Source organism: Phoenix dactylifera, chromosome 3, assembly GCF_051530095.1.
Source record: "Phoenix dactylifera cultivar Ajwa chromosome 3, Ajwa_hap1_PhDact_Kaust_v1.1, whole genome shotgun sequence".
In the NCBI taxonomy this organism is placed as follows: Eukaryota; Viridiplantae; Streptophyta; class Magnoliopsida; order Arecales; family Arecaceae; genus Phoenix; species Phoenix dactylifera.
This window is the reverse complement of record NC_143192.1, coordinates 10,481,731-10,544,570: the sequence shown is the minus strand read 5'-3', so window position 1 is coordinate 10,544,570 and position 62,840 is coordinate 10,481,731. Positions and strand designations below refer to the sequence as shown.

The following is a 62,840-nucleotide window of genomic DNA, read 5'->3' as shown; positions in this document are numbered from 1 at the left end:
GGTCTCCAAGCTCCCAATTCAATGTGATTTAGTTGGAATTTTTTTTCCTTTCTAAAATCGAAAAGCTAATACAGGATGCTTTAAGAAGGCACAAGTCTAATCATATTTAAAGTGAAACCAAGTCCATGCTCCATTCTCATCGTCTGAACTTTATGCGCTAATATCAATTATTTAGCAAGATTGGGAAGTTGAGGGAAATAAATAGGCAAGATATGGGAGCTGAAAGAATTTAAGAGGCATCACAACTTATCCTAGTTACACCACAGAGAGTATACAAGCTTCAGGGGAGCGCAACTTATCCTAGCACCCCAATCACTGTCAGATATAATGGATCGACAAACTAGTCATCGTCCAAAGCCTACAATCGCCCTTTTGGTGAAAAATTCTAGTTCTAGTTGATCTAGTAATTTATTTTTGCATCTCCTTCCTATCATTGTAAGGGACTCTGGAGCATATAAATAACCTCATAAAATAAATGGAACCTTCTTTGCTACATCTACTAGCTGTTGAGAGTGCATCCAGTCTCAGAAATAATTTACATAAAAAACTTTCATGCACTGCCTCACCATGCATGGAGAGAAGCTTTTCCTTTTTGCTTTTCTAATGAACCGTAAGTTGGATTGTTTCGCTTTCTACGTACCTCTCATTAAGTAATAGAACGTTTCCCGTCCTTGATGCTATCATCACTCATGGTTTCTTCTTAGGAACTACGACTCTAAACTCATAGAAGTAATGAGAGTCTATCACCAGATCGTTGTTTAATAATGCACCGATATCAGATGACATTCACACATCAATGAGGCTGTGCATTTCACAAACATTGGTTCCTTTGGTAATATTTAATGACAAAATTTAACTTACGTACGACTGTTATTTCATAGAGAAGTTGCAGGCTTTGAACTGTGGTTACAGCACTTTCAAGTTATTCTGCTTCAGATAATTCTACCTTTAGTAAACCTTTTCAGGTAAGAAGTGATCAAATTGTAGCTTTCAGTTCACTTCTTGCAGGTTTCTCCATTTCATACAGTTGCCATAAGCTCAGTTTTAGAATTCTTTATCACCATCATCAAGATATACAATCAGCAAACACCTCCCTCAGGTGCAACATTTATCCTTCCCAACCTCCTTTCCTCTTCAATGAAAAGAGGTTTCCATGTACAAAAGAAAACAATACCTATATTCTTCAATAAATGGACGTCCAACAGCAGATTCAACACTAACAAGCTAGGCTGCCGATCAAGACCACATTAGATTCACAGATAAAAAAGTTAATGCCACTTTTGATTTAAGAAAAGAAGGCTGGAACTGGATGAAAATTCTGGTATTTGGTTTAGGCTAAAAGCAACATAATCACGCGATCACTATTTTCTGGAATAAAGAAACTTATGATTCCACTATTGAATAAAAAAATTGGGCATTCCATTTGAATGGAAATGGATTTTATTTTTGTTGGGAACTATATAACATTTTTATAGTATAAAATAGTTCAAAACAGTATTTTTGATATGAGACAATTAACAATACTTTATATTGAATTTCAGAAGTAATTATATTATTAGAATATAACTACGAAATAAATATAAGACTAAATAATAAAAAAATTAACTAATACAACATAAAAATAAAAAATAAAAATAAAATTGTAGTAGAAAATATAAGAAAGAAACAAAAGATAATAATACACAAAAAATAAATTAAATATGTAAAATATGAACTAATAAACAAAATAGAGACTAAGAGTATTCACCAAAAATATAAATATATAATCTTCAAATATAAAATTGAAATAAAAATAAAAACTTAAAATACCAAAATAAATAAAATACAATACAAATGAAAAAATAAATTACAAACAACAAAATAAAAACAGAAAACAGAAAATTAAGAATATAGGGAAAATATGACAGTAATGATAATTGGGAAAAAATCTAGAAATTTTTACATTAACTAAACAAAAAATATGAAAAAAAAGTAAACCATAAATTGTATATATATAGATATATACATATACATACAAATAAAATAATGCACACATAACGATAAGCAATAAAAATGTAAAATAATAACCAAAACAACCTTATAACAATTATTACTTAAAAGTTAGTTGTGTAGGCATACCATATCAAGCAAATTCCCCAAATTAATTATAATAATCATTGTTCTAAAATTTGGCTCTATTCCTTAATTAATGCTATATAGAAGATTAATATAAAACCCATTCCATTCTAATACATAATTAACTTAATTAATTATTAGAATGAAATTGGCATTATTTCCATTTGAACTCCTTCATCTTTGCACCCAGAAATAGAATAGGAATAACAATTTTGATTCCTTTCTTCCGTTCCCTTTCCATTTTGATTTCTATTGCAATTCTTTTCCATTCTTATTAACCAAACAAAGCGTTACTGGATGCTTCCATGCATGGACATTATCTGCAAAGATATCCATATTCTGTTTAGTTTTTTGTTAGTTTTTATGAATAGGTGGTGAAAGAACTGAGACTAAAAGAAAGGCTATACTTTTGTAGGTTTTTTTGTAATTTTAAATTAATTTAATAGGTCGCATTATTTTGTTATAAAGATTGTAGTTGATACATAGCAAACTCTTGGAATATTTGCTTGTTGTTTCTTTAAAAAAAGGGGTCAGTGACAATTACATTATTCACAATTTGCTGCATTAAGACTCCATTAAGACTCCATAATACTGTTTTCAAACATCAAACATTTAAAATGAAATCAGTCAGCAAAACTGCACACACATAAAGATGATAGGATAGGTACGATCTTTAAAAATGATTTGGGCAATGATAAAATAATTTTCATGTTATAAAGTTTTAATATCAATTCTGATACCTAATGGTAATGATCAGCCAATCAGCTTTTCACAAATATATTAAAATTTTTGTAATACATGATTCTTAGTTTTTATTGCATAATATGCAGCTCTCCACAGATAATATTACATTTTTTGTGATACGAACCAGAAATTTAGCAATTGTAATAAATTATTATCCAGCACCATTTTACTATTATCACAACTTGCCAGACACTTCCAAGTCATTGCTCTATATTGACATATTGTGTATAACAAGGCAGCATCCCAGGCCTCACCAAGACATGGAACTTACACCACTCAAGTGTAGCATGGATCAACCTTGACAATGCAAAACCTATTGTCAAAGCCATCAACAGGTAAACGAAGGTATGTAGAAATGTAGGAGGGATGAGCAAGCATCTATTAGTTTTAGACAGAGATGCTGGAAAAACGAGTCAATGAAAGATCTTAAAGAAAGAAGTACAATTAATTCATGATTCAGTAACAACAAGACAGCAATTGGTGGCACTTCATTTTCATAGTAAAACATTCAGAAAAGAAATGGCACATACCCTTCACAACAGCACCATGCTATTAAGCAAGAAAAGCATTTAGCAGTGAGAAAGGCACATTTCATCTCATGGAAACCCTAATAGACCATTCATCAAGGGTACCATGGATGAGATTTACATTTTCTTCCAAAAGTTAATAAACCCTTCTGTTAAAGATTTCAGATTCTCCCAAAAGTTTGCTGTCTTTGGAGATGTTTCTCCATGTGCTGAACTTCTTGGCTGTTCGCTAAACAAAGAAAATCAGCAAAGATGTGTTAAACATCTCATTGTATAAACATGGAGAAATAATTTAAAGACTGGAAAATAAAATAAAAAATAAATTACTATTCTACATTTCATTTAGATAAGTCTATACTATATAGCCATGTATTTATAGAAATTTGAAGCAAATGCTACTACCATAACTTGTGTTTCGAGCAACCCAAAGTGACATCCAGGTTAGTAAAAATACAGTAATGCAATAGAAGAAACAAATCCAGGAAAAGCATGGAATAAGTAATGAATAGCAAGTGAACCTGAGTCTGAGAGACAAGTATACATAATTTCAATAAGGGTAAATTTATAACAGGCTTACCGATGCAGTTCCTCTGTTTTAGGAGCTTCATGATTTCCCATCTGCTCAACTCCCTTTAAGCTGTCCATGTCCTGAGAAAATTTAGTAGTGCTTATATCTGTACTACTGCCTTCTATTTGTCCTGAAGCAGACCGTGAGACGTCTATTTCAGTTTCCAACTTTAAAGACACTGAAGATTTATGCTGCATAAATTGCATAATTATCAGCAATGACTGTACATATTTATTGGTAAACAAAATATCTATGACATCATGATACTCACAGAATGAACTTTTTTGTCAGAGGGTCTTGAAGATCTGACAACTTGTTGTTCACTAGCAATGCTGCTGGTGGAAGCATTGGACTTTTGATCCCTGTTGGAAACCTGAGCACTATCTTGCAATCTCTCCTTAGAAACTCTGAAAGGGATATCTTTCCTCCGTACTTCTTTATCTATCCAAGCACTGCTGACTCTAGGAAGTCTAGAAACATCAATAACCTTCTCATTGGAAGGATCAACTACCATCACTACAGGGCTTACAGGTTCTTCAACGGAAGGCTTCTCAATGGCTTTATCTATACTTGCTTCCAAATGCATGTTTGCTTCATCATTTTTCAGGAGTGGGCATTCATCTACCGCAATTTGGTCAATGCTTTTCATACTGGATTTTACCTTTGGTGGTGTACTAGAGGTTGAGATTTTTTCTTCATTGGACAAGAACCGTCCCTTTGCAACAGAACTTGGGTCAATGACCTTTTCTGCTTTTCCCAATTGAACTTCCTCAATCTTGTTTGAAAGGGACATTTTATGGTTGTATCTCAATTCCTGAATGATCTCTCTTACAACATAATAAGACCCACCAATCTCTTGGCGGATATGAGAAGCAGTGGGGAACTTTCCTGCATTTGAGGATTTGTACCTGCACCAAAACAAGGCACCATATATCCAACATAAGTTTCATGATCATAACAACTGATCCAGCAATTTTGAGACAATTGTTATGCAGGTTTTGCAACAGAAAAAGAAACTACAGGCTTCCGCAATGTACTTAATGTCATCAGAAAATGGACTGAGTTCAGAGAAAAATATATGAAAGTACTGGAATCCTGATCAGCTACTAGAGAATGTATCTGATCTTTTCAAAATTCCCAATGCCGTGCTAGTTTTGGGATTCAAGTTTTTTGAAGAACGAATCCCGAGGAACAAACATCATATGCTTCTATTGTTGTTGAAATTTTAAAAAATAAATTAAATAATATCTTGAGTTGGAGAACACTAACATACTATTTCCAAATAAACTATTTTATTTTGTAAATTAAAAATAAAAATCATAAAAATAGCTAAGCAAGTCTTTGCAAGTTCTACCAACTTCTCTGATCACTTTCCCTACCCTCTAATCCCTTCTAGCGGTAGCAATAGTAGAGTGGAGCAAAGTCCCTTCTAGCGGTAGCAATAGTAGAGTGGACATATGACTGTTTGTATTGCAACGTTAAAATAACAAACTAGTTTTTCAAGCTTCCATATCTACGAAATTAATGTATTTTCTATTAATAAAGATGGTAAGCTGTGAAAAAGCAGCATAGTCCTCGTAGGCTCCCAAGCATTAAAATGAACCCTAGCAATTTTAGATGTTACACATCCTACAGATTTCAATTCATTTTTTTGAGAGTAAGGGAGGGACCCACCTGTACTCAAATTACCCAGGTTCAAATACCTGGGATGCACCATCCAAGACTCTGAACCTAGAACTAAGCATAGGGTTGTGAAACTGTGAATTGGGATAACCCCCAATTCACCAGCAGATTTCAACTCATATTCCTTCAACTCATTCTAGATTCATAAATCAAGATTAAAATCTCAAATTGTAACCCTTTTGATAATTCAATGTTAAACAGATGAAATGATGTTAAAAGTAATAAAGTTATCGCATATGATATGAGAATAGTAAATATGAAGAAAGTAAATATGAAATTGCTTTAAAAAACTAATCATTTTGTGTGCCTCTAAATATAAAATATTCATTGCTAATGATGTTGTTGTCATCCCAAGCCCATATAAGAAAGGTCGACGGTTGATGTTAGGTTGACAGCCAGTATCAAAAATATGACAAAAACTATGAAATGGATCATCCATAAAGCCGATTTCAAATTGTTGGGAAAAGGCTAGATGATTATGATAATGATAAACAAAGGTAGTAGTGATATTGATTATGACCGAACTCTTTGGTAATTGCAAGGTCTCATATATGTTTATTAAAGAAAAGAGAAGGAAAAAACAAAGTTTATAGTTTAAGATCCACCTTTAAAGGCAATTGATTTAATTGCAGCAATGAACTGAGTTCGATGCAAAAATGGATTTAAATGCAGAAGTGTTGCTTTCTGGAAGCAAGAATCTAATCAAATGTTTGTCTAAAGCAATGCAAATACAAGTGATGGATTTTCAGGCATGCATCATACTGATATTCAAAAAAGACCACAATTTATGTTTTGTTTTCTTCTCTTTTTTTTGTTTTCTTTTCACTAAGATTAGCTTTCACAGAATATAGTATTTAAAATAATATTTTAATCAAAAAGATAGGTGGCAGTATGAGGACAACTGCATGAAGGTAAAAGTATCACAACTGCATCAAACCTGGTTTAAAGATCAGCATGGCCAAGCAGCCAATTCATGCTGTGGCAAATTCTTACCCGTTATAGACAGAGTTGGACTAAGGATGCTAGTTCTCCATTTGTTCTATGTTCAATTAAATCATTGGAGCAAACAAGAACTTAGGTGGGGGCATAATTGTATATGAATATGGGTAATGTAAGTCATTAACATTGGCAGAGATGTAAACCTGAACAAGCTATTTATCAAAATCTTTAATCATTTATGTTTATACTAAGAAATATATGTAGCCTTTATAAAAAATAAAAAATTGAAAGTGGGAATAAGGATTTAACTTACAGATGACACTGGCGCCTTTTGGTAAAACTGAGCCAAATCCAACACCTATTCTTAGATTTGGTCAAATTCATCGGTTTTGTCAAAACAAACTCAGTTTTGGACCAAACTTGGTGGTTTAAGCCATATTCCTACATTCATCAGTTTTGGTAAAATGAATCCATGTTCGGACCAAAGTTGGTGATTTCAGCCATATTGAGGCAAAACTAAACAAAAAATGAGCCATCAATCTATAAATTTATGCGCCGTCTGGCTTTGCAGGTTCATGCGAAATCATGGCTACATCTTCATATTTAGTTAGTAATTTTTGTTGGCTCTTGGTTACTTATCATATTTTGAATTGAAAGAAGGTATTTTGAATTTTGACTAGCATTGTAGCATTCCTCATCTATGTTAATTAGCAATTCCAACAGTAGGTCAAAAATTCCGAGCACTGTCAATCATGCACCAGTATCATTTAATTTTGCAATTAATCAAAAATCATAGAATAACAAGAAAAAGACAGAAAAAACATAATTTTCCACATATACTTTTTTCACAGTTTTAAGTATGGGATAGAAATGAATTATCTTTTATCCAGGATTTGGCTAGCCCTCAATAAGCATTCTTATGATTAAATATAACTTTTTTTTTGCAACTTTTGAACAAAAGCGATTGCAAGTTGACTTTCAAGAAACTCAAGAGAAGGGTAACCTATTTCAGAAGAACTGTACAAAATAGATCTAGTCCACCAACTTACTCCAGCATAGAGGGTTCGCAAGTGTTAAGCTTGAATCTGCACAATCTAAGCCAAAATCTTGCAAATGTTAGATGAGACTTATCTAATATATTAGTCCTCTTTTCTAAACTTTATTGAAAGATGAGGGAGAGAAAGGAGGGTGATTCATAGGGAAGAGGAGGAAGAGAGACAAAAGGAGGAAAGATAAAGTGAGTAGTTTTGCCAAAGGGACAAAAAGGCCAAAGGGGAAGGAAGGAGGTGCTATGAGAAAGAGGAGGAGAGGAAAAAGATTCAAGCATGCAAGGGTGTTTTAGGTTTCTTTTTCTGCCCAACGGTCTAAGACAGGTCAAATTGGTTAGGTACAAACTAATACAGATTTGACCCATACATCAGAGTCTTGATTACTGCAAAAGTAAATATATAATCGGAAAGCAGAATTTTCCAAAATGTGTAGATGTAACTAAAAAATACCTCTCATAAAAGCTCCACAACAGGGCAAGGTTGGGGCAAAACTGTACAAGGTTGTCACCTAGAATGGAGCTATGCTTTTTGAAGTAGATGATTCTCAAGTTGAACCTAACCCAGAATGCTAAAAAAAACATGTTGATCATCTAACCATGAATAACCTGGTTAGGGTGGATTGACTCAAACTCATCAAGTAGCTATTTTGGGGCTCAGCTTTGTAAGTCAGCCCCCAATAATTTTGATTAAAGGCAACTCTGTATATTATTGCGAGATGTTTTAAATCTTTTCTTGCAAATTCTAATTTTTGTACATCAGGTCAGGATAAATTTTAGCAAAGAGTTGTCCAGAGACATTTTAAGTCCAGGCTGATTAAAGAACCATCATCTTCCATTCTGAAAGTCACTCCTTAGAAGAGTATATTTTCAAGTTACTCATTCTTTGTGCTGTTGTCAACAACTATATGGGGTTGCTAGCATCGAAATCCAAACTAAAACTAATCATTAGTTTTGGTTTCAATCAGTTTTGGCTGAAAACGACTAGTTCTGGTCCACTATCCATGGCTCCAAGCCAAAACTAATGAATATAGACATGGATGTCTTTTCTAAAATTTTGTTTTTGTGTTTACTATCATAATTTGGTCATATTTCTTCATCTCTAAATACATAGGTTATAAAGTGTCAATATTCAGTAAATTTTCTCTTAATTGTCACGTTAAAAGAGGGTATAGATGACAAGCCTTACCTCTAATGGGTCAAGGCCTCCAAAAAGGCCTTTAACACAATATTTATAAAAAGCAAAGTCTGATGCATACTAAATGGAAGACACTATCGATCATAGTAACATTATTTTTCTAGATATAAGTCACATACAATATTAATAACTACAAGTATTCAAATCACATATAATATTAAATAACTACATGTATTAAGTTAAATAGTTGTTACCTTCAAAATATTAAAAAGAAAGCACACATTAAATATGTTGAGAATTCTAAGTAAAAGTCATGAAATATTTGAATACGCTAGGCACTAAAATGCTTAGGAATTGCTAAAGGTCAAGAAGCAAATAATATATATATATATATACAGATTTGATAAATACTGATAACTCTCAGATAGAGTATTAGAACGGAAAGATCCATTAGATAATGAACTATTGGTTCTAAGCCATCTCTGGCGATGAATCAACAATTCGAAGTGCTTTTCTTGCGTATTCTTGATGAACCAGCGTTTATATATAGATGTAGGAGGATTATATATATATATATATATATATATATATATATATATATATATTACATGTTCATGGTAAAAATTTACGGAAAAATTTATGAATGGCTGCAATATGCATTATAAACTTCAAAACTTCAACTTAGAGCCGTCAAAAGTACACAAAGAACCTACATATCACAATCACAAGATACTCTTTGTAAATTGGGTGATCCCTCAATGGCGACACTTCTTCTCCCTCTAGGGGAGGGGGTTTCAATCTTGGATGACGCATCTCAAGTATTTAGACCTAGGTAATTTGCCTTGGTGGGTCTTTTACTCCTTCAAAAAACAAAATACTCCAAATTTTTAGTAATAACTTCTCATGACTTCTTTTGCCTTTCTTTCTTTTCAACATTTTTGAATTTTTCCCGATTCTTGTCATCAACACTCTAAAACTTCGAGAGGAATTGGCGAAATTGTTGAAACAGAAACTCTATAAGCATGATAGAATCAACAACTAAAACCAAGTTTTCAAATCTTACCTTCATTTAACACTATTTTGGCGTAAGAATAGCTTTCGTTGTTTGACATGAATTAAAAAAAGTTGAATTAAAAGATCACTTGGCAATTTGTTTCCTCTTTTTCATGTTCTTGCACCTATATCTCATTTTTCGATTCTTTTTCTTGCCACTTCAAATTTCTCCATTAAGGAACTAGTCCCAGAAAAACTGTACTAGACCAATCAACTAGTTGCTAAGACTAGTTTATGGCAACATTGCTACTTAATTTCTCATGTTTGTGAGAATTATCATTAAAGTTCTACTTTCAGGTTTATGTCAAATTTGAGCTTCAAAAAGCAAAGGGCAGAGTATCTCATTGATCCCTAGTTAGCCGATAGTTTAAAATCTAATTTAGATGAGGTTTTCCTATGATCAATCTAGCCTTTAGTTCATGTCCAGGAAAACTTAATACCTTTAATTCGTGTTACGGAAACTAACCTTTATTAAGGTTTACCTTTGGTGAATCTAAAGCCTGGATTTGATTCAAATATTCAAATCTTGTTAAGATTGGTTCATTGTCATCCTTAGCCTTAGTTTTCTTTTTTGAAATGAAATTTGATTGTTGTTTGTCCAAAGTCCTTCTAAGCCCTAAGTTCCCTTTATCAAAACATAATTTGGTTGACTATTTCCTTGTTGTCGATTCATAATACCAAAATCATATTTGGTTTAGATTTTTGCTGAGTAACATGAAGCCTTATGTTCTCTTGTCCAAAATGAACTTGGTCAAAGTTTGCCTCCATCAGTCTAGACCACCAACAATGTAATTGTAATTAAGATCTAGGTAGTCCAGAAAAAGGAAAATCTATAAACAAGAATATAAACTTAAATGGTTGATTCTTAATATGCATATATTGTTGATGCAATGGAGATGAGGTTCAAGAAACATATATCCATATCTGTATTAAGAAAAAACAGATGTGTATATAGACACCATAAATTTCCTATTTGTATTCAAATATCCAAATCCATTTTCCATCATGTTTAGTCTCATATAGCTCCCGTAAACTCCAATGGGAAATAAATGACAACATCAACATGTTTTCAATCTGCTGCTCTGCATCCTTACCGGTCAACCATTACCCAAACTGTATAATTTAGCAGAATTATTACGATCCACTAACTGAGCCATGTGATTGAAGGTTCAAGCTAACCAAGTTGGTAAAGCCTCTATCCAAGAGACCTGGGTTCAAATCGCAAGTTAATTAGGTTTTGATTTGGGGGATAAGGGATTTTTAGGAGAGGGCTAACCCTTGTTTTGTAGCCTATAAACCTGTGGACCTCTCCTTCCTGGAAAAAAATAATAGTAAAAGAAAAGTCATGGGATCAAGTGGATGCAGTTATTTTGTTGTTTTATATACGATCATTTGTTTGATAATAGAAAAAACTGCTGGGCTTGAGTTAATAAAACAGAGTGGAAAAATATATTGTATACATACTTCCATAGTCATATACATATCTGCCAAAAAAAGAATGGATAAAAATATGGATGGACTAATATATGTTCTGTGTCCTATCCATTTTCAGCCCCAATAAGCAGAGATGCATGTACACCAACTGAAAATTAGAAGTCTATTTTGTATTTATGATTCAGAATCTTTTGATTGGACGAGGTAAAGCTGCAACTCTAACCTAAAAATACAAGTTATACATCGTAAACATACAAAAGATAAGGACATGCCTTGGTAAAGTTTATGTCTTAGCCAGAGACCTCAATCAACAACAATGCAACATCCACTTTGTACCATCTCTTGCCTATGCCCAACTCTGGAAAATCAATGCCGTGATTCCAATAGGCCAAGCTTAGATCAATTTTCCAAAATTTATTGTTTTGCCATTAACTAAACAGATACATCATATATATCATCAGAAAATAGCCACTTAATATGTTCAAGTCAGTTATAAGCTTTTGCTAAATGTTTCCTAACTTCCATACACCTCTTGTCCAAATCATTCCTAACAATCCATTACAACTTAAATGGCTAAGATGACCTAAATTGACCCATAATCACCAATTGTGAGTGTAGGTACAAAAGCAAGTACCATAGATTACGAGACTTCTATGCACCAATTTTACAAAAATAGAAGAGAATCTTCTATTTTGTTTGCTCTTTTTCTGCACTAGTCAGTGTTTTAAAAGGTAGTTATGATGCGCAGGCCAAGGTTCGCAATCTCAATACCAAACCCTATACTGATACCATATTGGTACAGTGTCGGTATGCCTGGTAAAAGATCCAATTCGGTATACCAGGACCCGATACATCTTCTATACCAAGTCTTAGTTTGGTACCAGTACAATGTGTTATGCATCGATACGTCAAACCTTGATGCAAGCAGTCAATTATATAGGCCAAACCTTGATGCACGAATTATATAGGCCACATATTGTATTTAACAAATAGTAGCAATTTTAATATTTAACCATCTCCAAAGAGTATAAATATATGGGAACACCAAAGAAAAACAAGAGTTCAAGTATTACAAAAACAAATCCACTAGAGCAAGAAAAAGAAAGCAGAAAGAAAGAGCTTCAAAGAAAATATCATTCAAGTGCTTTCATTGCGAGCTGCAAGATCACATCTTCAACATTTGCGAGTTGGTGAAGTGCCTTTAAGAGCAATCAAAGCAATCCAACAGAGTCAAGCTCCATTTATTGTTTTGTATTCATTGTTTAAGAGCACTTTATTGTGCTTAAATTCTTTCAGGGACTGAAACTTGGGGAAAAGGTCCATCCAAACCTAAAATTGGATTGTGAATGTGAAAGTTTTGGTGATTTTTTGAGAGAATCAATTGGATTGGTTGTGAGCCCGAATAAAACAATCGGTTGAAGGTTTTGGTTGATTGCCTGAAAAAATCAACTGGGTTTAATTGTAAACCTGGAAAACAACTGTGTTGTAATCTGGATTATAGATTATAGTGAAATTTTCAAGAAGGCAGTCTTGGAGAGTGGACATAGATGCAGGGTTGACATCGAGCTACTATAAATCTCTTGTGTTTGCATTGCTTAATCTGTTTGCTTTTATCTTCAGCTTATTTACTTATTATCTTACTGCTAAAATCTATATTCTTCTATCAAGTTTTAATTCCGCTACATTTCATAAAAGTTTTCGAAAAATCTAATTCACTCCTCCCCCTCTTGGGCTGCATAGCTGGGCAACATCTCTTACTGGTGGCTTAGGTAATAAAAAGAAAAGGTTGTATGTATACATGTACATTTAACTTCCAGCGGCACAATAGTGAAGAGAAATAGAACTATTGGTGGATAAGCTCCCCACTGAAAAAGAAAAGACGAGAAGAAAAAAAAGTAGAACACCACGAGCAAATACTATTCCAAAAAAAAGGCTTTAATGGGTAAGAGTTGAGGTGCCTGGCATCAGAGGTAAGGAGGATACCATGGGCGACGGACTCGAGGGTGCCACTGGTGATGGAGCCAACATAGATAAGGAAGCGGAAGAGGTGGAAGAGGGACTCGTAATTGCTGGACTTGCAATAGGAGGTAATTAGTAGGGCGAACGCGGCAACAAAGAAGGGCGTAGTGGCCCCGATGGCCTGATTAAAAAAGATTAGCAAATGCTGAAGCAAAGTATTGTCGTAGATGACAAAGAAGCAGAAGATGTCACTGAGGGCAACGATCTTGAGCAGTTGACATTGAGAGGAGACAAGCTAGAGTGGGACGAGGCAAAACCACTAGAGGACGGTGGCAGTATAGGCTTACAAGGTGAGCATGTGGGGAGTGGTGAGTAATAGGACACTAATATTGGAGAGGTACCAAGCATCGGCATCCCTCTCTTCGATCCAATCCTCAACAAACACCTCGTCTTCACCCTTGTCTCCCTCTTTTCCTTCCCCATCCCCTCAGTCGTAGCCATCTTCTCCCACATCCACCTTCCAGGCATCTTCACCTACAACACCATGATCCACACCTATGCCAAGAGTGATCGCCCCGGCCTCACCCTCCTCATCTATTGCCAGATGCTTCATTCTTGTCGTCATTCCTCAAGGATTGCACCAAGCTCATGGCTCTCCAAGCAAGCGAGAAGGCCCACTTCCTCTCTTTCAAGAATGGCCTCACGACCTTTTCAAGAGCGTCTACAAGGTGTTCGAGGGAATGGATGAAACCTCATCACCTAGAATTCTACCATTAATGAGTTCGCTATCAATGGAAGGCCTAATGAAGTGCTCATGCTCTCCAAAGAGATGAGTTTGGGGGACACTTCAAGCCGAATGGCTTTTCTATGCTTAGCTTGCTCTGTGCTTGCGCTAAGCTTGATGCCTTGGAGCTCGATCAAAGGGCACCTATATACTTGGTTAAGGTGGAGCAACAGTGACAATGAAGGAGGCAGTGGGCAATTTGATCTTAGTTGAAATTTTAGAGACTAGAATTTCTGAGAGAGAAGGAAAAATAAGGGGAAGGGTAATTTGGTCATTCTATAAGCACCTTTAATGGTGTTACAGGGTAGACTAGAGGAAGGGTGACATTGACTAAAATTGGAAGTTGAAGGGTCTAACTGAAACTTTTTTTAAGGAGATGGGGTGTATAGCAAAGCAGTTTAAATATATTGAACTTGAAAAACAAGCATAATTTTCCCTTTTCTTCAAAGTGGCACCTTCCTTTTCACACAAGATCAACTCATCATATCTGACTCAGCATCAGATTGCAAAAAATTAAATTGATATCATTGATGCATGTCATTTGCTCTCAATTACATAGAAATTTTAACAACTAGTTCTATGTATAAAGAGCCTTGAATGCATTGCCAACACCTACAAGCATAGGCTCATCAAAATAAAGCAGAATCAGATATTCCTAATGACACAGCATAAAAGCCTCTAAAAAGGATCTCCTTAAGTTCAAGTGTAAATAATTCATGGAGTAATATTTGTAATAATGAACTGTTGCAATTTAATTCATATCTAAGCTGCTTCTGTTCTTGAGGGAAAATGATTAAATCCATTAAATGTTAGGCATTTTGTCTGCTGCAATGGATACCTAAATCTCATTTCTAGACACAAAATTAAACTTTTTAACTTGCTGTTTACGAGAGCTTTCAAGATGTATCAAAGTAGTGGAAATAACTGGCAACGAAGAATGTGATCTTACTTGTCAACAAAGGCCTCTACCATAGCACGTCTTTCTTCCTTTGATTTTTTCTGGCCTTTTTGTGGTTTATATGAACCAGAGGGAACTGAAGCAGCAAATGATTTCCATCGCCCTTTGACATTTGACTTGAGAAATGCACTATATGTCCCAATAAATGCTGTCAAATATACAGAAAAAAAACATTATTTTTGCTCAATAACAAAGCAAGTAAGTTGTACATAATTAAGTAGCAAACTCCTCTGTTCAAAGAATAATACTTTTTGTTTCACTCTGCAAACACTGTATAAGTCTAGAGTGGAAAATTTGGTGGGGTGGTACATCTGCATGTCAAAAGTGATGCTTATTCAAGACAGTTATAGTTATTGTCCCTTAAGTCAATTGTGAAAAATGTACAACATAGAGACTAAGCCTCAATATTAATTGATCTGAAAGGAGCCGAAAGATTCATATGGAGAAACAAAAGATGGAACTTAGGTAACCTATCAATTCAGTAGTGAGATGAAGTAGCTGCAATAACAGGAATATTATGCATTTAATCCAAGCTCATGGGAAAAGTCAAAAAACTTCAATTTATAATGAAAGATACATATGATTAGAACAAAATCGTTTCACGAAGCAAAAAAAGGACAGAACTGATAAAGAAATGATGACTGGGTGGATGCAACAATGCATATGAAGGGAAAAATCTTCAGTATATAACACTACAAATAAAAAGAACAAAATAAGGAAGCCAAAAAAAAAAAAGCCAAACCGAAGACTGATAAAAGGATGTATAAAAAAAGAGAGAGAATAAGAAGTATGTCCTTTAAAATCCATACATCTTATCTTCTATCTTATTATCCTGAGAGTAAATCTTATTCGATCATTTTTTTGGAAAAACCGAATAGCCATATTTTGCCATTAAATATCGCAAGACTCCTTCCTCCTATCTCCCATAATTAAAGCTCACTTTATCACTAAAACATTATAAAGAGCAGAGACTAAATTTGCAGACACTCTTCATCTATCCGATAAAAATAAATTTGCAGGGCAGAAGAGCATCATAAAAGATTCCCCACATGTCCAACCGTACATCAGCAGGACAACTTCCAGAATTACTTCCATGTTTGATAGGTTTCAGTTTTGTTATAGAACCTAGGTTACAAAGCCCATTTTGCGACTGTTTAGGAGAGTCAAGAGACACCTTTAAAACTTCATTTCGATGCGAATTTTTCAGCAATAAAACAGAACATCTAACTCTTTGGGGGATCACAGAGGGCCTTTAAAACTCCCAATAGGATCTTCATTTGCCGAAGTTTTTGTCAACAAAAACTGCACCATTACCACTTCAAGCATGGACATAGAGAGAAGAAAAGGAAAATGGAGAAGGAAAGGTTACCCCTTCGGGGAACTCCTCTCACGGCGGCTGGCATCAGGGCTGGATGGGGATCATAAGCTCCAGGGCGATTCGAATGGCGTTCAAAACCGAAAGAGAGATGGAGAAAGAGGCAACGAGAGGGAGAAGAGGGTGGAATCGCTTCGATTCTCTCTCCAGTTGTTCGATTAAGGGAAAAGAATACAAGAGGAGGGCGTCCGAGGCTTTAGGTTTGACGAACAGCGAGGGAGGAGGGGTTTTAGGTTTCCTTCCGGGGGAGGCGACGTATTCGGGGTTCGGACCGCAACCGCAGGCCGCACACAGCTCCGTGTGTGTAATGATGGGCTTCAATTCTTGGCCACCTACCAACCAAAAATTAAATTAAGCTGCGCCTTCTGGGCCAGGCCCAAAAGTGGCTCCACTCATCCCTGGTATGGGAATAATTTAAGCTGGACATTAGGGCATTGTCACAGCATAACCAACTATATGTATACATACAAACTATACTTCATGTATCCATAGGATGTATTTGTCTAACAAAAACTGGTGAAGCATTGAAGAGGAAGAAATAGGATAATTTGAATAACTGTGGTTGGATTTTTTTTTCGAAGAGAAAAAGTCAAATTGCATAGACACCCCCGAGCTTTCTTAAAACATGACCTCCCTCTTGCTTCAACTAATTGGCTAGACATCCTATGCTACATCTCTATCATCGGCTAGCATAATTTTTATAATCATAAAATACCTATTTAATAGGTAATATAAATAAGGCTATGAAAATAAATAGAAAAATGCATGCAGGAAAGATTCCACTACTATGGAGCTACATTTGATTGCAAGGATTATAAGGCAAGACTACTCTGAAAAAGAAAAGTAATGGTATTGTAAAGATTCTAGTAAAATTAGGATAAATTAAATTAAATAAAAACTGATAAATGGTTGCTTTTTGGATTACTTGAAGGATAAACTTTGCTCTTGGAAAAGTAGTAACATAAAACAAACAAAACATCTAGAGTTTTAAATTTTGCTGAGCATATTAGCAAAGCAAATTGTACCACAATGATCCAAGCAAATTATTTGATATTAGAAAATAATATATGCTATGGAGGGCATGTGTGTGTGAGAGAGGGGGAATATATATGTGCAGAGAGAGAGTGTGTGTGTGCTGAAATTAGAGCAATAATATCAGTTGAGCGCACTGTTATTTTGTATAAGATTATGAAGAAAAATCAACTTGTTAGTAAGATAAACTTTTAAAATTTCTATAGATGTATTTTTTGTTGCCTTGAGGAGGATTATCGCTGGACCTTCGTTTTCTAATTGACATACAATTGTAATGTATTGCTTAATTTTATAAAATTTCTCGATTTATCCAAACACAAGTAGTAAAATACTATAATATGAAAAACATGGACTACGATGAAATCTTTAATATAGTGGATTAATAAATTAAGAATATACACAATATATAAGTAGATTAGTTTTTGCATATTTGGGTATATTTTCTTATATACTTTTCTTGTAGAACCGATTTTAGAAATAGTTAACTACTAAATTGCGACCCCTATGTTCTTTTAGAAATGTCATTGTGTTACTTTATTTTGGAGCACTATAACAATCATCAATAACCAAATAACCTCCATATGATCTTAAGCTAATTTTTTTCACATAGTTTAAGCTTTCATGATCTGTTTACTTCTAGCATTATTGTAAGCTTTTAACAAAGCATCAATTGGGATTAATTCGTAACGACAATTGTTTTATGCTATTATTTCCATATAATTTTGGAGATTTTCACTATTATTATTACTCTTAATGGCTATATAGAGTCCTATAGGTGGAGTGCTTGCAATGCAAATTGGAGGTACAAGCCATCCCACTTTCTTGGATGCCCACAACTCAAGTTGCACAATAAGATGAGTTGCTCATTCGGTTGAGAGCATCTGCTTGAGTATGTATCATGATAAAAAAAAAAATTCTTTCTTTCTGTCTCTCCCCCACCTAGCCTCCTCTTCTATCACTACCCACCCCCATTATCTTTAGCCACTACCTTCCCTTCTTCTTCACCTTCTTTGCTCTCTTCAAGACTTGCATGGCTACCCATCCCCTCCATAAGGGTGATGAAGTTTATGCCCAGGCCCTCTCCATCAATGGTTTCGATATTGATTTCTTCGTCTATAATACCTTTATCTCAATATACATCGAGTGCTCTGACCTAGTGTCAACTTACAAAATGTTCAATAAAATGCCTATCAAAGATACCTCTCTTTTTTCCAAACTCTCTTCCAAATACAAGAAGTGAGCTTTTTTGTAAGATAAATATTGCAACTTAAATTTTACTTCGATATGAGTTGCAATACAACTTCAACTACAAGGCTCCAAATAGCCTCTTAGGGAGTTTTTTTCTTATTTAAGGATAGGTAATCAATTATATATCTATTTAAAGGATATATGCTCTCATATGCCATAAAATTACTTGATTTGCATATTTATCTTTAAAATATTAAAGTTACATACATGCACCTCCATAAATTTGCATTTCGAATTTATATCCTCATTCATGGTGCATTGAATTTGTTATTTTAACCTAATTCTAGTTGGCTTAAAGTAGGTTCAATTTTGCCAGTTGATGGCAACTACCCTTATTTCTTGATATGCTTGCTAAGCATCTTAGGTAATTCCAACTAAGAGATTCATCGATGGGAGAAGCATATTTTAGATTTCATACCAATTAATATACATGTTTCTCCCTTTTAGAAGAGTTATGATGCAGTTTGGAAAGTGCATACAACAATAGAATAAAATTATAAAATTAACAGCTTGTTTTCTTTTGCTTTTGCTCTCTATTGCTGCTTTCAAAATATTCAAAAAAAAAAAATGAGCTAGACCGAACACCTTGTGTCATGAAACCTTCTATTTCTTTAAATTTATTGTAAAATAAATTTTTAGAGGTTTTGGTCTCAAAAATTCACTGCTTTAGGGAAAAAAGCGAACCAAAGTAAATAATAGCAAAAGTTTTGTACAAATACTATTTTCGACATCGATCAATGTTATATTTCACTTGTTTGTATATAAAAATCGTGCCAAACAAGCTTTAATATAGCAACACTTTTTTTTATTAAGAGGAAACCATTCAATAGTAAGCATGCTGAAGTCATATTTCTAAAATAGAATATATATATATAATGGTATTTTTGAGAATACTGAGTTCCACATGCTTTCTATCTAAAATCAATAAAGAACTTGTCAAAATGATAATCAATACCACTGACCTTGATTGACAACATAAATTTTTAGATTATTTATACATCAACTAAATTTTTTTAAAAAAGACTATTGCTATTGCAACTATATATTATCATATTTTTTTGTTGTTTTTACTGAACCCAATCAGCCCCCTCTGTGCCTAGCACACCTAGATAGCAACCAAAACCCCAAACATGTCATGTGTTCCAAACCCAAATGGACCCAAAACGGAAACCCACCAACCCAACGGGTCCGGTTCATGACGGCATCCAAGATCCAGAACCAATTTAATTCATAATCATATGCCCTCACCTAGCTTCCAGATATCTCTTCACCTAGCTTCCAGATATCATCCCTCTTTGCCCGAGCCGATCGCTATGAAATGGAACAAGACAAGATTCCAGACAAGCGGTTCTGTCCACCTTTCAACACACTCCCCCTACGTGCCACTCCTCCCAACCTCCCTCCTCCCACGTGTCCACACTTTTCTACCACCTTTCTTATTATAACCTCCTCTCTTCCCCATGCCACCGCCTCCATTCGCCTCTCCTCCCCCCATTCTTGTTTGCAGAGTTCTCATACCAAGCTATATATAGATATAGGACTCCCAAGGAGGAAGAAGAACAGGCTGAGGAACAAGTAGAAGAAGAGAGGATCCAATACTCCATCCAACCATGCCGGCTCGCCCTCGTTTCACCTTCGGCCGGACCGAGGATGCCGTCCACCCCGACACCATGCGCGCCGCCCTCTCTGAGTTCATCGGCACGGCCCTCTTTGTATTCGCCGGCGAAGGCTCCGTCCTTTCCCTCGGTACACCAAATTTTGTGACTAAACTGCACGCACCGTCTCTTTACTCCTTAAACAGTGTCTGCATGCATGCATGCATGTCTACTAATTTTAGGTATACCTGGTTGCAGAGAAGCTGTACAGGGACACCTCCACCGCTGGCGGCCTTGTGATGGTTGCCATAGCCCATGCCTTGGCCTTCTTTGTTGCAGTCTCCATCGCCTTCAATACCTCCGGTGGGCACATCAACCCGGCTGTCACCTTCGGTGCCCTTGTCGGCGGCCGGATCTCCGTCATCCGTGCCATCTACTACTGGGTGGCCCAGCTCCTTGGAGCAATCGTAGCTTCACTCCTTCTATGGCTCACAACAGGAGGCATGGTAATATATAATGGACTTCTAGCTTCCAATCCTAAGTTGGTGCTCGAGCTTAAAATGATACCTTGTGTATTTTGGGACCATGCAGAGGCCGCTGGGGTTCTCACTGGGATCAGGCATTGGAGAGTGGCATGCAGTAGTGCTCGAGATCGTGCTGACGTTCGGGCTGGTCTACACCGTCTACGCCACGGCGATCGACCCGAAGAGAGGACATCTCGGCACCATTGCACCGCTTGCCATAGGCTTCATCGTCGGAGCAAACATCCTCGCCGGCGGTCCATTCGATGGTGCTTCGATGAACCCGGCACGGGCTTTTGGACCGGCGCTCGTCGGCTGGCGGTGGAGGAGCCACTGGGTGTACTGGCTTGGGCCTTTTGTGGGTGCCGGACTTGCAGGGCTTATCTATGAGTTCCTTGTGATCCCCACGGAGGCTCCCCATGCTCACCAGCCCTTAGCTCCTGAAGATTACTAGATAGATCGATCCGAAGTGTGCGAGTTCGCCTGATCCGTTGTTTTGTTTCTGCTTCAGTTGTTTGATCGTGTGTAGTGGTTTGTAGAACGGTATTTCTGGGAACGCCAACCTCCTTCCAATGTCCATGGTTATCATCACTAATGTACTCGCTTTTGTGTGTGAGAGAGCGTGTTCTGTATCGGATGAAGAGCAATGTCATTTTAGAGTTCTGGCCGCTGAGATTAAGCTGGTGCATAGATGAATCGGGTGAGGAGGACTAAACATACTTTCTTCATTTAAGTCCAAGTCCTACGTACTCGTCAGACTAAATATTTAAGTCTATTTAAATTTAATTACAAGCACAATAATCAATCTGTATTCAGCCTCAATAAATTCGCCCGGCATATTCTCTAATTCATATGGGTTATGGACTAATAAATATAGCGTCTTAAGGATTCAAATTCATTCAAATTTAATTACAATGATCATTCTATGTTCTGAATTTGTGCTGCAGTATTTTTTAATCTATATTGATTATGGATCGAGTTTGATTATTTAGATTTTTTAATTCTATATAAATATTTAAGATGGGACTAAACACTGTATGAGTCTTTACATAAGATGGGAGAGTTTATATATCGCTGCCTTGAACCCATAAAACAAGAGACCCCTGGGCCAACTTCTCTAACCCAAAGACTGGAACTCCCTCGAAAACTCTTTATGGACAACAATCCGCTCTTTAAAGAAGCTCAAGCCCTTATTCAGGAAAATAAATTTTCTTCATTTCTTTGCAAATCAACCAATAGATCACCATTGTCACCAGGCCCCATGAAGCTCTGACATACCTCATTTCCTTCTCCAAAAGATTCAAAAGGAAGACACCATCACTGGTTGATCTTTAGATTCTAAGAGTTTTCCAAATACTTCGAGCAAATGTACAATTAGAAAATAAATAGTCCAAGGACTTTGACCACCTCCCTTTTCGTGTTAAGATAATCTCTAATATGTTGAGTGTTTCTTCAATAGAAGCCATATAGGAAGGTGATTTATCAAGTACCTTCGTCCACCATACCATCATGAGATCCTTGCTCTGTTGAGACTTTCCAGCATTGCGGACGTGCTTCTGTGGAAATTAACCACTAACGGCACCTTCTCAATTGCTTCTTACTACGGACTCTCAAACAATGGTGGCCTGCGATGTCCCTATTACAAGATCGTGTGGAGGGCTGATATTCCGAAGAAAGTAAGAGTCTTTGTTAGGTTCTCACTCAGAAACAAGATTCAAATGGAGAAGTTCTTGAAACTTGAATATTGTCCGCTCCTTCTGTGGCGGCAATTAAGGTACAGGTACAATGTACTAGCCTAAATCGGATGGTACGAAACATATCCGGTTCGATACCGGTATCCAATATCGATGACATACCGATATTCAGTATACCAAAGAACTCCACGCCGATACTATGCTAGTGTAGCACCGATACGAAGTTCGATATCAAAATAGCAAACTTTGGTGGTAATAACTCTAAATCAGTGAACTATCTCTCTACAAGGCAACCTTTTGTTAGAAGGTTCACAAACTTCAGCTAAGATGGAGATACCAGCCATTGAATTTTCATGATCTCTGGGATACATTGGAGAGCAACAAATCGTAAGCAGTTGTGTAAGCGTGCAGGGAATCAGCTTCCTGCTGCCATTTGTTGGGGAGTCTAATGGGAGAGAAATAAAAGAATTTGTGTTAGAAAGAGTCATTCAATCCTCTACACTTTGATAAGAGCAATCCGCACTTTTCAGTCATGGGGATGCTTAAGTAGAAGGAACTCAGAGGAGCGATTATCTTTTATCTTTGTTTTCTTCCTTCCATCATTGTAAATAGTTTTGCACTCTTTTAATAAATGCTGGTGGAAGCCCAGGCTTCCTCCGTTTCCATCAAAAAGGAAGTCTAGAATGGGATAAAAAAACTAATTATAGGTGAATTAACCAAGATCAAACTCCTACCAGTGGAAAACAATACAATATCCCCGTCCAGATAGCAAGGTCGTGATTAGCTCTGCCAATCTGAGGTTTTAGTTTCTGCACAGGTTTTTTTTTTCTTTTCCTTTTTCTTTTGTCATTGAAGTAAATCAAGATGTATACATGTTGAAATTGTCAAATCTACAATTGATAGCTTTTCCAAAACCTTCGCATTAGGTTACTTCACTTCCCAACAGACCAATAAACTCATGAAAATTAACTTTTAAGGCTTGAGAACTATCCAACTGATCTCTACATGCTTCACAAAACAATAAATTCCACACCTTTTTGATAATCAATTTTTTTTTCTGAAAAATGGCTCCCTTCTTGTTCTTCGTCTTATAGCCAGCAATTGCCTCATAGGTGTAAAGAATACTAAGACCAACCTCCCTTTCATAAAAGCCAGTTGAGCATCCTATCCACTAGTTCAAAAAAATATTGGACCAACTGAGTGGCAAAGACCTTGGAAATAAATTGAAGCCACCATGTAGGAGACCAAATTGGTCTGAAATCTTTTGGAGAAGGCATACCTTCTTTCCTCAATATGAGCACAATAAATGCGTAACTAAATCTCAAAACTTCTAGCTCTTTTCTCTGCCAAGATTCAAACAATGACAAAAGTCATCCTACCATAAGTCCTCTAAAAAGAAAATAGAAGAAAACCATCTAATCTGGATGCTTTATCTAAATCAAGAGCAAAAACCACCTCTTTAATGTCCTCCAAGGAAAATAGGGATATCAATTTATCAAATTCAAAGAATGTTTACTATAAAGTGCCTCCCAATTTAGGTATAAAAACTGGCTTGCATCTTGCCGAAGAAAGCTTGGAAGAACAAAAGTTGCTTTTGAGATATAACATCAATTCAGAAGAAAGTAATGAGATTATGCCTTTTATGAGTGCTAGTTCTCTATGGAAGAAGACTCAGTTCTGACCCAGCTCTTGCAACCAAGAGATTCTAGATTTCTGTTTCCAATATACCTTTTTATAAATTTTCAATACTTCCTCTTTGCACACTTTCCTTTTCTCACTTTCCGAAGGAGCCATGGAAGATCTATCCTATTTGTCCAACAAATCTATGTCCAACAACCTTTTCTTTGATTCAGCTAACAGGAGCTTCGCCTTGCTGCTCACCCTTTAAGTTTATGCTGGATTCTTCAAGGATTCTCAATCCAAGCACCTCCCACATCCTTTTAAGCTCTCACCAAAGTTTAGGACCTCAGGTACTTAGCACCACCTTCCAAACCATCCTCCTGTGTCCACATTTTCTCAAACTAAAATGATTGAACCTCCTCAGGAAGCTTCTAATCTCTAAACCTGTTGATACATGGTCTAAGCAAGGATTCCAGAAAACTTTCTGAACAACCAGGTGGTAGAGAGCTTCCCCAATCTAAAGAAATCGGAAACAGTCCAGAAAAACCAATGAAAAATTCTGTCCCATGTTGCTTCACATAAAAACCCTTCACATCGAAATCAATAAGATCTAGAGTTCTAATGAGGTCTGAGAATTCCCTAGAGTCTGCAAAAGATCTGCTTGTTCACCTTTTTCTCTGACATACCTGTGTGATATAAAAGATTCCTCCAACAATCCAAGGTCCTTGGAAGCTAACATGTGCTTCAAACAACTCAGTCCAAAACTCCTGTCTAGCAGTTGTCTTTAGGACCAAACACCACAATGAAAGACAGGACTCCCTCGAGAGATCAACCATGCTGAGTAAAGCCTGCTCAAGTATTTTTTTAGAGATAAAATCCTTAAGTTCTGGCTCACTAACTTGCCTTCGCTTGAGCCCTTTTCTTTTAGAAATCTCGAACAAACAATCCTAGCACAACCAATCAATTATAGGTGATAAGGTGTAACACATGCCACATCCATTAAGTAGCCTACATATGGAGCAAGCCAAGTAGTTGACGCTTGAATCCCATCTTTGATGAGCTTATCTCCTTCCCTAGTCAAGCTAAATTCAGATAGTAGGTTATGGAATGCATAGATTTCTTAGAGAAGCTTATCATCCTATTCACCCTTCTCGCACCCAGCAATCAGAAAAGGAAACAGTGGCCTTTCTAGTTGCATTTTTGGACTTTAGAAAAAGTTCATCCAAAATCTACACAAATTTGTGGAATAGATTTTCCAATAGATTTGACCAGTCAATAACACATCCATCGTCTTCCTTTCTTATATTGTGTTTTAAATATGAATTGACTAATTGATGTTGCCTTTCTTGGGCAGTTATGACTAGCTATTCTTAGTTGATCTATAGGTTCGTTAATCTATTTTTGAATCAATCATTTAGTTGAGAGAAGAAAGAAGAAAGAAAGGAAGGAAGGAAAGAATAAAAATGGGAAAGGAAAAAGGAATGAAAGGAGAAGGAAATGGGAAAAAAGAAAGGCAGGAAGGAAGAGAAAAAGAAAAAAAAGGAAAGAAAGGAAGGGAAAGAAAAGAAAGGAAGGAAGAAAGGAAAAAAGAAAGAAGAAGAAAAAGGAAAGAAAGAAGGGAAAGAAGGAAAAAGGAAAAAGGAAAATAAGGAAAGAAGGAAGAAAGGAAAGAATGAAGACAAGGAAACAAACACAAGGAAATAAAGAAAAGAAAGAAGAAGGGGAGAGAGACTGAGGGTACCTACAAGGATGCTCAACCGGGATAGCTGTTGGGATGGGGTGGGATAGCAGGACGTCCTATTCCATGAAGAAATTGGAACACCTCCATCCTATAGGATCTAAATCTTGCTATTGAGAAGGCCTTAAATAGTATAATCATATCTAACTGTACTCCATTTGCCACTTGACTTTCACATTTTATACCCAAGCAACTATTAAATTCTCAACAAGACTTCAATCCATTGGTTGGCACTCTCTCTCCTCAGAGCTTGCACTTAGGAGAGTTGGACTCGGAATGTCCAAATACTGGACCATATTATCATGTGAATAATGACTCATGCGAAATCTGATGAAAAAATGAGTTTTTCATCACGATAAGATAAGTTACAAAACAAAAGATCACTATATGATAGACCAGACTAGAAGCATATGAAATTACAGGTTGATAGTAACAGAGATATCTGCCATATCATACTAGCAACTACCCTTGACTATTAGTGCAACTTTGCATGTTTTGAAGGAACTCTATTGCATTTCCTTTAAAAACTAAGTCTAGATGAAATTGGCAACTAATTAACTGGTAGTTTGTTAAACAAAGACATTATGGACTAGACACTCCTATTGTTAGAAAAAGACCAAATAATGACCATGACAATCATATCAAATAATCTACGGTGTGCAAAGGGTTTGTACTTGCCTTCAAACCTCACAAATGGTTTCCTTATTAAACAAGTTGTCTGAATCAAGATCAATAGAACATTGGTATTGAGAACCAATGATTAAGTTATTTCATAGTATAACCCACTAAGGGGATATAACCAGTTTCAACAGAGAAAAACGGTCGCAAGGATTGAACCATTAAGGACTGATTACTGATCTTGGTGAAATCTGCCTTGTACTCCATCAGAGAATGATCATTCTATGGTGTGAGCTTCATTATCCAATTGCAGCAGTTGCAAAAGATAATATTTAGAAATATTAAAACTAAAATCCTTTTTCCTTTTCCAATAGTTATTTTGGTTGTTCATAGAACTAATAAACAATGTTAGGAGCGGTAACATTTAATTCACAATTTGGTAGTTTTAAAGGTGGCTTTGCTATAGAGTGACAACTTCTGATAGGAGAAATAGATTTTTTAACTACTAAGAAATCATAGGTTTTCCAGATTTATATATCATTTTGGAATAGTTGAGTATCTTCTTGAGTCTTGACTATCTGGCTAGTTTATTAGACTCATTCTTCATACCAAAAATTTATGTATCGTTTATTGTGTTGCTAACAGGAGATATATGACCTAAGGTTAACATACATGGAGGAGACAATGTGAAAATGAGGATAAAAAAGGTAAGAGGCTGCAAAACCAAAAAGCAAAAAAGAAAAAAAAAAAGAAGAAGTACTTTATTTCAAGTTTCATTCCTTCAGAATCACCATTATTAATTGTATGGAGGAAACAATCTGCTTCCATACATTACAAAGTAATGACAAGATATTCAGAAGAAACAATGAGAAAAATGAATGTAGCTTTCTTAATATATTTAATAGCGTTGGGTTTGCCACCCTCAATTGTCATTTGCTAAATCTTATTTTACATTTGCAGGTTACATAATTGTACAACACAAAGAATGAATAATGAGAGAAAAAGGGGTTTGGGCTACCTTGTATAAAATCTGGCAACCCACGGTGCAAGATCAGTATTATCGGGTTCTCTTTTGTTTTTGGAGTAGTACTCAGACCAGTAGGAAGGTGATACTTTATTCGTGAATCCTTTATGATAGATGCAAAATGGCAACCATTTTTCACCACCATTCATCCTCCTTTTCCTTTCTCTAGGATAAGCCAAAGGAGCTTGGACATACCTATATGTCAAAAAATGAGTTTTTGCATATTTTATTTTCTGAAATATGGCAACAAATTAAGGTGAATCAGCGATACCTAATACCATCAAGCACAGCATCCCAACAGAAGTGTGTATGGCCGAAGACATGACAAGCTGATCTGTTTCCATTTTTACTGTGTATAGACCTCAATCTCGCCTCCAGAAAGTCCGAGCCTATTATCTTTGGAAGGTTTGGGTAAAAAAGCATTCTTTTCTCTGGACATAAGTCTTGCCTGCATCAGCCAATAATGAGCTTGAATTCTGTACAGAAGTTTTTAAAAAATGGGAGAATGCGACGTTCAATATCAACATTAGACCAAATAAGGATGCTGTATAAAATTCATTCTTATTTTCTGAGTGCGCTTTGCATTAAGAAAGTAATATGGAGTAATCTTCATCATCTCACATCACTCCAATGTTCACTGCTTGTACTTATTATGGTTCCTTTCCATGCCATGTTAGTTCGCCCGTTGACGTGCCTCGTCACCAGCATTGCATATCCATCACTTTGACTCATTATCAGTGCAACCATGTATTCAACTCTTTCATGCTCATGCAAATTCAAGAATTCTCACAACTCATACCTTGGATTTGGACTCAGCAGCTTGGCCAATCACTATAGAAATTTGCTGATAGTTTGTCTGTTATGCCACATTATCCACATACAACTCTCTTATTTATCACATATGGCAAAGTCCGAGTTTATAGCCATCATAACTATAAGAAGGAAGTTAGTGATAAGTAGCATTGTATACCATGTTATTGTATGTACATACTAAGACATAATTGTTCAGTTTTTTGTTTTCTAATGCATTTCCCACCACATGTTTTTTCTTGTCTTATTTCAGCATATCTATGCACATGCACATGCACATGTGAGCGTGCACACACGCTCACAGAGAGAGAGAGAGAGAGAGAGAGAGAGAGAGAGAGAGAGAGTTGATATATGGTTGCAGCGGTAGTGTGGTCTCATTTTAATTATACACCATGCAAGGCTTGTTTCCAATCAAATACCTGATCTTCACTTTTTACAACCTAGATCACTCCATATACTGCTTCCATGAACAATATATGCATTATGTAGAAATGCTTAAGATGTCTTTTATAATTATTCAGCATTAAATGGTCCCACTTGGCTTCATTTTTAACCAAGAAAGTCCCCTCACTGTAATTCAGAGTCTGAACTTGATAAGAATTTTTTTTTCTTTATTTTTTTCTTCTTGCAGTCCCTTTAAAGGTGATGTTCAGATGTAAACCTAAGAGTCCTCAAGGTGAACTTAGGTTCTAGTGGAAAGGAGTGTGCCTATGAATATTGACATGAGCTTTAGGCAAGTCTAACAGAGGAGAAGAAAGGTCAAACAAGTGTGACACAGGCTTGAAGATAGGAAAATGCCAGTTCGTGACAGTCAATTTAAAATGACGTTGCTCGAAGGAATGGATAGATTTATGTCAATATCCAAAGAAAAGGTTGGTATGAAGCCAAATGAACGAAGGTTTTGAAATAAAAAAACACATTCCAAGGAGCAAATAAAGGATGACAAGATGGAGCTTAGTATTTTATAGAGAGAATAGGATGAAAGAGATTGCAGAATAAAGAGGAGCATAGTTGATGACTTAAAGAGCACAATGGCATCCAGCAAACAGGAATGCAAGGAATCGTGAGAGAGTTCGAGCAATGGTAGATTAGCTCTCAGCTCACTCAAAGATGCCAAGAGTTATATTTAGTCTTAGATTATTAAGGTCAGTTGTTAGAGAGTGCTTTGAAAGTCAGATTCCCAAACCCAGGACCTCCATGTTTTAAGTGGAGGGGTATGAGACCACTGAGGTAACACGCAGTTCATCGCACACCACATATATCTCAAGGTGCCAATAGTCAGAGAACTTGTGGGGAGGTGGACTAGTGAATCAAGGCAATCTTCCATGAGAATGGACGAGACAGCAATCATGTAATTGGCAGATAATGCAGTTCCGTCATGAAGGCAAAGATGGACAATTATAAAGAAGCTTTGGTACAATCAAGAGAGGAAGATGCTCAACAAATTATAAATTGTGATTCCTTCTTGAGAATGTGGAATACCTAGCTGGGAAAGAAGCTCAAGAGGATGAAGTACACAAGCTAAAGGATTTTGCAGACAGGTTTCCAAGACTCATGCTTAACATTAGGAGTTAGAGGAAGACAAAAGTCCTACCAAGGGTCAGTTTAGATATTCTTATAGGAGTTGGCTGAAATCCTGTAGGGATCGGGCCTGTTGGCCCATCTAGCTTGCATTTTTTAAGAGCTTGTCCAAACCCATCCCAGATCTTAGCCTTTGAGCTGCAAGAAGAGAAAAAAGACCCATGGAAGTCTTTTTCTTCTTCCCACAGGATTTGAGTCAGGTGGTGTTTGGTTGATACAAGGCAATGCTTAAATGGATAACCTAATCCACAAATTTTACATTTTCATCCCAATCCTATAGGAATACCCAAACATACCCTAAGTAGGCACTCCAACTATAATTGGAGCAACAGAAGCAAGATGGCGTAAAAAATCAAACAATGTGGAAGAATGAAATCTAGCAGCTTTGAGTTTATTACTAAGGAAAGGTAAGATGCACCTTGCAAATAAAAGTAGTTACAAATAATACCAGATCAACTACATCCAAACAGAGTTGCATGCTTTCTTCCCAATCATGCTTAATAATGAGATAGTTTGCAGGATCTTGTCAACGGACACATAAAAGAAATACCTTACTATCTAACCTGTCAAACTTTCTAATAAGTCCTTTTGCATGGTAAGATTACATCAATATGACATAAAATTGGTTGAACTCCTAAATATTTTCATTATTTCTGGTTCTCATCAAATTCATTAGTTAGGCACTCTCTTTCATATGACGGTACTCTCTGGCTTCATACCTAGTTTACCAAGAATTTGACAATATGGCTATTTATCTTTCTTCTCTAAACTATATTGAGAGATCTTTTACTAATCCAGCATGTATAATAGCACTTATTTGAGAATTTACCTTGGAAGAAAGTGTGAGAATGTTATCATATGGAAATTGGCCTTATGGACTTCTTTGACGGCATTATTGTTCTTCTCATTCATCATATCAAAGTGATGAGCAAGAGCTACATCACTGTTTGATAATTCCGGGGGCCATGTGCATGCATGAAAATCCTTGCAAGCCTACTCAAATAATAAAAAGTCAGAATTGTTATTATTTAAGAGATCATGATAATAAAGAAGTCTTAATCGTCTCCAACATAAGCCAGCAAAAGGTTGAATGGTTGCAGACAAGGTTGAATGGTTTGAAGTTTGAACAATGTCGGAAAATTTATAAGCCAGCAATTTTGTACATAATAATGTCAAATTACGCTATTAAAGAATTCCAGTAAACCATGTAAAGTTGTCAGAGCTCATTAGCTTTTCAGTTCAAGAAGATTTTACAAGAGGTAATGGCGGATTCTCTGTGTGGGTTTAACTGCATGACTACGACAAATTATATTCTTCTAAATGAAAAGAAAGTAACTACCTCATATGGTAATTGCACCGGTCACTAAAGCACAAGGGAGGAATTCAACACTTAAGGATCCATACGTAATCATGAGGTAAAAAGCTTTTTTAGGGGAAAAATGCCCAAGATATGTCCTTTCGGTATAATTGAAAGTTTGAAACTTTAATTGCTGATAAAATATTAATGATACAACATCAATACTGAAAATAGAAGCTGTTAAACTTGATCTACAACATTTAGAATCTAAAACAAAAGTCTACTGAAGATCAAATAGTCTTAAATAAACAACCTTAATAGCACAATACAGTTTTTCATTTGATTGATGATTCAGAAGCATCCAAATCAGCTAATTTCAGTATTTGTACTTTCTATTGTGTCTAGAACAAAATATATGGTCCGTATTTTCAATTTATTTGGCATATAATATATTTTAGCAAACTAACTTTAGTTGTGTTGTTTGCTCCTTATCCACTTGTTACAAAAGGAAGACACCTCCAAGACACTTTTTCTTATAAAAATTTGTTTCCGCATATTTCAAATAATGCAAATTACGATCCATGATGTGTGGATCCTCGATTTATAAGGCTTATAGTTGGTTTTACTTTAAAGTATAATGTATATGTAGATGCATGTATATAAGTGTATGTATATCCACATGTGTGTATAGAGGGAGAGAATTAGGCTAGAATGCTTCTGAGAGGATTTGGCACCAGATGCTTCCCAATGGAAATTGATGAAGGGCCCCTCAAAATGAAAATCAACACCATTGATCGTAATTTAAGAAATATAAAATAGTTAGAAACTAAAAATCATTTATGTTATAGTTCTCTTGCCTATGCATCTAGCCAGTAAAAAATGAATGGTAGCAATACAGCTAATGAGAAAAAGCCCAACATAAACTACATAATCTGTAATTTCAAACCATTGATCTTGATCTTAATATTTTAAAATATATGCAAATTAAATTTCAGCTAATTTGGATATTTCTAAACTAGAGATCAAGCTAAAGCATGATATCATACTGCTGAAATTGTCAATTTTGTTTTTGTGGATGCATCCGTAAAAGATCTCACAAATACATGATTTTTTATTTCTAGCATTTTAAATATCATAAATCATGATCAATGATGATGATTTTTAAAAATATTACCCAAATGCTCCTTTTAAAAATATTACCCAAATGCTCTGAGAAGCAATGCAGCGTAACTCTTTATGTATGTATGTACATATGTACGTCCATGTATATGTAATGTGTGTGCACAACAAAATCTGTGAAATTGAACTCAATTGCTTCAAATGAAAAGCGCTAGAACAAACTGTTCAAATAGTATAAAGATTAAGAAAATCCAGAACGAATACATGAGATACAAACCAAAGTTCAAAAACTTGGTTCCATGACGAACAACTTGGTGGTTCAATTTGAGTTTGTTAGGCCCCAACATAATAAAAGATAAATCTTAATTAGAAAAGTCATAAATATCAACTTAAAGTACATGGTATTGTTTGGAACTTCTGACTATATAGTTTTAGCGGTATGATGCTAGCATAGACGCATAACAAAGGTGTCTACATGTCAATATGCCATCAGTTATTTCACTTTGAAGTCTAAGAAACCAAATAGCAGTTTTTATACTGCAAAATACATAATATATCTATATGTGTGTACAGATTTTAAAAATGCATCCACTGATCGACCAAGTTAATTATTTTTTGGTTAAAGGACCAAGTAGTTATTCAATTTAACTTTCTGTTAATGAAAATGGAAATGTAAGGTAGACTAGCAGAGAAGGAGAGGTCAACAAACAATATCAGCTGTCCATCATTTTCATTGTTTAAGCAATGTTAGGCATAAAGTAATTTACTGAGATATATTCTACTTTGATGGTCTCAATTGTTTAGTATTGTGATTCGTATTTGCAAAGGAAACAGGAAAAAAAAGTCAGTGAATTCTTAAGAAGCATGAAGGGTTCATTCTAGGATCAATAATGTCATAGAAGTCATGTTACTCTATTTATAAGTTATCCAGTTAATAACCAGTTTTGTGATTATTCACTTGTCAAAGAACTTGTTGATTTAATTTTTATGTTGGCAAGGATATTTAAGGTTTTGAAACTGCTTGAATAAGGTAAAATGAAATGCAGTCAATGTCAAGCAGAATGGAAAGTCAAGATTAAGCAAATACGGGAAATTGAATAAGTTGCATTCAGATTTGGTTGATCTGGACTTGGATAAATTTAAGCTTAAAAGGTCATGGCTCACAAAATGGACAGCATCTGTATTATGCTTGAGGTGCTAAGGATTCTTTTTGGTTGATTTATAGGTTTATAAATTGAAATGTTGATTGACCAATGCTGATTTCAGATCTGTTAGTGTGTCCGGCACATAGGCTGTGGGTTCAGGTTGCTTTAATGAGACTTGACAGTTTAGGATAGCAAATTTAGGTTACTTAATAAAAGTAAGAACAGCTTAATCTGTGAAGACAAGTAATCAATATTATCATGTCGTCCAAAACCTTTTCAAAGTTCAATACAGAAGAAAGTGAATCACCATCTCAAGTGAAGGGATCCGAACACCAGTTACATCCTTCTCTTTATCAAAACTCTGCAAAGCAATTATACTAACATCAGAAAATAGGAAATAGATAAATTTGACAAATCGAAAGGTGGCAGAGGGGTGATATGGAATTATTTACCTTGTGGTACCACGAGAATAAAGGAATAATTCCCAAACCATTGACATTTCTTGGGCTGGTTTCTACTCCTAGTTCAGCACATACATCAAGCAAGGCTCTCAACTTCTCCAGTGAATTAATCTGAAACAAAATCAATACTTCACATTCAGTCAATTCAACAATGGTGCAAATCATATATCACAAAATTGTGCATTCCCCAACAGTCCAACTCTAGGGGGCATCTGATAAGTTAGATTGGCAAGCACCCACAGGAACAACTTGCCAGCCCAGGTCCCAGGTAACCACTTACAATGAAAAGTAAGAGAAAAAACGCTTTGGCATTTATTTTTTGGACATTTCAAAGAAACAAGGAACCTTACATAGTTCCCTCCTTCCCTTCGGCACCAGAGGTCATGGTTCCCAGGCACGTAGAAGACACTACCGAACCTATGCTTCAACTCAGACATGGTGACCACAAAGTTCTTGTATGTTTCCGCAACATCCCCAGCAACAATGAGGATATCATTCCTGTACCACACAGTTGACAAGCGCCTAACCCATGCCATGTTCTCTGCATAGTCCGTATGCAAGTCCGAGATGACATAGACCTTCAGAGAACCAGTGTCCTTCTGACCATGATACAAACAGTTTGTGGGCAACATCTGCTGCCTACAAAAAAATGCCAACCCTTCTATTTCTGATACGTTGTTTCAAAACCATGGAATCACAGACACCACTGGGGCAACTCGATTTGCGCAGGAAGCCTAAATGAGGAGGCAGAAACCCCATGATGGCAGCTACCATTTGCGGCACCAAACAGTGGAACACTAACTGGGTTGGTTGGAATCAGAAGTACCAGCTAGTGTAAGATCTACCTGCTTGGAGAATTAAATGGAGATAATTAGTATTTCTGCAGCCAGTTGCTCTTCTCAGACTGTACAATTGACAGCTAATGCAAGAAGAACTACAGACTGAAAAAGGAAGGCACTTCTGCAGAGAATTTTTGGAAGGCATACCAAAAAGGAACTTGCAAAGACTGCAAAGGAAAGCAAAGAATTTTGCTTTTGTCCCTCTCCCTATCCTGTTACCATCATTTTACCGGAAAGTTTTGAGGCCAATGACTTGGAGAACGCCAAAATTATAGCGGTGTGTTTTATAGGGAGAACAATCTTGCTGAAATGAGAAAGAAAAGAACACCTGGTCAGAATCCTATGGCAAACAGGGATTGCGACTGCTGGGAGCCACCTGAATGCCAGATATAACAATAGAATTTGACCGTTTGTGGCTGGTTCCTCTACAGAATGTGGAATTTGGAACAAGCAATGCTACACAAACCCTGAGACGAGATGGAAGCTGGGAACAGTGCTTGTTCAGGGATGAGCAAACACATCTGTGGCAGTCACCATCAATATCCAGGCCCTATGCTCCAACTTCTTGGTAATGATGCTCTTCACCATCTTTCCTTGATACAATAAATCCACTAGATAATGGCCGCATGATATGTCCTCCAAGCAAGGAATTCACTTAAACATGAGTTTAAGAAGCAATAATACGATCGTAGTCGACCAATTATTGGGATCCATGGCTTCGAACTTTGAATGTTGAATCCCATTGACACCGTACAAGAGCATAAGTTTCTGATAAGCATAGATCCAAGCTCAGATACAACTTAAGCTGCTAAAATTTTTAATGTCGCTGCCGATACAAGCAATTACAAAAGAAGCAGGGCTCATTATTAAGAATTAAGCGCTCAGCCACTAATATCGAATTCATTCTAGAAAAATTGCCTTCAACATTGAGAATCCCACAAAACAAAGCAGCAGAAAACCTGTTCATTGAAAAACAGGGAGAGCCCAGAATACCTCTCATCAATTTATTTATTTATTTGATCAATTATTGGATCACTTCACAATGCAGATCTTTATGACAGAAGCAGCTCCAATGCGGTGCAGTGCAACGACGGCGTCCCCTGGTTTGCACAGCCGCCTCTTCACTGCCGCATTGAGTGCAGCCTCCAAGATGACCTCCGTAGACTCCGAGTCCGTTGCCTTGGCCGAACCCTCGGCCAGCAGAGGTACCAGCCCCCTGTAGATGAGGCTATGCCTCGCCGGTGCCCCATCGCTGACTGTCCAATCAAATGAATCTGTCGTCAAACTTGGGACTATCACTGATATGATCGGGACTGCCGGACGATACTTGGCCACCAGCTTTGCAGTAGTCCCTCCACGAGTCAAGACCACAATCAATGATGCATTCGCCTTGTTTGCAGTACGGACAGCCGATGATGCAAGGCTCTCTAATGGGCTCATAGGCAGAGGAGCAGTCTGTATCATCCCTTTGTATATGGCACCACAGTCAAGGGTGGACTCTGCCTCAACACAGATCTTCGCCATGATCTTCACTGCCATCTCAGGATAAGCTCCAGCAGCGCTCTCACCACTAAGCATGACGCAGTCAGTGCCATCAAGAACAGCATTGGCAACGTCAGTGGCTTCGGCACGAGTTGGGCGCGGGGACTTGATCATCGATTCAAGCATCTGGGTTGCAGTGACAACAGGCTTGCCAACAAGATTGCATTTGTAGATCATCATCTTCTGAGCAAGGAAGATTTTCTCGATGGGAATCTCCATCCCAAGGTCACCCCGAGCAACCATGAAAGCATTAGTCTCCTTCAGGATTTCATCAAAGTTCATCACACCTTCCTGGTTCTCAACCTTCAAATCCACCACAAACAACATAAAATTAGAAAAAGGTATTATTCATTGTAAGCAAGATTTTGCATAGGTCAAATTTCAGAAGCTAATATGGAGGTAAGTAGAGTCAAGTAGCACATTAAGACTCTAAACAAAGAAATTGTTAGCAAAAGTGCAAAGTAAATAGCATGCCAAGATACTGAAGCTAGTCAACGGTCAAACAAACCTTTGACATCAGTACTATATTCTTTGCATGAGGCCCAAGAAACTCTCGAACATTAACAAGATCAGACCCTTTGCGCACAAATGAGAGCGCAATCATATCAATATTGTTTGGCACACCCCATCCCATGATGTCTTCCTTGTCCTTCTCCGTCAATGTGGGAAGATCCACAACAACACCTGGCAGATTGACATTCTTTCTTTCACCTAAAAGAGCAGTGTTTTCGCACCGGCACCTCACAGTCCCACCATCTGGGTCGCATGAGAGGACAGTCAGGGTTATAGTACCATCTGCACACAAGATGGTACTTCCAGGCTCTAGGTCTTGAGGGAGTTTCTTGTAACTCATACTAATCATGTTCTCATCACCCTTGATGCTGTAATCAGTGGTCACTGTGATTTCCTGACCCTCATTCAGTCGAATAGGCTTCCCATCCTTCAAGAAACCAGTGCGAATCTCAGGTCCCTGCAACAATAAAACCAAAAGAGTAAGAGGAGCAGGTAGATATTGCAAGCAGATGCAAGAACAACCACCAGCACAACCTGTAGTCCAGTAACATGTAGATCCAAGATTCATCAAGCTAAAATCTGGTGAATATTTATAATGTCTTGTGACCATGTTCTCTCTGAAATTTCATGTGACCTACAAGAGCACTGATCTTCTGGAAACCATGTCCATAATAGGGCACAAGTACTACTATATTTGGAGAATAGGAAGTTCCTTAAAACATACATCAAGTTCCTTTTATACTGTTAATGTGCGAAATGATTGCAAGAACATTCATGATAAGTTAAGAATTTAATTACTACACAGAGTACAATTTCTTCTAGTAAATTCAGCATGGAAACAAGATAAAGCATTATGTCTTAGTGAAAATTTATGGTTCAGAAATTCAAGAACATCTAGATGTACAGAGCAAACAGAAAAGACATGAAGTCATGGAGATATAAGTAAATCTGTAACAAATTTCGAGTTCAAATCTGCAACATACATCGGTGCAGTTCACTCATTATCAAAGAACAAGATATTTATCCAATGCATCTGCAGTGAAGTATGACCTCAGAGGATATGTTAAAAAGAAAATGATCGCATCTCCAAAGGTCCAAATAATGGTATCCATCACACTACACCATAAAATATTGATTCAATTAACTACCAACCAGTAAACAATTTAGGGCATATGAGACATTCTAATGCATATCAGCAGCATAAAATACTTCAGTTTGGCCTTTTCGGTAATTCCGTAAAACAAATAAAACAATTTAGCCTAGCATATGAGACATTCTAATGCATATCAGCAGCATAAAATACTTCAGTTTGGCCTTTTCGGTAATTCTAATGCATATCAGCAGCATAAAATACTTCAGTTTGGCCTTTTTGGTATTACAAATAAAACACACTTTTCTAAATGAAAATTTGTCATTTCTTCTCTGTCTAGAGGAACATTATTGGTTCAATAAGCTTAAACTATACAAACGACAACAGAGATTTCACTACCTGACAACTGGTATTCCAGATGATATGTCAGAGCCCTCATTTGCCCTGTCATCTTAGCCATAAAATTAGCACCAATTTGCATAGGGTTGATGTGAGGATTGAAAGATGCTCATAAGGTATTCTCAGAACTTGATGGGCCAGAAATGCAATGCATATCGAAACCCATATTGATCGGGTAAAGCTTAATGGAGCAGGTCAAGATTTAGAGAGACAAGGAATAACATAGACGGAGATTAAATAGGGATCAAACATAACTGTTTCACTCCAGAAATGAAGACATGTATTGCTGAACCAACAGCAATGTAATTTCATCACTTACAAAGCTCAAATACCATTGACTTATCCAACCATTTTACAATTTAAAGGAAAGCAAAACTTGGACCAAAAGCTAAAATTATGATTATTTGCAATAAATATTTTTAAGACCACATTTCCTCAGAGCACATCTCTGGATGCTAGCTAGCTAGGCAGCTAGAGTTAATTTCACTATTTTATCAGAAGATCATCGCTTTTTAATGACCTAAGACTTTTGAACCATATAATTGCATCAGTTCACATTTTTTTTCCTACTAGCTTTTAAAAGAAAAAACTTGTGCACAGGACAGTCACTTTAAAACTACATATGTTCTTCACTAAAAAAACAAAAAAAAACTACATATCTTATAATTTTGATTGGATAGAACTTCAAATGGTCTTACATCTTTGTATTAAACTGTATAGTAAAAAAAATTACTTAATCTACAAAGTACACAATGGTTAGTTATTTTAATAAGTATAAATTTTCTATGAAGCATAGTGGACATAGCTAGCAAAATTTACACATATCAGTCAGCATCTATATAAATGTTTAAGCATAAATTAGTTAACAAACTTTTACATATAATGAATGAATATTTTACATCTTTAAACACACTAATGTACGTGTATATGCGCAAGGTGTACATATGTGTGCCTGTATGCATATTCAGTGCCAGTACAGGAAAGGTAGTGAAGTTATGTTTACTACATACTTTCTGAAGTCAAGCAATTACAATGAATTGGTGTAATATTAACACAATGCATTGCTTTTTTCAGCAACAGTGGTAAATCCTATTATAGAATAGTACAATCCAGTCAATCATGTGCTTCAGAAAGAATCAAGCTTTAGAACATTTACAAACAACAGAGTATGAGTTTAAATATACAAACTGCAAGTAGTGATACTATCAACCTTCTGGCTTTCTCTAATCTAGATCTTGTACATATATGATTAAACAAAGGTACTCCATGTTTCAACTTTTCAGATTTCATTAACTTTGTATAAAAATCTTCCGAAAATGGTAATCAGATTGCAAGAAAATCTAAATCCAGAACATTAGTTATTTCTGTATCACCATCCTTTCCCACAAAATATTGTTCTGGCTGTAAATTATTCTCTTATTCTTCTCTTTTCTCCCAATCTTTCTTAGTCCCTAATGTTTTATAGTTTCTTTAATCATTGATAGGTATTTTTCCCACTTCACTTTTGTAGTTCCTACCTTGTCCAGTGTTCTCATATACCTCACTTTCCTATCAAAACCCAGGCTTACCTGAGCATGCACTAGTAAAATGGAAAACATTAACTATTTTTTAATGAGATCAGTGTCTTTTAACACCTTCAACCGAGCATTGTTGCACAGTAGCATCTGTGCTTGAAAGGTCCCACATTTCTGATAAAAAGATCATATTTTTAAACAAACTTGTAATGATACACATGTTTTATGTACCATGTGGTGACCATTTAACGTTGCTGATTTCTTCACTATCTCCTTTATCTGGACTACCTACCTGGTTTTATTTGGTGGCATGCAATTGGCGAAAGTTCTAGAAGTTCCATTAGAGTACGTTCCCAGTAAATTTTGATTAAGGGATTTTGGTGAAAAGGAACATGTTTGTAGGACATCATAACAAAAGCTTAAATGAAATCACCATCGACCTCCCTTCAAATGATGCAGTTTCCTTTTGGTTGATATCACTTCCTAAGTAGAAGGCCAAAATGTTACCATATACCGTCTTCTACTTGGACTTTTATGACCATGTTTGAACATGAATAGCTGTCATTGTTGACTTGTCTGACCACCAACACTTTATTTGACTAAATCAACCAAAATTTATAAAGTTAACTTTCAATACATGCAAGACCCAAAACTGGATCTTGCTTTCAAGTACTTACTTCTTTAGAACTTTCTTGAGCACATTCCAGTAATTGCATGCAACCAAATATAAAGCTTATGTATCATAGACCACTTAAGCATTTAAAAACCTTCCATGTTCACTTCCAAAGAGCCTGACTGGCAATCAAAATGCAAAAGGAAGAAAAGCAGAAGTTGGCCAGTCAGAACTTTATGGAACCTAAATACTGCATACTAGAAAATTGTTGGAATTTGACAAAAATTCTTCTTTTCACTATTTTTCTTTTCTTAGTAAAGATTGAACAGATTTTGACCTACATTGCCCCTGGTCATGGACCCAACCTCTTGCCTGAATTCTTAAAATCTGATTTTTTTTTTTTTAATTAAGAGATGAGTTAAAAAGATACTTATTTTCAAGATACCACTGAATATAACAACCTATCGGACAGCATGCTCAGAAAGCATGATAAATTGTAGAACAAAATGGGAGAAGTAACAAATTATATTGATTGAAACATAATTAGGAAGCTACACAAGGAGACCAATGTGGATGAGATGATCAACAAAAAGAACAAACAGTGAATTTGCAAAAGTAAGCTAGGATAAAAATACAGGTTCCACCAAAATTTGCCATACTAGTTGGTACCGATGCGTACCGACTGTACCATGCTAGTACCAAATCAGTATGCAGCACGGAGGGCAATACCAACATTTAGTATGCCTAACCGGATGCCGGGCCGGATGTACTAACACTATAATAAGATAGTCCACTAATGTGCACTAGCAAGACCTTTAAAGATAATTTCTAAAAACAGTGCACTTATGGTGTATCCAGCAAAATCCACACATAACACTAGTGCCATGCTATCCCTTGACTGGTGGGAAATTTTGTGATACACATCGTTTTTAGGATAACCTTTCATCTATTGCAAAGCATACATTATGCAGTAATCATATACATGTTTCATCACAAAGCCTAATAGTTGTATTAAAGAAATGGAAGAAGTCAAGTAGGCAAGGATATCGTCCTTCAAGTTCAAGCCAATTCGTTTTAGCCAAATTCTTACTAATAGAGAAGGCAGGCTAACATGAATTGAGTAGAACGTAGAACACTAAAAGGGTTATGGAGAATGATAAGAGGATATGTAACAAACAATAGGAAAAGGAGCTAAAATTGCAGTCGTAGAGGTTGGGCCTACCCTCTAAGCATATGATTCAAAAAGAATTAGACAAAGGTAAGATAAAAGAATTTCTGGTAAAAGCTGACAGGTACCCACAACTCAACAGACAAAGTACATTACATGGTCCATTTTAGGTATTGGTGGCTGCTTATGCATTCAGCGACTTTGCAGTGGACATTCGCAAAATGGGAATTGTCAGATTGGATGAAATACAGAACAAACATATGTCTGTTGAATTCCATCCTTCCTTCTCCTTCTGGAGCTGTCAAAAGAGAATCCACTGTATCTTGATCAAGGATTGCCAAACCGCCTTGATTGTGCACATTATAATAGCATAAACCAACCTTTACAGATATCTCCATTCGGAATTAAACAATTGCAAGTTAAATCATCAAATTAAGAAGACCTTCACCTTGGGATAAAGAAAAACTTCGATCTCTTTTTCTGAGGCAATAACTCATCAGCAACTATTTTGGGCTTAAACACTGTCAAAGGGCGTTTTATTATGAGTAAGAACTTCATTTGGTGGACTGTGGCTAAGAACTTCATTTGGTGGACTGTGGCTGTCAGATGTTGCAAAACCAGATCTTATATTTGGGGTTTCAAGGAATTATAAAGAAAAATATATATCTTTTTCTGAGACACTGGCATTTTTCCCAATTATAACAAGAACGTCGCATGAATAAGAAATTTAGATTAATTGGAGGCAAAATTGTTTTATATATGAGGAGGTGCCCCTTGTTGTTACATGTCACAGCTAATCTCAGTCAGTCTACAACTATATATTTCGACTTCAATTGCTATATGAAATGATTGATAGAAATCGACATATGAATTATAAATCAGGAGGCCCTTATGCAACATGATTTCTTTCTACTTCGTAACATCACTATTTGGACGAAACATTATGTTAAAATTTTAAAAAAAAATGATCTTCCTTGAACAAACAAGCAGAAGACGACAAAGAATAAACACCAAATCGTAATAATTTAATCAAATAACTACAGTATCATCATCACCGTGTTTGAGAAAGATGGAACACCAACTGATACCAAACACAATGCACCAAACGATATCTCGAACAAAAAGACGATCACCACGCAACACAATTCAGTTCCTTTAAAAAACAAGTCTTGTCACAGAATCTACCTCAAAATCAAATATACCAATCACATCAAAACGGTGATTAATAAAATTTAGAGAGACAGAGAAAAGGGAGACCTTGGTGTCGAGCATGACGGCGCAGAGGATCTGGGTGTTTTGCATGGCGGTGCGGAGGTTGTTGAGAGTCTCCTGGTGATACTCGTGGCTGCCGTGGGAGAAGTTGAAGCGGGCGACGTTCATCCCCGCCCGCAGCAGCTTCTCCAGCATCGGCACCGACCGCGACGCCGGTCCGAGCGTGCACACGATCTTCGTCTTCGGCACCCGCCCATCGCTCGGCAGCTCCTTCAATATCCCCTCTATATCTATGTTCGCCATCCTAACCTCTTCTTTCCCCCTCGCTCTCTCCTTCTCTCTCTCAACAGCCGCCCAAATAAAAGAAAACAAAATCCAAAAAAAGTCGTAAAAAGAGTGGGATCCAAGAAATGAGATTAGAATCTAACAATTAAAACGACAAAAAATCTCTCCCTTCTCTAATTTTTATAGGAAATGGGATGCCTTGCGGCTGGGGTTTGACCGGTGGGATCTGCGTTCCCTTCGATTCTATGAGCCCGGATTTCGATGGAATTCGTACATCCGCCCACAGAACCACGGGAGATGGGGGTACATTCGGTGGATTGGCTGGTGCAATCTCAGCCGCTGTATCGTTGAATTCCTGCACCGAGACGCGAGAAAGATGGATCTGGCGAAACAGCGGCCAGGGCTGCTGCCAGTGTGCGTCCTATGGGCGCAGCTGAAATTGGAAGCGAAAAGATTTCGAGCGGTTTCGGCCGCTGTCACCTCCTCAAAAAGATACACGGTTTTGTGCTGCCGGTCTTCCATGGCACGCTGGGGCTGCGTCTTAAAAACCAGTTTTTTGTAGACTGATGATGTTCGTGGACCGCTGGAACGGGAGGGGTAGATTCACCTTGATGGCCAGAACAATGTACATTGTTGCGGTTGGTGTAGTAATCTTAGGATGCTGCAAACCAAGGAGGAATTGCTTACAAACGATGCTTGAGCTTAATAATATTATATTATATTATATAATTAATATATGAAAATATAAATATTTGTATATTTTGTTTTGATCTAATTTAAGTTTTAATATATTTTTAATTACGACCGAGCTTCGAATTGGAGCTCAAACTCGAGCTCGAATATGGCTTGGTTGATATTTAAGTTAAGTCGAGTCGATCTCGAGTATTGTTTTTTATTATTCGAGTCAAGTTCGAGCTTGGATATTAAGAGTCGGTCGATCTTGATTGAATCAAATTGAGCCCCAGCCTCTAGCTACTCGACTTAGCTCGATTTGATTTCACCTCTAATTATAAGCTTTTATAGTTAGTATGCATCTACAATTATTTGTTTATTTTGATGTATTTATTCTTTTGTAAGTCTTATAACGGATTGTGAAGAAAATTAATAGATTACTTTAAATGATTATTACTCAATAATCATGAAAAACTCTTGGAGATTTATTCATTTAGAAGATACTTATGACTTAATTAGTTTAAATATGCTTGAGTTTTTAAATTGGCCAACGGAGCTAGCTTAACCCATTTAGATCATGGTTGTATACACTTGCCCCACTAAAGAATGATAGTTCTTTTTATGATCCCATGTTATGTCCTGGCTTATTAGTAGACTCTAATATCTGTCATTTACTTGTCCAAACATCACATGTTCCATGGTTGAGGTGGCTTAATTATGAATTCATTAACTATTTTTATTTTAACTTCTTAAGTTTATACTTTGGTATAATCATTTGACTATGTCGAGGTTTGCTTCAAAACTTCTTTGGTTTTATTTGCATCAATGTTGATTAGAGTAGACCTAGTTAGAGGAACAGCCTTCTACACATATCATGAAGGGAATTTTATTTTTCTTGTATGCTAAATTACAATTAATCTTTTCTCAATTCATTGACAAAGTAGGACATTGATTTGGGTTATAAGTATATCTACTTAATTCTCCTATAGTATAGGCAATTCTTGTGTTGTTTGCCATGTATAGGAGAGATCCAATAATTTGAGAATATTTAGTTTTACCAACAAGTTCACTCAAGTTTTTGTTAAGGTATGCTCCAGAATCATACAGAGCAGAAATTGGTTTTCCATTAGAAAACCTAAACTTTCTGATTATTTTGTCAATAAAATGAGAAAGGGTCATTTTATTAAGATAGGATGATCTTATTCAGTTTTTCATGATATTGTTTGGGAGCCTATTTCAAACCATACAGGGACTTAACAAGTTTACAAATCTTATTCTCTTGCTCCTTTGCAACAAATTCTTTAGGTTCTTCTATGTAGATCTTTATGTCTCCATTTAGAAACTTGTTGCCCAGCTATGCAGCCTAAAAGGGGATAGTGAATTAGGTTTTTCAAAAACTTAAGTATAATGCAGCGAAATTAAAAGCTTGGCAGATGCATATTAATTTCAGCAAATGAGTAATACATAAATATGCAAGAAATTAATGCAAGCAAAACAAACAGCACAAACATATAGAATTTATAGTGGTTTGTGCTAACCCTGCACCTACGTCCACTTTTCAAAACTTTCTTATTGAGAATTTTACTATAATCTTTCTAAGATTACAGTCCGATCATTTTACACAGGCTTATAATCAATCGAGTTGATTTTTTTAGATAATCAACCAAAATCTACACCAACTATTTTACTCGGGCTCACAATCAACAAAGTTAATTTTTTTTAAGCAATCAACCAAAACCTTCTCCAAGCCTATCCCTTGGTCAACACAATCGAATTCAAAATTTGGATGGATCTTTTCTTAAGTTTCAGTCCCTGAAACTTGTTACAGCAAAGTATAGAAAGAATTAAGTACATGCTCGATAAAGTATAACTCCTAAACAATAAATACAAAAACAATAAATGGAAGTTGACTCTATTGGTTGGCTTTGAATGATCTTGAATACGCTTCACCAACTCTCAGTTGTAGAAGATGTGATCGTTCAACTCACTATGAAGGTTCTTGAATGATTTTCTCTTTTATGCTCTTTTATTTTATTTTTTCTTTTTGCTCTGATGGATTTTTCTTTGTACTACTTGAGCTCTTTTTTTTTTGGTGTTTTCATGCATTTATATCCTTTGGAAGATGTTGTAATACACTTCTAGTTGTTAGACAGGTAATAGAGTCGTCGTGAGATGAAAAACAGTCATTCTGACTCACAAAAAACTACTTGTTACTGTTGTCAGGTACAAAGGAGTCGACTCGACATCTTCGGGGGTCGACTTGTGATCTTCAAAAGTCGAGTCGTGATCTTCATGGGTTAACTCAAACTTGCTTCTAATTCTACTTTGCTCTATCTTTCTTCTATGTACATTATGGAGTCATCTCTCTCAATTGAGTGGTCGACTTGTCTGGTGACAAGAGTCGACTTGTTATTTTTAGGGATCGACTTTTCAACGGATTAAGTTTTACTACTCTCTATCTTTCCACTGTGGCTGTTCAGAGGTCAACTCATTATTTTCTGGGGTCGACTCTTGTTTGACTAAAATCAGCTTGTGTACTTCATGGGTTGACTTGCTACTACGTTGAAGTTTTCAGTTTTTTATCTGTCTTCTAAAACTATTTTAGGGTCGACTTGTGATCTACTGAAGTCGGCTCATGAAAGCGTATCAATCAGTGATAGTGTGCCAAATATGGTGGAGGCTAGAGTTTTCCCGGCCTCTAATAGTTTGTATGACTCCAATTGCTACCGAGAGTCATTGAAAGAAGGAGACTCTCATTGAGTGTCTCCTATTGCTTAGCATGCGCAGAGCACGCGCTACCTAGCTTTACGAATTGGATTAGTGTGATCTAGATTGGTTTGGATGGATCAGGCATCCTAGATGGCTTTCTTCTAGAGAGGAGTGTGAAGCAAAGATATCACCTCTAGGATGGAAGGTTCACTCTTTTAAATAGGAAAAGTGAAGAATCCTCCACCAATGTCTTTTTTCCTTCCTCTTGTACCTCTTCCAAGTACAGAAGGTCTATTATCATGTTTAGACCATTTTCACTTTATCAATTCATAAAGGGGCTTAGATTCAATAGGATCAGGATTGTAGTAAGTGGATGGTTTAGATTATATTGGATTATGAACTTGGTTTCTAAATGGAAAGATATTTTCAATGTAAGTTGCCATCTTTAGTCTCAATAAGAGTATTCTTTGATATATCACTTATCTCTAAATTTATCACGAGAAACCTATTGGTATTACTATCTAGGATATATCCTATAAAAATGGCATCTAGATTTTGGATCCCATCTTCTTTCCTTTGGGTTCAGATTTACCTATTTTAGCTAGGAACTTCATAGTTTGAGGTAATCTAACTTTGGAGTTATGCCTTTCTAAAGTTTAAAAGATGTCTTATTGATTCTGTTATGGGAATAAAGGGTCTCAGACTTAGTCTCACATCGACTGAATAGCGAAAAGTTCTGTACCTTAAATGGATGGCTCGATTACCCTTCCCTCAGGAGGCGCCTTTTAAAGGATAAAACCGTGAGGGGTGGCGCCCTCCAGCGATCCCACTAGGCCCGGAGCCACCGATCCCCAAAGCAGACAATACCTTCTGTGGGGACGCAATATTCTTTTCCTGTTTCAGTTCAGTGGGGACTAAGATCTGAGGTTGGAGGAACTTCGACCTCAACAATGGCGCGCCAGGTAGGGGCCCTTGACCTCGGCACAGATCTTCCCGCTGGGGGGCTGATGTTGTGGGAATAAAGGGTCTCAGACATAGTCCCACATCGACTGAATAGCGAAAAGGTATGTGCCTTAAATAGAGGGCTCGATTATCCTTCCCACAGGAGACGCCTTTTAAAGGACAAAACCGTGAGGAGTGGCGCCCTCCAGCGAGCCCACTGGCCCGGAGCCACCGATCCCCAAAGCGGACAATACCATCTATGGGGACGCAGTCTTCTTTTTCTGTTCCAGTTCGGTGGAGGCTAAGATCTGAGGTCGGAGGAACTTCGACCTCAACAGATCCTTAAAAGATACTCTATTTAGGATTTAACAAGCTAATAACAGGCTTTCCTTCCATAAATTCTTAGGTGTACCAAAACTAATTAACATTGAGCTAATCTATCCTATGTATTAAATGGGAATGCAGAGCACTCCTAGGGTGCCCAGTATCATGAGCTTAAAGGGCATCGCCAAGCACTTCCAGGGCACCAAGTGTCGCACGCAGAATACGAGAGTAACACTTTTCCTCCATTCTGGTTCTGTCGCGTGTCCACTTTTCGAAGCATGTTCCATCATGAAGCTATCCACAGTGTATGCGTGTATACGCGGATGGTCGTGCGGCTGTAGGGTCCGCTAGCTTTGGCCGTTTGCAGCAATAGGAGACAGTGGATGTTTATGATCTCTCTACCGTATGATCTGGTGGTGTGTGGCTGTTGATCTCGATGGGTGGGTGAGCATGATGCATTAGTGACAGAAAGGGGAAAAATGAAAAAATAAGTTAGCATTGATGTTATCGGGCTATTATATAGAGATCTAGTTGTGGATTTGCAAGCTTTGGGTGCCCGCAGCCGTGTGTGGCCGTCGATCTTGGTGGGTGGGTGAGCATGATGCATTCGAGAAAGAGAGGAAAAAAAAATTCTTTGATGTTGTAGCGCTTATATATATACGAATCAAAATTTAAAAAAATTACCTTTTCTACATAGCAGGGATCTAGCGGTTGCTGTGGACAATGATTTGAAGAATCAAGTATCAAAAAAAAAAGAAAAAAAAAGAAAGAGAGAAAAGATCAGTAATCCTGATTAATATATATATATATATAAAGTTTTTTGTGTACATACCCTTCTAAATATTAAAATTTATAGGAATACTCTTCTAAAATTGATATTTACATGCATACTCTCAGCAAATACTTGTTTTGTATATATATCCATGTCATCTAACACTGTTAAGAAGTTAGCAGTTTAAAATTAAAATGACGAAAATACTATTAATGGGTAAACATGCAAAAAAAAAACGTTTATAAGGGTATATATGAAAATAGATTTCTTAACGGCGTTAGATGGGATGGGCATATATGCAAGAAAAAAGAAAAATGAAGGGTATACACGCAAAACAAGTATTTTATAAGGGTATACATGCAAATATCAATTTGAGAAGGGTATTCATACAAATTTCAATATTTAGAAGAATATATACTCAAAAAAATTATCTTTTACATGCCGCATCAAGATAGGCTACACTATAGTGTCATATGGGTCAAGATTGGAGGGTGTGTCTTTCCATCTGTATTCATCACCTTCTCGGTCTAGGCTCTACTATGAGGGACAGTGTTGATGCTCTATTCATCCGATATCCTCGAGTATGGCAGGCCATCTATGTGGCCAGCCATGCGAATGGTATCCTGTGGGTTGAGGATAGAAAGTTGCCCTAGGTACTTCGAAATATTCTACTTTTTAATTTTATTGGATGTATTCGTACTCGTCAGATATGAATTATCCGTCCTAGCAACAATAATAATAATTTTAAATGACAATTAGGCGCTGGCGGGGTTGGATGCCGTGCTGTAGCTATTTAGCATCTTTGGGAGGAGTGCTTTCCCCCCACATTGATCGAGCTCCACCTAACCTGTAGATTTTTACTCCTCTACTTTCTCCTCCTTCCCTTTACTTTAACCATGGATGTGGGGGGTTGCTTGCTAAAGAAGGCAGCCATCCCATTCCCGCATGTCAGTTTCTAATGGGAAAAAGGATAGAGAAGTTGGAAAAAGAGGTGGGAAAAAGAAATAACCAAGAGGAGAGAGTGTGGTATTAATATGCTATTAAAAAAAAGGGAAAGGAGGCATTAACAAGGAAGGATGGATGGATCGAGTTTCCTGTCGAATAATGGGACACATCCCATATCGTGATATCGATGAGGGACCTATGCCCTTTTTTTTTTTTCTTTGTTTCGAACCCCCCAAGTTGCCATTTGATGCGAGGGGAGGATCAGAGACTATTTAGATGCATAGTAGGATACGTGGCACTCAGGGCTCCATTTTTTTTTTTTTTGGGGGGGGGGGGGGGTGGGGGGGGGGGGGAGGAAAAAAAGGTATAAAATGTTGTGATTAAAAAAACAACTTATATTTTTAAAAAAAGGAGATATTTTTATTTCTACTTTTAGTCGCCTGGTGGTCACATGTTAGCATAGGAAAAAGGTCACGGACTCTTTAAAACATATATATTGTGACGCATGCTGCCGAGGGCCCAAGCGCCCTTTTTTCCTTCTCTACAGCTCCAGATTTTTGCTTTTTTTATTTTTTTTGGAAGAAGAAATAGCATAGAATTTTGTTGTTTTTAAAACAATTTTATATGCAAGAAAGATTGAAAAGCTTAGAATAGGAATGGAGTATTTTTTTTTTTTTAAAAAAAAGAATAGATCCAGATTGGAAAAAAAAACTTTGGCTTTTCTTTGCTGCATTTGGAGGAATTTTTTTCGCTATGTGTAGCTTGAATTTGAAGAAAAAAATGCATGATTAAATAGCAAAAAGGTGGAAATTTGGTCTAAGTGGGTAGTCCAGAGCAGGATCTCACCATTCCGATATAGATCCAGGAGAGAAAGCCATGGAGAAGTAGAGAAAAGGAAATAGATTTATGGAATAGGAGCCTCTGATTTTGGTCGGAGGGGGCCGAACGACAAAGGATATTGCAGGACGCTGTGGATTGAATAGGAGAATTAGGAGTTTGGGGAAAGAAATGAGAAGAAATGGCTTTGAACTTAATCCACTCGCGTAGCAGCCCCCACTAGGCCCCCTTCCATCAGAAAATGTTCGATACATGTAGAAACTTTCTTGTACCCTCCCCACCAGCACGGGCGAACCCGCGTGTGAGTACGTCACCCCAGTACCATCCCAGTATCAGGTAATATACTCTCATTGTTTACTCTTCTGCAGTGAAGTATAAACATTTAAACTCTAATTTGTATGGTAGCAGCAAGCACAATTTTATTGACCCATGCAGAGATTCAGGTGCGGACTTGATGCACTACTTGTTGCAAAAAAAAGCAAGTAAAAGGTAATATAACTTTTACGAACTTTCTATCATCATAATCTATTTCCTGTGAGTCTAAATGTTAATTTTTTCCATTTAGCACAACTGGCAGAGTTTCAAAACCCAACGAATAGATTAACGATAAGCTCTAACAATTAAGGGAAACAAAATCCAATCATCAATTCTCTTACTGGTGTCCATTAGGATTTGAAAGATACAATAAAATCTAGAATGGTTCCCTCACTAATCAGTGAGGTTTTGGATCTCATTATATAAATAGATATTGTTTACGTGATAAGTATGCAGATCTCATAACAACCTCTATTAGATAATGTTTGTTACTATAACAATTTCTATCAGATCCCATAGCCTAGCAGCAATACCTTCTGGTTTAACTGACTTGACAGGTTGGAGTCTTCTGGTTCTGCTAGATGAGCTTTAGCCTTTACAGGATTCAGTTTTCCCGTTGGACTGAAAGGAAAGTAAAAAGAGTGGCCTCATGAATGATCTCATATTCTTAACAAAATAAGATCATTTCATTTGAGATATACTCACCTCCTCGACTGTATACACCTAAATCTTTTAATGATTTTCTCGATCTGGGTTTCTACTTTGGTTCTAAAATTTTGGAATCTATATAGAGCTCCATTCTTAGATTTGATTTAATGTTTAACAATATTGGGATAAACCATCTATAAGTGTTATAAAGTAATGATTACCTTCGCGAGTCAATGACTTAGTAGAGACACACATTTCACTATGAATAAGACCAAAAGAACTTGAACCTGTATGCATAGATTTAAAAGGTTTTTGGATAATCTCAGTCTGATATTTGAAATTTTTATCTAGATATACTTTAGGAATAAAATTTAAATTATCATGTGGTAGATTCAAACAAAGTTCATATGACCAAATCTTCCATGCCAAATATTGGAGATTCAAGATTAAGGACAATGGAAGAATCTTTACTCACATACTTGAAAAATACATTTTGTCATGCTCCAAATCTGGAACATATAACGCGGGCATGCTACCGACGGGTACAACTTACGATAACACAAAGCCAACTATTACAGCTTAGCAGGGAGCGGAGGAAGACTCTTGCAGGTTGAACGCGTGGTCAGCCCCTTTTTTCGGCCGAGCCTGGGCTGGTCAAGTGGACTGGGCCCGGCCTTTTCACATTTAGTTTGAACAAGTTCTCTGACACAAAGCCTTTTCCTACAAATTTTTAATTACAAATGAATCCAATATCAGTAGATTTTGACAAAATTTTGTAACCCTTTGTAAAGTACCAGGATTTTTCCCAAAGCCATCTTTAGGTCCACTCATACAATTTGCCAGCATTTGCGTTGCTGAGACATTCCCAAAGCATCATACCCACTCTACATGATTCCTGAAAGAAGGCTCAGCCACATACAAACACTTTCGGGTTGGTGAAAGAGTCCTTATAACAGGATTAATTTCAAGGAGATGTCCAGAGGTGGAAATTTCAAAAGCATTCCATGCGAGGTCCCCGGCATTAATTTTTCTAAAGGTGGCATCTCTTTCCACTCCCATGCTCTCCTTTGGCCCTAATCTTTTGTCTCTTTGGCAGACGAAGCATCAAGCTCAGCCTGGCACTCTAAAGGTGGATAAGGTGTCTTTGACTACTGGCAGGACATGAGGGAATCTTGTGATAGTAGACTTGGTCAGCCTAATCACATTCAATAGAATTTGTTTGTTTTTTTTTATTATCAAGTATTCGGTAAAATTTGTTGCCACATGAGGATGCTTGCTTGGAATTTGTTTGGGCTTATTTGCTTTATAAATAACTGATGATGAACTTAAATAAAATCACTTTGCTAGCTTCATTCCACCAAGCAATCAAAACACTCCATTGAGCACTAAAACAATAAAAAAAAAACAAAAAAGACTAATAGAATAGAGCAAATTAAAGAAAGGATGCTTTTTGCGATTTTAGAATATCTGATAGGCACTTCTTTAGTTACTCATTTATCTCAATTAGTTAAATTGATAAATAGTTTTATTTTGACTTAATTAAGATTTGTTCCTTATTCCTTTGATTCATCAATATTGGAAAAAACTTTGCAAAACCAAACAATGCCTGGGGGGCTCTCTTGTGCAATTGGACTGCTACTTGTAGTATTAGACCTGACATTTCTCTGTGTCTAGATGCGAGCGACTTTGATAAATACCTTATTGTTTCTGTTGCTTTGTGATTGTTGCTGAGTTTATGGTAACATCTGCAAGTCTTTTTTTTTTTGAGAAGTAACATCTAAATATCTTTTGACTTAGTCTAAAGTTTGGGTTGGTATGGTAGCTAATAGTTCCACTGGAATCTCATTAAAGCAAGTAAAGAGTAGGAAAAACCATATGTTTGAATTTATGCCTCTTAGACTCATCATTCAATTTGGTGATGAATACAATTTGACAAATTGTTGTCCAGTTCTATTTAAGTAATTTGCACTGTTCATGGTTAGCCAATTAGTTAATTGTACCTATCTCATTTCTAAAAAAATATTTACCTCAATATTTTATTTTAAAATATTATTAGCTCCCCCCCCTCCAAATTTTTTGAGGACAAACTATATTATCTTTCAATAAAAAATTTAGCATTTTAGGTTGGGCGTGAAGTGAAGACTTGTTTTCCATCTTGCCCTCGCTTGTTATCTAGTGGAGCTTTTAGATTTGAAAGTGGATTACCCAGAAGCTTTCAATTTGTCATGTAACATATAATGACAATCATGCATATCATAATCCACCATTCATAATTAAGGATAGGTACAAGCTAAGTTTCGGTTTCCAAGCAACCTAAACCAACTCTATCTTAGAAGTGCTTTGAGGAGGAATGCCAAGAGGCCAGGAGAAATTGAGGTTGTATTGAAATCTCTCTCTATCTCTCTCTCTCTCTCTCTCTCTCTCTCTCTCTCTCTCTCTATATATATATATATATATATATATATATATACATACATACATACACACACACATATATTATCTCCAATTAAATTTTCTAGATGTATCATATTAGAACCCTACTTTACATTAGGTGAGAATTCTCAAACCACATTAGTACATAGATATATCAAAATTGACGATATAAACAAACCATGACAAGCATGCATGAGAAAATACATATACCTTAAGAATGAAAGGCACATACATAATACATGTTCAATATAAATAAATGTGTAGGCTCATGGTGCATATATGCTTTATTCTAATTGTTGTAGCATATTATTAGGATGGCAAATGTTTAACCATTTAATTTGCTTAATTTCTTTTAACTTATTGTAAATTAGATTAGATTATTTATTTAATAAAATGTTCAGTTTGTTGAATTTTTTATCTACTCAATAAATAAATTTTTAATCTATTATATATCTAATTCAATTCATATGTGTATCTATCTGATCTGATTGCCACCCTCGCATCCTCTAATCACATCAATGGAAACATCAATTCAAAGGGGAAGAAGATCTCGTGGGGAGATGTCCCCATTACACGTTTTAGTTTCCCTTTAATCCTCAGTCAAATGGAGGACTTCAGATTGTTGCTTTACCTTAGGCCAATAATGGTGGACGAACTCATTCATCCATTCTACCTATTTTATCCAGACCCAGTAATCGAAAGGACAATGAATACCTGCCATTACGAGCGGCGAAGATGCGTTTGCCGGTCCTCTGAACGGCGATCCCACATCTCTCATAGAAAATCTATGCGCGCTTACGTAAAATCTAGACACTTCGATTCGCCGAATCCAAGCCCCGCCACCGCGCCTCCCCGTCCGCACGCAATCTCTATCCACTACTAAATTGCACTTTCCTAATTTGTCCTCGGTAAAGATTCCATAAAATATTCTTGCAATATCAAAAATTAAAGGCTTATTCGGTACCAAAAATTTTTAACTGAAAAAAAAATAAAATAATCAAAAAATACTAACCATCCAAATTAGTTTGGATGGCAATGATGCTTTATTAGATTACCAAATCAACCGGTTGGCTTGCTTAGTATATATTCGTAATTAAATAGAAAGCCTGGGCTGAAGATAGACTCCCCATCTCTCTTATCTCATCCCGCAAGCTCCTCTCACAGCCGTCATCCTCCGCCCCTCCTCTCTTCGTCTTCGCCGCTGGGTACTAGAGAGAGCAGCTCTACACCTAAATTTAAGCCCAAGCACATACGACGGAGATTATCTATATATGTTTATCGGACGAGTCTTTGATAGCTCAGAGGATCTGAGGCTCTACATCCGCTCTTATAGCGCCGCCAACGATGTTTTTCATCTGGGAGCCTCCACCCTCGAGCTTCCTCAAAGTTAATTTTTATGGATGCGTGCTAGACGGTGGCAGAAGGGATGGTGCAGGTTTCATCATTAGAAGCCCGGACTCTAAGGTGGTTGTTATTGGTGGGTGCTATATCTTTGACATAGGGCGGAGTTGAGGACAACTTGGGTTGGTCTGTGTCAAGCCCGATGTGTTCTGCAGGCCAACACAATCATGCTCGATATTGACTCAGCAATGGTAATTGGTTGAATCCAATGGGGCATCGGCAGCGCGGTTGGGTGCCATCTCTTATTTCTGGACATTCGGGCCATGGTTGGTGGAGACGTCGCCTTTCTAAGCCAAATATGTATGTAGTGAGACCAATGAAACTATGGATTAGATGGCCTCGTATGTTATTTAGTGACTGTTTGTTATCTTTTAACTTTTCCAATATATATGTATTTACACTAAAAATGAATGTGTCATCCATTACAACAACAAAAAAAAAAACCTTGAACCCGATCTCTCTCCAAACCCTAATCTTAACACAATGAGTCCACCGTCATGACTCCATCACCTCCGTCAGTTTTGACATTCATCCCATCGTTCTGACTCCTGGATAAGGCTGCAAATGGGTCGGGTCGACTTGTGACCCAACCGACTTGACCCGACCCAACCCGCGTAGATCCGATCCGATTCGAATTTTAAGACCTGCGGGTCCGAGTCGAATTCTAAAATTGGATCCGAATTATTTTCTGAATCGGATCTAGATTTACCAAACGGATCCGACCCGAATGGACCCGAAGAGAGTCTTTTTTTTGGCGTGTGTGGGTGGGTCGTGGTACTATTGGTTGTTTTTAAGCGAACTTATGGCGGGTTTCATGGCAGACGAAGGAGATATGGGTTTCTTAGGAGTCTGTTAGCTTGCTCCCATGGCCTTATTATTCCCTAAGGGATGGGAAATGCCAGCCAATAAAGAGGAAAAGCTTTGTACCAAAAAAAAAAAAAAAAAAAAAAAAAAAAAAAAAAAAAAAAAAAAAAAAAAAAAAAAAGGAGGAGGAAAAGCCCCAAGGGAGTAGGGTTCAACCGTGGAAGGATAGCAACAAGTTCACAGCATCCAAAGGAACCTCGGTCCGTCAGGATTCTCTCGCGATCTATTACACTGTTGATACCCTGGTGTCTCGGTAGCTGTTTTTTTTTTTTTGTTACTTTTAACTTTTGAAGGGAGAAAGTGAGGGAACACTGAACTGAATATGGTCATGTGCCAGTTTTCTGCAATGGAATTGGATTTTGGAAGAAGGTCTGGGATTTTTTTTTTTCCTCGTGAGAGGGGTGCTGGGAGACACCAAGTTCCATCCAAGCAGTCGTATAGATAAAAAATAGTGTGTTATGAAATTTGGCTTGCAGACTCGAGGTCAATTGCAAATCTTTCACGGGTCACCCAGCACCTCATAATTATGATATCATTAAATTAAATTTATCTTATTTTTTTTCCAAAAGCAAAAAAAATGAATCCGACTCGAATCTAAATTCGATCCGACTCGAATTCGAATCCATTCCGAATTCAATCCGATCTGGCTCAACCTTCAATCGAGTCGGATTTGGATAAAATCAAATCGAGCCAAAAATATTCAGAATTCCATCGGATCCGACCCATTTGTCCCCCACGTCCCCAGTACTCAATGCTGAATCCCAGCTTCCAGGTCTCAATGCTGAATCCCATCGTTCATCCCGTACCTGACACAACCCAAACTCATCGCTTGATATCTGACACGTATATTTTATTTTATTCTTTCAAAGCTGGATGGAAAGTTCCGATGAATGGACGAGAAATAATTTTTAAATAAAAAAGTACAGATTCAGTTTTTTTTAAATTTTTTATTCAAAAGGGCAGTTGGATGGATCAGATCATTGTACTGATTTTTTTTAATTTTAAACCATCAGCCGGTGTAACCGGTTGATATTTTCTTTCTTCCGATTTTACCCTTGTTCCAAGTATATGGACGAGGTGAACCTTATGGAGCTGTTCATTGGTAGATTAGTAGAGAGAGAGAGAACGAGAGAGAGAGCGAGAGAGAGATGGGGTTCTCGTTGCAAGACATTGTGGTGTTGCTTTTTCTCAGCGCCTTGATGAAGGCTGATGCGAGGGTGACGGCGGTGGACTCGGAGAGCAAGAGGACTCTTCTAGCCAATGGGCTTGGAATAACCCCTCCCATGGGGTATGTAATCCTTGTTACTGTTCTTCACATCAAATATGGATAAAAAGTTAATAATAGATTTTTATCTCCATGTAGTTGTTCCTTTTCCTTTTTGCTTGTTTCTTATGATGTTTTCTTTTAACAAAATATTTAGGACATGGATTTATTACTGTTTTGCTTTAATCTGTTGATGTTTACTTTGAAGTATTTATCAACAGTACGTATCTCTAGATTACCAGACAATCATTGAGTTATGTTGTTTTATGCATAGTTTTGGGTTATATTTATCTGATCTGAATGTATGAATGCAGATGGAACAGCTGGAATCATTTTAGTTGCTTCATCAACGAGACGCTTATCCGAGAAACTGGTAAAACTTAAATTATTTATGTATGAGTTTTGGCTATGATAATGAGAGATTTAGTTTATGTGATTCTTCCTTCTATGCTTTATAAATAACGTTGGATTTATGTATCAGCTGATGCCCTGGTGTCGACTGGGCTCGCAGAGCTTGGATATCAGTATGTCAATATAGGTAATTCTCAATCTTTATGTTCTCTGATGGAATGCTTATTAAGAACTTTGGTTTGGATTTTAAATTGGGTTTTCCTAATGGAGAAAAAACTAATGGAAACATTTTGCTTTTTGAGTGTTCAGATGATTGCTGGGCGGAGCAGAACCGTGACTCAGAGGTTTGCCTTTAATTTTCCTTCATGTCTAATTTTTTTTTTCTTTTTGCATTTATAAACTGTAATTGGGTTGAAGATTGCCTATTAGATTCAGAGTATATGGAATGGTGTAAATTATGTCTTGTTCGAGACAAATTTAGACATGTCTGTAGTTATCAAATGTGATTCGTTGAATTTAATCTTATGGATATGTTCTGTTATGAAATCACAGTCTGAGATGTTTCACATATTTTGAGATGTTTATTTTATCCTAGAAAAACAAATTTAGAAAGTTTATCACTATATTTCAGAAAAAAAATCTTTCATGAAAATAATTTACCTTATCTTTTCCATTTCAACAGATTTCTTTGCAACGAAAACATACCCTAAGATATTCTAGAAATAAATTCCTGACTAGCTTGAAGGTCCTTTTAACTTTAGGATTGAAGGTCACTATAACTCGGTGAAGTTAGCATCGTATGTGTTTTCTAAAGTGGTAATGGTTGGACTCCGAAAATATGAGCACTGTTTATTTCCAACATAAAATGAATGCTTAATAATTTATTATTGCATTCTCAGGGTTATTTTGTTCCAAAGAAGTCGACCTTCCCATCAGGTATTAAAGCTCTTGCAGAGTATGTTCACAGCAAGGGGCTTAAACTAGGAATCTACTCTGATGCAGGGTAAGTATATTTTGTTATACCATCTAGTTTTTTTCCTTTTCTTTTCTCTGTTTTTCTCTGAACAGTTGCAGCAGTGTTGGAAAAACTGGCTTTTGACCTACCACACATGGTTCCAGAAAAGAAACTTAAGGGGATACTTGGAAATTTGTAGGTACCTAACATGCTCCCAAAAGATGCCCGGGTCACTTGGTTATGAGCAGAAAGATGCTGATACTTTTGCATCATGGGTAAGTATAGTGGTATTATTTGAGTTATCACTTTCAAAAGTCTTTTAATTAGCAATATGAATCACTAAACAAGTTAATTTATCTTGGTGCTCTTAGTTAAAAGGTTCACATTCTTTAATTTGGGGATCCATGTATTTCTTTTGTAAGAGTATTTAATTGACTACATACTTGGGGAGTGCAGGGTATTGATTATTTAAAGTATGACAACTGTAATAACGGAGGTTTGAAGCTAATGGAGCGGTACTCTTGATACTCTTCTCTATGTTTCAAGCCTACTGCCTTTTTTCAGAAGTGTATTAATGAATTCTTTAATTTGTTGTCATTTGAGCTCTGTAGTTCATTGAGATTTTTAAGTCCTAGTCTTGTATGTGGAAATCTAACATAGGTACCCCATAATGACTCGTGCCCTTATGAGGACAGGCCGGCCGATCTTTTTCTCTCTCTGTGAATGGTAATAAAGCGATCTTTTTGGCGTCAATGTGCTTCTTGAGGTCCTGCATTTCTAAATTTGATTGATCGATCGACTATACTCACTGATGTTTAGGGGGGACATGCACCCAGCTTTATGGGGTGCCAAGCTTGGAAATAGCTGGAGAACCACTAGTGACATAAATGATTCATGGGAAAGGTATGCCATCCTTGTTGCTTAATTAATTTTCTAATGTATCGATAAATATGAAAGCAAAAAGAAGGGAAGTACTGCAACAAGTTTCGACTATCTTGACTGAAGTGGGATCATGCTGTTTGTATTGCAGCATGGTCTCAAGGGCTGACCAAAATGAAGCGTATGCTGAGTATGCCAGGCCTGGAGGTTGGAATGGTTAGTGTTTCTAATATTTAAACAATAGAACTGGAAACTTTCAAACTCTTGAGCTGTTAAATAATAGAACTGGAAACTTTCAAAATCATGAGATGCATTTTATTGTAGGCCCTCTCAGTACTCTTGAATTTTTATAATGATGTATTTGATGTTTCATTACACCATTCTATGCTCTGTACGAAGGGATTGTGGGGATTTAGATGGAAAAGTTGCATATATAGTATTTTACAGTAACTTTATTTAGGGGACAACTTACAACATCTTTTTCATATCAATTGTCTGATCAGATCCAGACATGCTTGAAGTAGGAAACGGAGGAATGACAAATGATGAGTACATAGTACACTTCAGTATATGGGCTATTTCCAAGGTAACATTATATGGTTCTAGGAGTCGACGACATTTTGAGTTTCTACTGATCTTTATTTCAGTCAATTTAAAGATTTCATGCCTTTTAATGCAGGCTCCCCTTCTTATTGGATGTGATGTACGGAATATGACAAGGGAGACTATGGACATCATTGGAAACAAAGAAGTCATTGCTGTGAATCAAGGTGAGGCACTGCTAGATGCCTTTACAGCAAATTAATTCTACACTAGGTAGCAAGAATTTTGTCAATGTTTGTGAGCAGAAAACAGTGATAAAACTAGCTGAGAAATCTTGTATTGTCTATGAGCTCGGAGGTTTTCAAGCCAACTCTATTGCTAATAAATATCTTGTTTTTGATTCCTCTTCTTTTACAAAGTCTTTGAACTTTATACTGTGGCTTTAATTGATCTTTTGTTACTTCACTTTGACCATAAGCAAGGTTCTGATTTTAGTAATTATCGTCATATGTAACTACTTTGACAACTTAACATTGTTTCACATTCAAAATGGATTTCAAGCTTCAATAACTTGGAGTCATGATCTATAGGATGGCTTCTCATGTACTTTAACATCATGAACATGCTTTAATATTGTGATTTTCACGGACAGATCCTCTTGGTATTCAAGCAAAGAAAGTAAGAATGGAGGGAGATCTTGAGGTAGGCTACTTTTTCAATATATCAGGCAATAGAAAGCTTTCTTGTTTTTTCTACTGGAAGCAGTCGTTAATTAGATATCCCTATAGGTTTGGGCTGGACCTCTTTCCGGATATAAGACAGCAATCGTCTTGTTGAACCGATCGCTTAAACCCAGTCCCATTACAGCCAATTGGGATGATATAGGTATTCCTCCGAAGACAGTTGTGGAAGCAAGAGACCTTTGGAAGGTAAACACTATTTTCTGTATGCATCATTTATGTTTTATGCCTACATTTATTTCAGCTTATCTTTTATCATTAAGTATTCTCTGTGATAATTACACCTCGGCTTGCATGCAAGACTGGACCACTTCTACGTCCAAGGAGCATATCTTTGCATATTAACCAAAACAAGGAAAAAACAAACCAGTAAAAAGCATTTTGGAAACAGTGTATGTAGTACATTAAACACATTTTAAACAATTTGTTAAATTTCAATCTATTTTGACAATTATATTGAATGCAGAGCCATGAAACCACCGCTAATTAATAATTTTCTACCTCCTTGAAATTGTATCCAGTAGTTTGTTGTTAGTAGCTTAAGCTTGTTTACCTAGACTTGGCAATTCTAAGCTTTTTGTCAGTAATCAAGTGAAAGGTTACATATTTTGTTCACCTTTGGAGAGCTGATATCTGACTTGATATGTCCATTGTCTCCTGCAGCATGAGACGCTGAAGAAGAAGTTCATGGACAAAATGACAGTTTCCATAGGCCCCCATTCATGCAGGATGTTTGTCCTAACGCCTCTGTCATAATCAGCATCTGAAAAATGGTGGATCGGGTCATAGTTTCATTTTAATTTAAATTTTTTCAGTCTCTCTTTGATAGATGGTTTATTGTGTTTACATGTAAATTGGGACTTCTCATTGAGATCTTAGATGCAATGAACTGCATGAGTCATCCACGGTTCCTATGCTCGAGGCTTAACTGTGTAATCATGGATACTTTCAGTTAATGAAGGGAAGTCAGTTTGAAAGGTACCTCATTTTTGTTGATAAGTTATTATGGGATGTGAATTTGCATCTGGCTGATGGTGTTGCAAGTCCTGGAATCCCACTGAGAGAAATTGTCCCCACATCTATGTTTTTCACATCGATTGAAAGCAGAACTGGATCAAATAGCATCCTGGACCATGCTTCCTGTGTGATTGATGAAGTTGGCTGTGAGTTTCCGAGTCTGATCCGACCTGATGACATTAGGAGCTTAAAAGAATTTGTTAATAACTAGGCATGTTTCTTACCAGGAGAAAAGAGTAGGTATGATCTTTTTTTCTTTCCTATAAGTTTTGGCCTAAATTTGTGTTAGGATCATTCTGTGGATATTTAACTCTCCATGTTGTTGTCTTAAAAAACCTGAGCTTCTTCATACAAACTGTAATTCCTTTTGTTGCCAGAGAAGTTTACATCCTAAGCAAATGCTATGTCCCAGTGTCATTTGAGGTTGATTTTACTTGGTTCCTTATAGGAATGGAGTCTTTTTAGATTCTCCATCCTTTTAGCAATAGTGTTAAGACTATCTTAGATTTTCTGTGATATTGCAATCAAGGGCAATAGGAGTGCCTCTGAAGCTGAACTTACCAGAACTTTCTAAACTGAGGCAGGGAAGGTATCTTCCCCTTCTACAAATTGCAAGAAACTGTCCAATCTAGCAAGGGCTGGGTAGTCCACTCTACGTGATATCTCTATCTTTGATCTCAAGATCGATAAGATGAAGAGAGGAAATGAAATCCACAAAGACAAGGTTTCATTGCACTCTAGGGATTACCTCTTCCGTCCAATTTTGAGTTGCTATTATTAAAATCTCCTCTAGTTAGCCATGGTCTAGGAAATTAATTTCCAATACCATTGAACTCTTGAAAGAAGTTCGTAGAGCCCTATTCCAGGGCCTATAGACAAACATCATGACCGATGAACTCTTTGGGTCATTACCATTGGCCTTGGGGTCATCAGTGCATATTAAACACCACCTAAAATACTAGTTGAAAAGTGTTATTTGGATTTTTCGATAGACCAGTGTTGCAATATCTCCTAATTCATATGGGCCACGAGCTGTGTCCTCTTTGATACTATTCATAAATCTAGAACCTCATCCTAAAAAACTATTTAGAAAGTGTTATTTAGGTTTCTTAGCCATTCAAGATTTACTAGTTGTATAGCCAATGTGCGACTAAACAGGAACCTGCAGCCTCATGAGTGTTACTATGGAGACGAGGGAAATGTTAATATATCTCCTTAGTTTCTAATAT

The 62,840-nt window shown here is 36.7% G+C and overlaps 5 protein-coding genes across 9 annotated transcripts; 2 read left to right on the top strand and 3 right to left on the bottom strand.

Moving 5' to 3' along the window:
* Nucleotides 1–3,276: 3,276 nt before the first annotated feature.
* LOC103714793 (hydroxyproline-rich glycoprotein family protein) lies at nt 3,277–16,641 on the bottom strand. 5 transcript variants are annotated; one of them, XM_008802204.6, is made up of 6 exons: nt 16,317–16,603; nt 15,196–15,258; nt 14,939–15,095; nt 4,226–4,862; nt 3,964–4,145; nt 3,277–3,615 (listed from the first exon to the last, which is right to left on the bottom strand). In XM_008802204.6, exons 1-6 carry the CDS (start codon nt 16,348–16,350, stop codon nt 3,504–3,506), a joined length of 1,185 nt encoding a protein of 394 aa, XP_008800426.3. In that variant the 5' UTR covers nt 16,351–16,603; the 3' UTR covers nt 3,277–3,503. The 5 variants fall into 5 exon arrangements, with proteins under 5 accessions (XP_008800426.3, XP_008800429.3, XP_088573864.1 ...); XM_039121003.3 differs by having other exon boundaries at nt 3,337–3,608; nt 16,317–16,493; XM_008802207.6 differs by lacking the exon at nt 15,196–15,258 and having other exon boundaries at nt 16,317–16,641.
* A 3,424-nt stretch (nt 16,642–20,065) lies between these two features.
* On the top strand, nt 20,066–21,386 carry LOC120107649 (aquaporin TIP3-1-like). Its single transcript, XM_039121006.3, has 3 exons — nt 20,066–20,348; nt 20,456–20,703; nt 20,789–21,386. Exons 1-3 carry the CDS (start codon nt 20,213–20,215, stop codon nt 21,170–21,172), a joined length of 768 nt encoding a protein of 255 aa, XP_038976934.3. The 5' UTR covers nt 20,066–20,212; the 3' UTR covers nt 21,173–21,386.
* A 5,868-nt stretch (nt 21,387–27,254) lies between these two features.
* LOC103714796 (uncharacterized) lies at nt 27,255–35,263 on the bottom strand. Its single transcript, XM_008802209.6, has 7 exons — nt 34,812–35,263; nt 34,176–34,670; nt 33,817–33,936; nt 33,672–33,725; nt 30,633–30,796; nt 27,684–27,860; nt 27,255–27,607 (listed from the first exon to the last, which is right to left on the bottom strand). Exons 2-7 carry the CDS (start codon nt 34,455–34,457, stop codon nt 27,403–27,405), a joined length of 1,002 nt encoding a protein of 333 aa, XP_008800431.4. The 5' UTR covers nt 34,458–34,670; nt 34,812–35,263; the 3' UTR covers nt 27,255–27,402.
* Nucleotides 35,264–35,420: 157 nt separating this feature from the next.
* LOC120104943 (pyruvate kinase, cytosolic isozyme) lies at nt 35,421–43,624 on the bottom strand. The gene is made up of 3 exons (XM_039116911.3): nt 42,761–43,624; nt 36,715–37,176; nt 35,421–36,509 (listed from the first exon to the last, which is right to left on the bottom strand). The coding sequence occupies exons 1-3, from the start codon at nt 43,016–43,018 to the stop codon at nt 35,697–35,699; spliced, it is 1,533 nt and encodes a 510-aa protein (XP_038972839.3). The 5' UTR covers nt 43,019–43,624; the 3' UTR covers nt 35,421–35,696.
* Nucleotides 43,625–56,844: 13,220 nt separating this feature from the next.
* LOC149767888 (alpha-galactosidase 1-like) lies at nt 56,845–61,575 on the top strand. The gene is made up of 15 exons (XM_089929449.1): nt 56,845–57,150; nt 57,441–57,499; nt 57,608–57,664; nt 57,787–57,821; nt 58,377–58,480; nt 58,632–58,707; nt 58,889–58,947; nt 59,093–59,158; nt 59,252–59,335; nt 59,463–59,527; nt 59,815–59,897; nt 59,991–60,081; nt 60,507–60,556; nt 60,643–60,783; nt 61,258–61,575. Exons 1-15 carry the CDS (start codon nt 57,011–57,013, stop codon nt 61,348–61,350), a joined length of 1,203 nt encoding a protein of 400 aa, XP_089785575.1. The 5' UTR covers nt 56,845–57,010; the 3' UTR covers nt 61,351–61,575.
* Nucleotides 61,576–62,840: the final 1,265 nt, after the last annotated feature.

Bases quoted from the DNA above. Each gene is read 5' to 3' on its own strand.
- LOC103714796 (XM_008802209.6), bottom strand. From the start codon at position 34,457: ATGTTGCCCACAAACTGTTTGTATCATGGTCAGAAGGACACTGGTTCT. The intron at 33,937-34,175 runs GTAAGGTTCCTT...ATTTTGTTTCAG, and splicing joins GAAGGGAAGGAGGGAACTAT to ATTAATTCACTGGAGAAGTT. The intron at 27,861-30,632 runs GTAAATTCTCAA...TGGCTGATGCAG, and splicing joins TTCTCACACTTTCTTCCAAG to GCAAGACTTATGTCCAGAGA.
- LOC120107649 (XM_039121006.3), top strand. From the start codon at position 20,213: ATGCCGGCTCGCCCTCGTTTCACCTTCGGCCGGACCGAGGATGCCGTC. The intron at 20,349-20,455 runs GTACACCAAATT...ACCTGGTTGCAG, and splicing joins AGGCTCCGTCCTTTCCCTCG to AGAAGCTGTACAGGGACACC. The intron at 20,704-20,788 runs GTAATATATAAT...GGGACCATGCAG, and splicing joins GGCTCACAACAGGAGGCATG to AGGCCGCTGGGGTTCTCACT.
- LOC120104943 (XM_039116911.3), bottom strand. From the start codon at position 43,018: ATGGCGAACATAGATATAGAGGGGATATTGAAGGAGCTGCCGAGCGAT. The intron at 37,177-42,760 runs GTCTCCCTTTTC...TTATTGTTGCAG, and splicing joins CCGTCATGCTCGACACCAAG to GGACCTGAGATTCGCACTGG. The intron at 36,510-36,714 runs GTTTGTTTGACC...GTGGATTTGAAG, and splicing joins ATATAGTACTGATGTCAAAG to GTTGAGAACCAGGAAGGTGT.
- LOC149767888 (XM_089929449.1), top strand. From the start codon at position 57,011: ATGGGGTTCTCGTTGCAAGACATTGTGGTGTTGCTTTTTCTCAGCGCC. The intron at 58,708-58,888 runs GTAAGTATAGTG...TGGGGAGTGCAG, and splicing joins CTGATACTTTTGCATCATGG to GGTATTGATTATTTAAAGTA. The intron at 59,528-59,814 runs GTTAGTGTTTCT...TTGTCTGATCAG, and splicing joins CAGGCCTGGAGGTTGGAATG to ATCCAGACATGCTTGAAGTA.
- LOC103714793 (XM_008802204.6), bottom strand. From the start codon at position 16,350: ATGCCAGCCGCCGTGAGAGGAGTTCCCCGAAGGG. The intron at 4,863-14,938 runs GTAAGATCACAT...GTTTTGGTGCAG, and splicing joins GTAGAGGCCTTTGTTGACAA to GTACAAATCCTCAAATGCAG. The intron at 4,146-4,225 runs GTGAGTATCATG...CAATTTATGCAG, and splicing joins CTGACAAAAAAGTTCATTCT to CATAAATCTTCAGTGTCTTT.